This window comes from Cervus canadensis, chromosome 28 (assembly GCF_019320065.1).
Source record: "Cervus canadensis isolate Bull #8, Minnesota chromosome 28, ASM1932006v1, whole genome shotgun sequence".
NCBI classification, from domain to species: Eukaryota; Metazoa; Chordata; class Mammalia; order Artiodactyla; family Cervidae; genus Cervus; species Cervus canadensis.
The window spans coordinates 7,160,774-7,232,862 of NC_057413.1; the positions used below are offsets into that span (position 1 = coordinate 7,160,774).

Genomic DNA, 72,089 nt, shown 5'->3' on the forward strand with positions numbered 1-72,089 from the left:
GATCTTCTCAACAGATGGGTAAAAAGCACTTGACAGATTAAAACAAACGCTCACAGTATTAAAACAAATTCTAAGTAAACCAGAAATAGAAGGGAACTTCCTCCACCTGATGAAGGATATTTATGAAAATCTTACAGTTAATATAACGCTCACTGGTGAGAGAATAAGTGTTTTTCCTCTCAGACTGGACATAAGGCAAAGATGTCTCCTTTTAATGTTGTAATGGAGGCCCCAGCCAGTGGACTAGGGCAAGAACATGAAATAAAGAGCATAATGTGTTAGCATGAGAATTCTAGGGAACTTAAAAGCAACTCAACTTGGCTTAAAACTCCACATTCAGAAAACTAATATCATGGCATCTGGTCCCATCACTTCATGGCAAATAGATGGGAAAACAATGGAAACAGTGAGAGACTTTATTTTTTTGGGCTCCAAAATCATTGCAGATGGTGACTGCAGCCATGAAATTAAAAGATGCCTGCACCTTGGAAGAAAAGCTATGACCAACCTAGACAGCATATTAAAAAGCAGAGACATTACTTTGCCAACAAAGGTCCGTCTAGTCAAAGCTATGGTTTTTCCAGTAGTCATGTATGGATGTGAGAGTTGGACTATAGAGAAAGCTGAGTGCTGAAGAATTGATGTTTTTGAACTGTGGTGTTGGCGAAGACTTTTGAGAGTCCCTTGGACTGCAAGGAGATCCAACCAGTCCATCCTAAAGGAAATCAGTTCTGAATATTCATTGGAAGGGCTAATGCTGAAGCTGAAACTCCAGTATTTTGGCCACCTGATGCGAAGAGCTGACTCATTTGAAAAGACCCTGATGCTGGGAAAGATTGAAGGTGGGAGAAGAAGGGGACGACAGAGGATGACATGGTTGGATGGCATCACTGACTCATGGACATAAGTTTGAGTAAGCTCTTGGAGTTGGTGATGGACAGGGAGGCCTGGCATGCTGTGGTTCATGGAGTCGCAAAGAGTCGGACACGACTGAGCAACTGAACTGAACTGAACTATAAGGGACTACTAGAGCTAATTAGCAAATTTTTAAACGTTTCAGGATACACTGTCAATATTCTAAAATCAATTGTTCTTTTATATTTTACTGGTTTGATGGTAATAAAAATAAAAACTTTCACTTACAAAAGCAACTAAAACATAAAATATTTAGAAATAAATTAAAACATGCAAGATCTCTCTGCTAAAATATGCAAAACATTGCTGAGGGAAATTAAGGAAAACCCAAATAAATGGCTACGTGTATCAATACCATGTTCATGGATTAGAAGACTTAAGTGAATCTGAAAAAGAACAAGTTGGAGGATTTACACTATTTCAATAAGATCCCCTGGAGAAGGGAATGGCAGCCTACTCCAGTATTCTTGCCTAGAGAATCCTATGAACAGAGAAGCCTGGTGGGCTATATAGTACAAGAGGTAGCTGAGAGTTGAACCTGACTGAGTGACTAACACACTCAAGGCTACATAAAATCAAGACAGCGTGATACTGGCAGAAACACCGAGAAGTATCAGTGGAACAGGACAGTGAGCCCAGAGATGGACTCACACTGATAACATCCATTAGTTTTCAACAAAGGTACCAGAGAACGATATTGGGGCAAGCAAAATCTCTTCAATGAATGCTCAGTCTTGTCCAACTCTTTGCAAACCCATGAACCATAGCCCACCAGGCTCCTCTGTCCATGGGATTATCCCGGCAGGAATACTACAGTGAAAGGTACTGGAATAAACAGATATTCAACTGGGAAGTGCTTATTCAAAAGGAACCTGGATGTTCTTCAGCTTTGCCCTTGTTCAATGCACTAATCTGATGTTTTTCTTTTCTATTTACATGTTAGTAATGTAGTAGGAAATGGCAACCCACTCCAGTATTCTTGCCTGGGAAATTTCTCCTCTCAGGAGGAGCCTGGGAGGCTGAAGTCCATGGAGTCACAAAGAGTTGGACACGACTGAGCGACTTCATTTCAGTAATGTTGTATCGGGCTTCCCTTGTGGCTCAGCTGCTAAAGAATCAAAGCAGCATTTCCACTATTAAAATAATATTCCCACTGCAAATTTTTCCTTTTAGAAAATAACTTTTTTAAGTTACAAAAGCATTTATGACAACTCATATGTCAAAGCATAAAGTCAACAAAAATTACTCATGATCACACAACCCAGAAATCATCCAAATTGACCTTTGGGGTTGATCTTTCTGATCTTTTGTATCTAGTGTCATAAAAATTGTATGATGTATTTTTAACCTAATATTATTTCGCATGTAATTTTATTTTTTCAAGACTCTGAGATTTTATTATTATTATTGTTTGCTTATAATATGACAATATTAGCTTTCAACATATTTTTATGACACTTGTAATTGCATTTCCTAAAGACATAAATTTTAATTGTAAGCTGCATTCAGACTGCACTTCCAACAGACATCTATTTCTAGAGTATCTGCCAACCTCCCCTATCCAAAATCTAACTGTACTACTGAACAAGGATGACTCAGAGAAGCAATCATGGAACATTTTATTTTAAACTCTTACTTTAAATTTATTTTGTGTGTTTAGTTGTTCTCTTGCCCCTGATGAAATTCAGGGCAGGTCACAAAACTGAGCATTTCAAAATTATTTTTAAATACCCTGTTATAAGGAAAACCACAGAAGCCATCTCTGGGCAGCCAAATTTACAGTAGAAAATCTGTTCCAAGGCCACGAGTGATTGTTCAAGTTCTGGCAACCTGAACAAAATGGGCCGATAACACTCTCACTTGGGAATTTCAAAATTAAGTCCGGAGGAAAGTTTGCCTACCACTAGAGCCCATATTGTGGACTGAAGACTGGAGAAATGGAGTCTTCAAAGAGAAAGAAGATGGAAGGAAATGCAGAAAAAGGAGAAGCAGATATGAACCAAGAGCTTTTCCTGGATTCTGCCAGCTACTAACTGCTGATTTTACTTCCTTTCACAACTCCAGGTGCATTCCTGCCTCTGGGTTCTGTGAAACCCCTCAATCATTGTCATATCCAACTTCTCACTCTTTTCTTGTCAAATCAAGTTTTTGTTAAAAGAAGCCCAAATAACACAGAAACGAATATGGACTGTGGGAAGTTTTATCCCATAAACACCCAATCCTGTTCATAAACCCTATTCCTGTTCTGTGTATCCTTTGGCTTTGCCCACGGACGGGAGTCCTTCTCTCATCTACTCCCTCCCTCGGAGGGTCCATGTTAGCTGCAAACTTGTAGTGTCCCCACTCACTCACTAGGGTGCTGACTGTATTGTTACCTAGATCATCTCTGCTCTTTGGAAATATCAATGTCAAACTTCTATGTATACTTTGCTGATCTGAGAGAGCATACTGTCAGAAAATGCATAGGATTTGATATTCAGTGACTCCTTCAGATGAGTTTTTAACTGTAATCCCTTTATGTTGTTCTTAGAAAGGAAATCAAGTTTTATTTGTCTTACTATTATTCCCAAGGTAGTCACTAATTTTAATACAGTGAGAGAGAAAAGCACTTGAGTTATTTTGGCCTCTGAATGTCGATACATCCTGTTTTCAAAAATTTGCCTTGGGTGAATCATAAATTTACATGACATATTTTTAGTGACTAAAGGCGAAACTCACACTGCTAAATTAAAAAATTCCAGTATTACCAATGTAATTTGTATTGGTTAGTGTAGTTCGAAGGATATGTCTAGAAAACCAAAGACAGAGAAGTAACACAACCCTAAAATGTCCTAATATTAAGTTTTCATCACATGACTTAAAAACTATCTTTACTGTTCATATTGCAGACTCTGTTCTACCGCAGGTGAAATATTTTTAGTTTTTAGAAAACCAATGTGTAGAACATATTAGGTTTTAGAAACTTGGCTTCTTCACATTCTCAAACTATTGTGAAATCTTATTAAATTAGGTGAATCAAACAAAACCTATTCAATAAGTAGTCAACACCGGCTAGGTGATATACGTGTTATAGAAACAAAAGGTGAGACATGGTCTTTGCCCCCCTTTACCTGATAAAGTAGTTAGGAAGAGACAGAACAACAGGAATAAACCAAGACACTGTGCAGGGATGTTCATGCTGATTTTTAGAAGTCCTGAGATGCAGGGGTGAGAAGTGGGAAAAAAGTAAACAAAGAATCTAAGAGCAGAGGATACAAAGAAAGAGAGTGCATCTTGCATTTCTGACAACTTTTTTGTCATTCCCTTCTTGGAGCTCCACTGAAATGAACTGAAGCTGAAATAGTCAGAGAGAACTTCCTAGAGAATTGGATTAGATTTGGGACCTGAAGGAAGAGACAGGATTTGAAAGGATAAATGGCCAAGTAGACAACATAAGCCAAAGTATGGAGATGAGAATACATTTAGTTTTGAAGAGGAGCAGTTAACCTTACTAGCATTGGAAGTCATAGGAAAGAGAACTGGGAGAGCATGGTGGAAAAAAAAGAGAAGAATTTTAAACATGAAGAACATAGGGAAATGCTGAGAAGAGGGGTAACAGGATGAAAATTGGTTTAGGGGGATTAGCTGAGCACAGAGAAGGCAATGGCAACCCACTCCAGTTACTCTTGCCTAGACAATCCCACAGATGGAGGAGCCTGGTAGGCTGTGGTCCATGGGGTCGCTAAGAGTCGGACACAACTGAGCATCTTCCCTTTCACTTTTCACTTTCATGCACTGGAGAAGGAAATGGAAACCCACTCCAGTGTTCCTGCCTGGAGAATCCCAGGGATGGGGGAGCCTGGTGGGCTGCCGTCTATGGGGTCGCACAGAGTTGGACACGACTGAAGCGAGTTAGCAGCAGCAGCTGAGCAAGGTCATGAAGGGTGCCTGGGAAGGGTGAAGACTGGAATCTGTCACAGTAACTGGGCGTTGCTGTAGTGATCCGTCCACGAGGCGATGATGGCAGTGTTAAGGAGGACCAATAAGCACTTTGGAAAGAAAACTATCTGATCTTGAGCAACCTGAGTCAGAGATGATAGCAGAAATTCTTGTCGAAAGGAGTTGGGAGATATGAGGCTGCAGCTTAGGGAAGTAGACTGACACAGATTTAGTAGTCAGTGACATAGAGGCTACAGCTGAAGCCAAGAGAATGAAGGAGGCATCATCAAAGAAGGAATGTGAAGGAGAGAGCAGAGAAACGAAAGTTGTCAGGCACCCACATGGAGGGCACAGGACAAGTAAAATGAGCCAATGAAAGAGGATCTGAGATGGAGGTGAGACTAAAAGACGGTGTTATCAGAGAATTGAGGCAACAGGGTGCTTAAGGAGGACACTGTCCCCAGTGCCGGCAGGGGGTGAAGGAGAGAGGCGATGAGGACCTTAGGAGAAAAGTTAATAACCAACAACCACCTGGAACTGGAAACCAGATCACACAGATGAGGGAGGGAAGGCGCTGAGACAGCGAGCCAGGGGACATGGGCGGAATTATAAAGCAGCTGGGAGGACAGGCTCTGGGGACAACTCCACCTGAATCCTGGCTCCACCCAGGCTGGGCAACTTAACACACAGACGCTGCCCTAAGTCTCCATGCATGAGACTGAACGGCGTCCCGCCAAATTCACTTCCCCCCCAGAACCTCAGAATGTGACCTTATTTAGAAACAGGGTTCTTGCAGACATCACTAGTAAAGATGAGGTTATTCTACAGCAGGTGAGCCCTTAATCCAATATGACTGCTGGCCTCATAAGAAGAGGAAAGGACACAGAGAGAGACACACGCAGGGAAGGCAACCATGTGAGGATAAAGGCAGAGACTGGAGTTAACCTAAAGCCGCAAGCCAAGGAGAGCTGAGGACGGCCGGCAACCCTGGAAGTCAGGAGAAGGGCCCAGGACAGATTCTCTCCCAGGAACCTGAGAGGACACAGCCCTGCTGACTCCTTGATTTTGGACTTCTAGCCTCCTGAACTGTGAGAAAACACATTTCTGTTGCTTTAAGCCACCCATTTTGTGGTACTTTGTTATGGCGGCTCCAGTAAACCAATATTCTTGGTAACCTTATCCTTAAAGTGAGGATACCAACACTCTCCTATAGGGAAGGTTGGAAATATAATATTAAAAATGCTTAGCTCAGGGTCTGCCCCCTTGCAAGAGCTGAGTTATGTGTTGTCATATATTTTTCTTTGAGCAATTTGGTGTGGAAGAAAGGAAAAAGTGGTCCTAGATAAATCATACATGTGGTAAAGTACATGTTGTTATTGTTTCTTTTTAAATAGCACTTACGTGTGCATAGTGAAACGCAGAAAATAAATAAAGTCTCCAGAGAGAGGGACAGACTAAAGAATTTGGTGATAATATAATCTTCGTCAAAGACCAAATGCAGTGCAAATGAGACATTTCAAGAGATGGGACTATCAAGTAAGACAACATCCTTTAATGACTCACTACCATTTACAGTCCCAGGATGACGTCATCCTTCAGAGAAGACGCTCTGGAGGGCAGATGCTATTCTGATGGCATTGCCATTACCACAAATACTTTTTAATTTTCTTCCAAACCACGTAGTTTCAAACTACACAAAGTTTTCACCAATTGTGACACACCTCATTCTGTATCAAGATACATATCTTCCCAGGCTGTTCACTCAACTGACATGACACACCAAGCAACTTCTGACTGTTTCCAAATGCCAAGTCCACCCTGAAATTATACACATTAGCACCATGGAGGGTATTTTTAAGAAGTGTACCATATATTTGCCAAAGTAGTCTTAAATACCAAAATGTGAAAGAAAACATTCTGATTTCAAATATAATATCAATCTTGTTGGCATAAAGCCTTGATGACTTCAAACTAGACATGTGCTTTGACAAAAGTTTTTTAAAATACACATTATATATCAATTTCCGCCCCCAGATACGTTAATAGTTAAGGCCTAACTGGCTACTCATCAAAGCAATGATGGAATTTTTACTGGTGAATTTCCAACTGTGGTCCACTCAGCTATTTCTAAGTAAGCCATTTAAGTACATGGCTTTATTTTCTTCCTTCTTATATCTCATACCTCAGTATACATGAGAAGGAAATGGCCTTGTTTTCCAAAGGCTTACAAAGAATAGAAAGGAATAAACAATGATTTTAAAATGCTTAATAAACTATTCACATCATGTTCAGATTTTCAGAGAGGAAGAAGGACAAGCAAAGGGGGAAAAGGTCATCTTTAATTTGTCCCCATTTTAACTTTCCCGGAGTTTCCATCCAAACAAAAGATCATTAACAAAAAAATCACTTTGCTTAAAATTAGATATTTTAAAATGGGCCTTTTAGTACACAAGAACGATGAATTTTTTGCTGTTTAATCTTCACTGTGGAGTAAATTACATTCTTTATTCATCTTTCTATTGCATTTTGTGCACATTTCACAGTGAAACACCAGCCTGCACTTTATTTGAGCTTGAAAATCCAGGACAAATATAAGGAGGTTGCAAGAAAAGAGGAGGTCCCCCGGAGCCCAGACTCTCAGAAGCAAAAAATGTGCCCTGCCTGGTTGCAGACAGGAAGTTGCATATGGTTGTGCAACTCATTGGTTACACAGAACTCTGGGCCTCATTCTGAGAGATGACATCTGTTCAACCATTGCCCAACTCAATTTCTCAATCAGCATCTGTTAGCTTGATCTGAAGACACAGTCTTCCCTTCCTCTGATCATCAGGAGAGATGGAGGGACTGAGACAGGAAGCGGAGTGCCCTGTGTAACACAACCTCCTCTTAGACTTGCAACCGCGTCACACGACTTTGGTTCTGAAGGAGGCTCTGATTCATCCTATCCTATTCTTAAAAACCATCAGCATTTATGGAATATATATATGTTTGGTGTGTGTGTATGTATATATATATATGTCTGTAACTGATTACATACTTGCATTGTATGCATATATAAAAGGGCATACATATATGTAATATATTTCGTAAGTACACTTTATTTTTCTGGGCTCCAAAATCACTGCAGATGGTGACTGCAGCCATGAAATTAAAAGACGCTTACTCCTTGGAAGGAAAGTTATGACCAACCTAGATAGCATATTAAAAAGCAGAGACATTACTTTGCCAACAAAGGTCTGTCTAGTCAAAGCTATGGTTTTTCCAGTAGTCATGTATGGATGTGAGAGTTGGACTATAAAGAAAGCTGAGCGCCGAAAAATTGATGCTTTTGAACTGTGGTGTTGGAGAAGACTCTTGAGAGCCCCTTGGACTGCAAGGAGATCCAACCAGTCCATCCTAAAGGAGATCAGTCCTGGGTGTTCATTGGAAGGACTGATGCTGAAGCTGAAACTCCAATACTTTGGCCATCTCATGCGAAGAGTTGACTCATTAGAAAAGACCCTGATGCTGGGAGGGATTGGGGGCAGGAGAGGAGAAGGGGATGACAGAGGATGAGATGGCTGGATGGCATCACCAACTCGATGGACATGAGTTTGAGCAAGCTCTGGGAGTTGGTGATGGACAGGGAGGCCTGGCGTGCTGCAATTCATGGGGTCGCAAAGAGTCGGACACGACTGAGCGACTGAACTGAACTGAACTGAACACTCAAATATTATGCAACATATAAAATATATACAATATACTATTCTTATAATACATAATACATATATATTATATACATGTTACATAGAATACATATTAAAATACTATTGTACATTATATACATGTATAACAGATATTATGTATTATATTATGTACATATATTATACATGTGTACATAATACACACACATACATCAGTTCAGTTCACTCAATCAGTTGTGTCCGACTCTTTCTGACCCCATGGACTGCAGTACACCAGGCTTCCTTGTCCATCACCAACTCCCAGAGCTTGCTCAAACTCATGCCCATCAAGTCGGTGATGCCATCCAACCATCTCATCCTCTGTCATCCCCTTCTCCTCCTGCCTTCAATCTTTCCCAGCATCAGGGTTTTTTCAAATCAGTTAGTTCTTCGCATGAGATGGCCAAAGTATTGGAGTTTCAGCTTCAGCATCAGTCCTTCCAATGAACACCCAGGACTGATCTCCTTTAGGATGGACTGGTTGGATCTCCTTGCAGTCCAAGGGGCTCTCAAGAGTCTTCTTCAACACCACAGTTCAGAAGCATCAATTCTTTGGTGCTCAGCTTTCTTTATAGTCCAACTCTCACATCCATACATGACTACTGGAAAAACCATAGCTTTGACTAGACAGACCTTTGTTGGCAAAGTAATGTCTCTGCTTTTTAACATGCTGTCTAGGTTGGTAATAGCTTTTCTTCCAAGGAGCAAGCATCTTTTAACTTCGTGGCTGAAGTCACCATCTGCAGTCATTTTGGAGCCCCCCCAAAATAAAGTCAGCCACTGTTTCCACTGTCTCCCCATCTATTTGACATGAAGTGATGGAATGAGATGCCATGATCTTAGTTTTCTGAAATTTGGCTTTTAAGCCAACTTTTTCACTCTCCTCTTTTACTTTCTTCAAGAGGCTCTTTAGTTCTTCTTCACTTTCTGCCCTAAGGGTGGTGTCATCTGCATATCTGAGGTTATTGATAATTCTCCCGGCAATCTTGATTCCAGCTTGTGTTTCATCCAGCCTGGCATTTCACAAGATGTACTCTTCATATAAGTTAAATAAGCAGGGTGACAATATACAGCCTTGACGTACTCCTTTCCTGACTTGAAACCAGTCTGTTGTTCCGTGTCCAGTTCTAACTGTTGCTTCTTGACCTGCATACAGATTTCTCATATATATGTATATGTAATTATAAAATGTTAGTGTATACTCAGTCACAGGTTGTTAATTGTATTCTTACTTTTTCTAATGTATGTTTTATTCTCTTAAGTCAATGCTGAAGTCTCCAATGGTAGGAATAATATTGAGATATAATGGAAGATCTATATTGTGGGTTGTCGTTGGGTAGATTTCTTTAAGGGCAGTTTAGTGAGCAGCAAGCTGTGCAGACCTCTGGGGTGGGGTGTTCCAGGCAGAGAGGTCAGTGACTACAAGGACCCTGAGATGGAGCGTATTGGAGAGTGGAAGGAAGAGCAGGAAGGTCAGGGTTGCTGAAATGCAGCAGACAAACAGCGGAAGGCAGAGAGTTCAGAGAGAGAGAAAAAGGGTGACCAGCTGACATATGGTCTTCCAGGCCTTAATAATACTGAACTGGACTCTAAAAAGCTGATGAAACATAGAGCTTGAAGTTGAGAAATAAGAGCTTGGAGAATGTCTGTCAAGACAACAGAAGGAAAGGACATAAGAACTGGCAGACCTTGGAAAGAAGTCCAGAGTGAAGGCACAATGAAGTGGCATGAAACACAATGAACCCTTCTGCAGACACAGTGAAGGGCAGAATAATGTCTTTTAATTAATTAGTGAGCACAATGAAAGTGAAATGAACAGTCCAAAAGGACCAAAAAAGAAATGACAGCTAAGAAAGGCAGACAAATAAGATCCAATATATTACTTACTATCTTCCAAGAAGAGACCAAAACAAATGGAAGAGGAAAAATACTCAAGAAAGATAATTTGAAACTGCACTTCAGAGGAATAAGCAAAGACTTAAACCTATAATATGTCTTAGGAAAACACTGATTCAAAATGATTAACTCTGAGATTGTTGTTGTTCAGTCACTAAGTGGTGTCCGACTCTATGACCCCATAAATTGCAGCACACCAGGCTTCCCTCACCATCACCATCTCCCGGAGTTTGCTCAAACACATGTCCATTGAGTCAGTGATGCCATTCAACCATCTCATCCTCTGTCACCCCATTCTCCTCCTGCCCTCAATCTTTCCCAGCATCAGGGTCTTTTCCAATGAGTTGGCTCTGCATCAGGTGGCCAAAGTACTGGAACTTCAGTTTCAGCATCAGTCCTTCCAATGAATATTTAGGGTTGATTTCCTTTAGGATGGACTGGTTTGATCTCCTCACTGTCCAAGGGACTCTCAAGAGTCTTCTCTAGCACCACAATTCAAAAGCATCAGTTCTTCAGTGCTCAGCTCTGTCTTCCTTAGCTGTCATTTCTCTTTTGGTCCTTTTGGACTGTTCATTTCACTTTCATTGTGCTCACTAATTAATTAAAGGACATTATTCTGCCCTTCACTGTGTCTGCAGAAGGGTTCATTATGTTTCCTGCCACTTCCATTGTGGCATGACTACTGGAAAACCATAGCTTTGACTGTACGGACCTCTGTTGGCAAAGTGATGCTTCTGCTTTTGAATATGCTAATTTTGTCATAGCTTTTCTTCAAAGGAGCAAGTGTCTTAATTTCATGGCTGAAGTCACTGTCCAAAGTGATTTTGGAGCCCGAGAAAATAAAATCTGTCACTGTTTCCACTTTTTCCCCATCTATTTGGCATGAAGTAATGGGGCCGGATGCCATGATCTTAGTTTTTTGAATGTTGAGTTTTAAGCCAGCCTTTTCACGCTCCTCTTACACCCTCATCAAGAAACTCTTTAGTTGCTCTTCACTTTCTGCCATTAAAGTGGTATCATCTGTGTCTCTGAGGTTGTTGACATTTCTACTGGCAATCTTGATTCCAGCTTGTGAGTTATCCAGCCCAGCATTTTGCATGATGCACTCTGCATGTAAATTAAATAAGCAGGGTGACAATATATGTACTCCTTTGATAACTGACGTACTCCTTTCCCAATTCTGAGCCAGTCTGTTGTTCCAAGCCTGGTTCTAACTGTTGCTTCTTGTCTTAGATGTCTGAGATGCTTCCTGGTAAAATTACTGGACTTCACAGATAAGAAAATAATTCTATAGGCACCCAAGCAAAAATATCAGGTACCTATGAAAACAAGAAAGTTAGCTTCTCTCGGCCACAGTCCATTCCAGGACAGTAGAGAAAAAACTGAAACTTATCTGTGAAGAAAGTGTGGCTCACTGATTTTGTCAAAAACTGTATTTTAAGATGCACTCAAATTGAATGTTTTGATGCACATTTTTATGCATTTTAATGCATTTTATGCATTTTAATTATGTGAGCACCACCACAATGAAAATACAGAGTAATTCTATCACCTCCCCAAATTCCCTGCATTATCTATCCCCTATTAGTCAAAGGTACCCTTCACCCCAATTGCTGAGAACAAATCAGTTTTCAGTCACTACAGTTTTGTCTTCAGTTTCCTGGGGCTCCCCTTTTTGGGCTTCTGACCAAAACATGGAGTTCTGGAACCATACAATACGCAACCTTTTGAGACTGGCTTTTCCCCACCCCCGCACTCACATAATGCCTTTAAGCTTCATTCAAGTTGTTTGAGTGTACCAGTAGTTTTGTTATTACTTTGTATTACTGAATAGTATTTGATTATATAGTTTGCACATACTTTGTGGTACAACTCATTCATCCATTCACCCACTGAAGGACATTTGTATGAGGTTGTTGATATTTCTCCTGGCAATCTTGTGTGCTTATGGAGAGGTATGCTATAAACTTTCTGCTATTGAACCCATCCAATAAGTTCTTAATTTTGGTTATTATATTTTTGGGGTATGTATTTTTTGAACTTTTTATTTTCTTATTGGAATATAGCCTATTAATAAATAATGCTGTGATAGTTTCCAGTGAATAGCAAAGGGACTCAGCTACACATATACATGTATTCATTCTCCCCCAAATACCCCTCCCTTCTGGTCTGCCACATAACATTGAACAGAATTCTATGCGCTATTCCATAGGTCTCTGTTGATTATCCATTTAAATATAGCAGTGTGTACATGTCCATCCCAAACACCCTAACTGTCTTTTTTCCCCATCCTTCCCCTGGCAACAGTAAGTTCAGTTCTCTAAGTCTGTGAGTATCTTTCTGAATGTTTTGTAAGTAAGTTCATTTGTATCATTTCTTTTTCGATTCCACATATAAGGGATGTCATACAACATTTCTCCTTCTCTGACTTCACTCAGTATGACAACAGATCCATCCACATTGCTGCAAATGGAATTATTTCATTCTTTGTAATGGCTGAGTAATATTGCATTGTATATATATATATATATATATATATAGGTACCACATCTTTGTCCATTCCTCTGTCGATGGACATTTAGGTTGTTTCTGTGCTTTGGCTACTGTAAGCAGTGCTGCCATGAACACTGGGGCGTATGTATCCTTTCAGATCATGTTTTTCTCTGAGGATTGTATTTTCAATAGATTTTATCTTTTTAGAGCAGTTTTAAGTTCATGGCAAAATTAAGCACTGAGTATGGAGTTCCTATATGTTTCTTCTCCCCAACACCATAGACCTCCCCACTATCAACATCTCATACCAGAGGGGAATCTTTGTTGCAACCAATGAATGTTATTGTATTTTTCAGTTTAGAAATTTTCCACTTAACTCTTTTTTATAGTTTCCATTTCTTTGTTGAGATTGTCTTTGATTCCTTACTTAAGCATTTTTATAAGAGGTGCTTTAAAACCTTTGTCAGATAATTACAACATATGAGTCATCTTGGAGTTGACAGCTGCTGATTGTCTTTTTTCCCATGAAAACTGAAATTTTCCTGGCTTTTCATATGCCCAGTAATATTGGATTATTTCCTGGGCATTTTAAATATTGTAAAACTGCATTTTGTTTAAAATTTTATGGACAATAATGACTTTTTAATTTTACAGTAAGCAATCCCTGTGGTCTAGTTCAGGGCACAACGTTCAGATCATTCTTCTGAGGGCTGTAGTTCAAGTCCTTCACTGTGGTTCTCGGAGTTTTCCAACACACACATCACCCAGGTGTCACTCTGGCATCTGGATGGCGGTCAATTTTAGTTAGTGAGGGCTGCTATGGTAAGTGTCACAGATTGGGTATCTTAAACAACAATATTTCTTAGTGTTTTGGAGACTGTGAAGTCAAAGTTCAAGGTGGCAGCAAGATTCCACATCTGCTGAAGGGCTTCCTCATGGTTTGTAGATGGCCACCTTCCAGTCGTATCCTCACATGGCTGAAGGAGAACCTTTGTCTTGTGCCTCCTCTTATAAGGGCACTAACTCCCTTCATGAGGTCTCTACCCTCACAACCTAAGGACCTCTCAAAGGCCCAATCTCCAGGTACCATCCCATTGGGGTTTAGAGGGTAAAGAGTAGAAAACATATCATATACTATAACCTGATGGAGAAGAGGAGGAAGAAGTTGATGAAAAAGAGGAGATGGGAGAAAGTAAAGGTATATAATATTAGGGTTGCTTAGAGTGGATCAATAGATACATTGTGAACAAATGAAGTGTCTAGCAATGTTGGTGATAGAGATTACCATGAAAAATAAAAACAGAACCAACTGTTTCAAATTATACGGGACGCATAAAAAAAGCAAAGGAAACAAACCATGCCAATGACTATTTTAAAAGAAGCAACAAAAATATAAATAATAATACAACTTTGACACAACTGCTACCACATACCTATTAAATCAACAAACAGAAATTGTCTAAATTCTCCTATTAAAATAAGGATCTCAAATTGGATCACAAAGTTAAATTTAGCAAGAGAATCCCTAAAACAAAATGATTCATAAAGGTTGAAAAGAAAGAACCAAGATATACTTAAAGGGGCTTCCCAGGTGGCACAGTGGTAAAGAATCCACTTGTCAAGGCAGGAGAAACAGGAGACGCGGGTTTGATTCCCTGGAGGAGGAAATGGCAACCCACTCTAGCATTCCTGCCTGGAAAATCCCATGGACAGAGGAGCCTGTTGGGCTATATAGCCCACGGGGTCACAAAGTAACTTGGACATGACTCAGCACGCACGCAAGATATACTTGGTAAATACAAACAACAAAAAAGTTAACATTTCTACTAAAGCCATGACCTTTACATTCAGCTCAGTTCAGTTCAGTCACCCAGTTGTGTCTGACTCTTTGCAACCCCGAGGACTGCAGCATGCCAGGCTTCCCTGTCCATCACTTAATAATACATAATAAGATTTTTAAAATTTTTTTTAAATTTTATTTTTTAAGACATTTTAAATTAAAAAGTAGAATCATAATTAAAATCCAACACACTTTAATATCTATTTGTCAAAAATATAAAGTCAAAGTTCATAAAGACCAAACTGAAAAAAAAGAAAAAAAGAGAAATAGGCACAAATACATCACTAGTAGGAAACAGATCTCACTCCACCTGTGCTAAACTGTGTTATGTGTTCAAATCATCTGTTGCCTCCACCCACCTCTCCTTTGTCATTCTTTCCTTTATGCAGAATACCTCTTATCCTGTTCACTTTCGTTTTGACCACACAACCTCCTCTGTCCAAAAGAATGTGAGTATATGTGACATGGGCTTCCCTTGTTGCTCAGATGGTAAAGAATCTGCCTGCAATACGGTAGACCCAGGTTTGATCCCTGGGTTGGGAAGATCCCCTGGAGAATGGCAACCCACTTCAGTATTCTTGCCTGGAGAATGCCATGGACAGAGGAGCCTGGTGAGCTACAGTCCATGGGGTTGCAAAGAGTCGGACACAACTGAGCGACTAACACACGCACACACACACGTGACATGGACCACCTGAGCATAAACTTTAAATGCACTTGCACGGTTTGACCCTGCAACTCTTGTTCTATGAGAACCAGGGGGAGGGTGGGGTGGGTGAAGCAGGGTCATGCAAGTGCAGAGTCATAATCTGTTTTTATTAAAAAAATTTGATATTTGTTCATCATGGATTTGTGTATTAATTTTGATTTTTAAAAATATTGCATTAGAAAACTCATTTATCCTGATCACTGAGGTTTTTTTTTTTTAAGTCTTCTTAAATTTTGTACACAAGGCAAGTTTCCTGCTGGTGGCCCTGTTTCCTGCCCTGAACCATGATGACAGTATGGACCTAGAGAGTAGCTACTGGTTCAGCCCTGTATCTGGAGTGAGAAGACTGTGGAGCTGGGCTGGGCTGAACCAGGCAGATCCCAGGGGAACCACAATGTGAATGCAGCACTCATGCAATACCAGCAAGAAATAAGATTTGTTGTTTAAACCAATGAGATTTGAAGTTTCTTTGTTATGCAGCATGGTCTAGTGAAACCTAATGGATAGCCTATGGCTGATCTAGTTCCACAGGACTGGACACAGTCAGTTTTCACTCCAATCCCAAAGAAAGGCAATGCCAAAGAATGTTCAAACTACCACACAATTGCATTCATCTCACACACTAGCAAAGTAATGCTCAAAATTCTCCAAGGCAGGCTTCAACAGTATGTGAACCATGAACTTCCAGATGTTCAAACTGGATTTGGAAAAGGCAGAGGAACCAAAGATTACATTGCCAACAACCGCTGGATCATCGAAAAAGCAAGCTGCTGCTGCTGCTAAGTCACTTCACTCACGTCCGACTCTGTGCGACCCCAGACACGGCAGCCCACCAGGCTCCCCTGTCCCTGGGATTCTCCAGGCAAGAATACTGGAGTCGGTTGCCATTTCCTTCTCCAATGTTCCAGAAAAACATATACTTTTGTTTTACTGACTATGCCAAAGCTTTTGACTGTGTGGATCACAAAAAACTGTGAAAAATTCTGCAAGAGATGGGAATACTAGACCACCTGACCTGTCTCCTGAGAAATCTGTATGCAGGTCAGGAAGCAACAGTTAAAACTGGACATGGAACAATAGACTGGTTCCAAATTGGAAAAGGAGTACGTCAAGGCTGTATATTGTCACCCTGCTTATTTAACTTATAGGCAGAGTACATCATGCGAAATGCCAGGCTGGATGAAGCACAAGCTGAGATCAAGATTGCTGGGAGAAATATCAATAACCTCAGACATGCAGATAACACCACCCTTATGGCAGAAAGTGAAGAAAAACTAAAGAGCCTCTTGATGAAAATTAGAGGGGAGAGTTAAAAACTTGGCTTAAAATGCAACATTCAGAAAACTAAGATCATGGCATCTGGTCCCATCACTTTATGGCAAGTCGATGGGGAAAGAATTAAACAGTGACAGACTTTATTTTCTTGGGCTCCAAAATCACTGCAGATGGTGACTACAGCCATGAAATTAAAAGACACTTGCTCCTTGGAAGAAAAACTATGACCAACCTAGACAGCATACTAGAAAGCAGAGATGTTACTTTGCCAACAAAGGTCTGTCTAGTCAAAGCTATGGTTTTTCCAGTAGTCATGTATGGATGTGAGAGTTGGACTATAAAGAAAGCTGAGGGCTGAAGAATTCATGCTTTTGAACTGTGGTGTTGGAGAAGACTCTTGAGAGTCCCTTGGACTGCAAGGAGATCCAACCAGTCCATCCTAAAGGGAATCAGTCCTGAATATTCACTGGAAGGACTGATGCTGAAGCTGAAACCCTAATACTTTGACTACCTGATGTGAAGAACTGACTGGTTTGAAAAGACCCTGATGCTGGGAAAGACTGAAGGCAAGAGGAGAAGGGGATGACAGAGGATGATATGGTTGGATGGCATCACTGACTTGATGGACATGAGTTTGAGTAAGCTTCAGGAGTTGGTGATGGACAGGGAAGTCTGACATGCTGCAGTCCATGGGGTTGCAAATAGTTGGACATGACTGTGTGACTGGACTGAACTGAACTCATCAGTGGACAAAAATGTCAGATTATAGATGACCTTTAGTAATGTAATAAATATGTTACATCTTATTCATGTAGACTACACTATTCCCTAAAAACAGAGAAAAGTGAAAAAAGTAAAAGTGTTAGTCCCTCAGTTGTCTGACTCTTTGTGATTTCATGGACTGCAGCCTGCCAGGCTTCTCTGTCCACGGAATTCTCAAGGTAAGAATACTGGAGTGGATAGCCAATCCCTTCTCCAGGGGATCTTCCCAACCCAGGGATCGAATCCAGTTTTTCTGCATTGAAGATTCTTTACTGTCTGAGCCAGCAGGGAAGCCCCAAAACAGAGAATACACCTTCTTTTACTGCGTACTCACTTTCCAAAATTAACCATATACTAGGCTACAAAGAAAACATCAGTATATCCTTCAAAATGGAAATGGTATAGATAATAGTCTTTGACTACACTGTAATTAAACTATGAAATGCTAACAAATATAGAACTGCCTCCCTTTGAAAGCTGAAAGTTATAAAAAGAATCTCTCTTTTAAATGACTTCAAAGTAGAAATCAAAAGTAAACTGGCAGAATTTCTAGAAGATAACAACAGTAAATGTTAATAGAACATTATGCATCAAAAGCTACAGGGTACAACCTAAGCAGTGCTCACGGCAAATTCAAAGTTACATCCTCACATTAAGAAACAAGAAGAGGGTTTCCCAGGTGCCTCAGTGGTAAAGAAGCTGCCTGCCAATGCAGAAGAAACAAGAAATACGAATGAATGAATCAAGGAGCTAGCATAACATTTACAGAAAATAACAAAACAACTCAAAAAAAGCAGAATAACTGATAATGATAAAAGAAAAAAGTGAATTAATATAAAGAAACACAGAGGACTGATAAATACACCTAACAGCTTGTTAATTGGGAAAAATATAGAATGACTAGCAAATATAATTAAGATAAGACAAGTGAATTCACAAAATAAGCAATGTCATTGTTGGAGAAGTTAAAAGATTTACAAAAGAGGTATTGATTACCACTGCAAATTATTTTTTAAAATTGTATCAGATATAAACAAGCCAAATAAAAGAATTACAGAAAGAAATCAGGAAGAGAAAAAAATATCTAAATGGACCAATTGCCATAGAAAAAAACACACTGCATAGAAGAAAATAAACAAAGAGCTGCTTCCCTAAAGCATCGACAGCAGTTTCACAGTTGAATTTCACCAAACGCTGAAGGAAAAGAAAAATCCAAATAAGACAGCTTCTAAATATTTTGTATAAAGCCAACACAACGTTAATTGGCAAAAAATAAATAAAACCCACAAAACTAAGTTAAATACAGCTCTAAAGGGAAAAGCACAGATCAATTTCACTCACAATATTAATGACATAATTCTAATAAAAGATTAAGACATGGAATTAAGTAGCATATTAAAAAAATGAGAGATCATAACTAAGTGCCATTAACTCCAGAAAGTCAAAGAAAATGTGTTAGGAAATATTTGAATATAAGCCTCATGTATTTAGAATCAAAAGAATCACATACATATCCACAGATGCTAAAAAAAAACGTATTACACATCTTTTCAAAATCAAATTTCTTAGTAAAAGAAAACATTAAAATCTCTCGATATCCCCTAAATTTGTTTATAAATGTAACATGATTTCAATGAAAATAGAACCAGTAATACTTTTAGAATTAAGAAGCTGATTTTAAAGTTCTTCTGGAATAACACACATTCAGGATTAATCAGGAAAAAAACTGAAAATGAGTAAAAAACAAAGACCTATCTTAACAGAACCTGAAGCATATTGTAGAGTTAAAGAAAATAAAAATAGTGTGGTGCTGACACATGAACAGATAGATGGAACAAAAATGAAAGTCTAGAAATAAATCCAAGTATATATAGAAATTTTGTACATGATAAAGCTAGCATTTTAGGTCAGTGGAAAAAGGATGGATTTTTCAATAAATGTTTTGGGACAACTCAGTTGCCATCTGGAAAAACAAAATTAGATCTGTACTAACACAATTCCAAGTGAGCCAAAGGTGTAAACAAAGACACCCATAAAGTTTTTAGAAAAGATATGAGACTTAAAAAAAAACAAATCAAATCTGAGACAGGGAACAGACATTTTAAAGCAGAAAACTCAGATACCATAAAAGAAAAAGCTGACAACATAGTATATCAGAAATTTCTACATGACCAGAGTTAAAGCCAAAAGGTTACTGACAAACTGAAGCAGATTCATACAGTACATATCACATATCCCACTCAACGTGTAGCAAGATGAAATTAGGTTGCCTCTGTAAAGTGACTCCGTGATATAGTACCTTACAACAGGAAAGAAAGATAATAAAGGGGAGAAAAAGATGTCTTCAGTAGTTAATGTTTTTCTCAAAGGATCAATATCATTTTATATTCTAATTGATTTTAAAAACTTTTTTCTGGGCCCTCTTCAGACAATTAATAACATGCTAAGACTTATGGGTGTTCCCTTACTGGTAAGCAAGAAACAAACCAGGAACTCTTTATGAATTGCTATCTATTTCACATTCAAGGCCACAGGGCTAAAGGAGACCTCCAGGATTTACTTGGGGGTGTTCCCTGATTTCTGGCAGGAATGTAACTGAACCATTCCTTGACAGGTACATTAATTCAACATCAAAAATCTGCAAGAAATCATACAACTTCCACCTGCATTAATTCAGTTTTGGGTTTCATAACCCTAGCCATTGGAAAATAGTCAATTCACCTAAGAATACAGGCTTTCAACATAGTATCATTAGCTTTTTTATCAAGGCAAACACAAGTTAAATGCGAGGTATTAACCTAGAGAACTGTGACCTTATGATCTTCAAATCTTAGAGATAACTCTTAGCATAGAATGTTATTTCACATAAGAGATGCCAAATAAATGCTTACTGAATTGAAATGAAAAGCAGGGGAAAAGTTGTCTGGTTATCAAAGTACACTAACGGCTCGGGGCTTCTTTGCTGTGTCTTACTTTCTCATTTCCAGAAATCAACACTTAGGTTCCATTTAAAAAAATTACAAGAAACAAGAAAAATGCTAACTTTTCTATGAAGTTTATCTGGTTGTTCATTCAACAAATATTTGATGAATACCTTTTGCTAGACACTGTCCCGGGTTCTGAATATTTTAAATGCATGCTACCATGTTTTAAACAACAGTGTGTAATGATAAGAACCTCAATGATTCCATGCAAACTAAACATTCCTGATGTGAGTTTAATGAGCTGCTGTTTAGAAAGTTTACCATTAACCTGACATTGAAGGTAGTCACATTCTCCAATATCACTAATTATATAATGTCAACTCTCTTATTGGTAATCATTTGGTAACTTGCATCTTCCCACCCAGAACCTTAACAGAATACACTTGATTGTGAGTTAAGGAATTCAGAAACTCGACTGCAAAGTGGTGTCACCTCTGTCAAGTCAACTCTGCAGAAGAAGTTTCCCCTATCTGCAAAATAAAGTGAATTTAAAAAATAGTAAAGGCTCTTTTGTCTGATATTTTAAAATCTTTAAGATTTAATTAATTCTAAGTCCTCGGAAGAAAATCACTCCACATTATGAGTTTTGGCTCAGTTCCTATTAGTGATAGAAAATTTTCCCTTTACTCCTGTGTTGTGGCATCAAACAGATAAAACACAGGCTAACTAAAGAATGTCTCTTGACTTCAGGTTCTATAAACATGAAGTCCTTAGCCAGTGCAGTTCCTAACATCCAGGACGCCCTGAAAGGAGATAAGGGAGGAGATCAGGAATGAAGCACTCTAATCTCCAGGAAAAGCTAGCAGAACAGGTCTTCAGATAGAGACTTTCAGAAGACTTTATGAGCCCAGTTTCTCGCATCTTCTCCTATCTAGAAAAGAACTAAAATCATTAATGGAGACATCTGCTCCTTGGGACTAGCAGCAACTGTCTGCCAAAATGTGCGCTTAAGTGCAAGCATCCTCTGCATGGAAGTCACATACAATGACCGCCACCCACCTCTTCAGAGCAGTTCCACATCTGAGAGGCTGTCTCCCGGGCTACAGTCTTCATTTTGCCCCAGATGAAACTTAACTCACCATTCTTGGGTTGTACATTTACACCCCCCCCCCCCACATACACACAAATACATCCGTACATAACTATATATATATATATATACACATACATATATATATATATATATTTTAAAGCGGTCACCAAGAACACCCTTTTACAGGTGCGTTTTGCTCAACATACTTGATGATTTAGCTACAGCAAGAGCTTTGGTGTCCTTGGCAGATTTTCTTTTGCAAAAGGATGGGGAGGGGCAGCTGCCTAGTGCATATGTTTTTATTACCCAAACTTAATAGTTTTCAAGATAAAAGGTTTCAAACTTGAAGGAGCAGTTCAGTTTGTTTTAGCTGAACTTTAGACAGTTCCTCGGCCTCCCATGGACATGACGATAGGCAGCTAACCATAGGAAGCGAGATCTAGTTTAAGTCCTGGATGGGGAAGGGGGTGGAAATAATAGGGACGTTTACAATTTAGATACAAAGAGTACTGTCACGGAAAAAAAAGAGCTAGCTTCCTCCTTGAGGTGTGGGACACTTGCCCACCCCCGGGCACCGTCGGTGACTTCAGATGCGGGGAACCACGCGGGGCCCAGGGTCTTCCTGTAGGAAGAATGCACTGGATGAATCGTAAAGTGGGTCTGTTTCAATGGTCTTCAAATATATTCTGCACTCCTTGTAGGTCATCTGATGCTCTCAAAACAAAAACCAAAAACAAAACCCAAACTCGCAAACTGATATATATTTCAAATCTTTTGAGGTATTTACACTTAAAAAAAAAAAGTTGTACTCAAACCTTTTTATTCAAAGCATTTCATTCGAAACCAAAGATGTGAACCGTCATTGAATCCACCCGTGGGAGCTGGACACTGCGCTTCCCGCCGCGTTGGGTCCCGGCCGCCGCCCGGGGCCTAGCGCTCCGGGTACCGCCGGGCGGCGGATTCTCCCAGGGCGCGCGCTCGAGGCCCGAGGGCGGGGCGGGGGGGGGCGGAGGGAGGGAGAGAGGGCGTGGAGGCGGTTACCTCGGAGCGCCCAATCAGCAGCGAGGGCCGGCGGTGGCGCTAGTGACGTAGGCCGCGCTTCCCCCGCCCCACTGCGGGGCCGACGCTCGGCCCCGCGAGCCACGCGAGCTCGCGCGCGCGAGAAGTTGTGGGGGAGAGGGGAGGAGGAGGGCTTCGGGGCCGGCCGGCTGTCGGAGGGCGGCGGGTCGTGGGAATGAGCATGCGCGGCGGCTGCGGCGAGGGCGGGGCTGGCGGGCGGCGAGGGGGCCCGTGTGCGCGCGCACGAGCGGCCCGCCGGCGGCCGCGGGTGGAGGGGGCGGGTCCTCGAGTGTCGGCGGCAGGAGGGTGGGCAGGCGGGCGGCAGGAGGGGCCGCGGCCGCCGCCGCCGCCGCCTGCTCGTCCGCGTCGCGGCTCTCGTCGTCCTCGCGCGGTGATGCCTGGGCCCCGTCGGGGGCTGCACCTGCCGGCTGCCCGTCACCCCGGCCCTCGCGGCGTGACCTCGGCCTCCTCACTCGCGCGGCGCGGCCCCTGACAGGCCGCGGCCTCCACAGCGCCCCGAGTCCTCCTCGCTCGCGGGCCGCGCGGGGAGAGCGCCCGGCCCCCGCCCCTCGCCGGCCGGCGGTCCTCAATGTCTCCCCGGCGGGGAGGGGGCTGCCTGGGAGACGCGCTGATCGGCCCCCCGGCGGAGGCCCGGCGGCGGCAGCAGCGACCAGCCCGGCGCCCCGAAGCCTCCCCCGGCGGCGGCGGCGTTGGCGGCGGCCTGGAGGAGCCGCGCACCCGCCGCCGCCCCCGGAGCCCGAGGAGAGGGCGGCGGGCGCCCCCCGGGGAAGATGAAGGCGGAGGGGGGCGACGCCTCCATGATCAACCTGTCGGTGCAGCAGGTCCTGAGCCTCTGGGCCCACGGGACGGTGCTGAGGAGCCTCACGGGTAATTGATGCGCCCGGTGGGGAGCGGGACGCGGCGCCGCCCCTCGCCTCCCGGCCCCCGCGTCACCCCGGCTCCGGAGCTCGCGGCCCCCGGTCCCGGCGTGGAGGATGGGAATGGGACCCGGTCCGTGCCCGTTCTGGGGGCGCCGACTCCGGCCCCCGAGCGCCCCCCGCCCCCGGGCTCCAGAGTGGCTGCGGACAGCCCACGACCCCCGCCTCGCTCCCTCCCGCCCTGCCTCGGTAGTATGCGCGGCACTGCTTTAGCGCCGCGTGTTAGTACAGTTAGCCTTTATTTATGCCCCCCCTCACCTGCATACAGACATACGCGCGCGCACACACACTTCCCCACCTGCATACACACACGCACACACATGCGCTTCTTGCTCTTCCGATCTTTTTCTAATTTAGCTCTTTCTAGCAAATCTCAAGTCGAATGCAGAACTTAAATTGCCTGCTCGCATTGATCGGTTTGCTTCAGATGTTAATTTTTTTTTTTTTGGCGATATAAATGACTCCTTAAGTAGATTATATTATATCACGGGCTGGACCAAGGTGTAGCGCGTTCTGAGCACTTTCTGCTTTTATCGTATATCTTCTTCCTCTTCTGTCTCCTTTTGTCTCTTTCCCTCTGCCCTCAAGCTGCTGCCCCTGTGACATTTGATAATTCTGTGTATTTCCCTTCACAAGTCAAGGCTATCAGGAGAGAATTGGACTTAACATATTATAATAATTAACAGCAATTTCTGGTTGTAAAAGTGAGCCATAATACTCAGACTTTAAAAATAGAATTTGTAGGTCTGCTTTGTGAAGAAACTTCTAGCTTGGTTACTATAGAAATGCTTGCCTTATATCCTGAATTTAAAACATACCCTTTAAAGATGAGTGTTTACAAGAAAGTAATTTCAGTTGCGGTTTGATGACCCCTCAGTGCCTGCTTCTCAGTGAAAAATCTTACAGACATACTCAGGATTTAATTCTTGTATAAGAGCTAATTTGGATAGAGCATTAGTATTTCAAAACGCATTATGTTAAACTGGTTAAGAGGATGACGAGTATTTTACAAATATAACCTCTCTTGATAGGGTACAAGATATTATAAAGTCTGGTATATATGAAATTCAGATATTCATAGAGAAAAATTGAGGGCTGACTTTAAAGACATTGGGTGTCTTGCATGTGGAAACTAAAATTAACATCAATTCTGGATTGATTCACTGACTTTTAATCTGTACTTATTTAACTCAGAGCACACCCATCTTACCTGATGGTTGCAGGTCAGGAACATGGTTTTAGTTCTGAAAAACTTAAATTGACATAAAAACCATTTTATAATTCAGTTGAATTTTGTGATATACTGCTTTATCTTACTTAGGGCTTTCTTTGTATTTATCCACTGTTAATTTTTCAAATGTTGTAAAATGAAAAATGAGGATTTGAGTATATGTATTTATATGTGTTAATGACTGTCTTAGCTCATCAGTGGATATTTAGAGAAAAGTAATTTTGGGAACCATAGAGTGAATGTAACTTAGCCTCCTGGCCAGAGTTAACAATATGTTGAAATACTTTTAAGATTCTGAATCATTATAGTGGCTTACAGTTCCCATTCAACCATTAAGATAACAATAGTAGTCTCAACCCAGGGTTAGCTCTAATAATCTCCTTATGTAATCTTAATAATCATCAGTTTCTCAATGGACTTTGCCATTTTGTAAAGAATATGGAATATGCTGAATATCCAAAACCAGGACTCAGGTGGGACGGAGGAGCATGGGAACCTCTTTTAGGAAATAAATACAATCTTGAGTATGCAAAATTCTGTGAAAATGGAGAAAACAGATTAGAAATAGGCTTCACCAGCAGGTGAATGTACCACATGTTAGGAACGACATCACTGCTAAAAAACGGACTCTGCAGGTGGTAACATTGTGACGTGGTTCCTTATGGCCTTCTCCATGCTGATCCCATATGCAGCTTGATCATTAGTTAAGAGATGCTTCCTGCAGTGCCATTTAGAAGTCAGTCTATTAAAAAGAAGTCAAACCTGACTTGTGAAGCAAGATAACTCCTGTTTCTTGAATGCCTGCTATGTATCAGGCACTTTACAAATAATTACTTCTAATCATCAGAATACAGTAGATTTACAAAGAAGCTCGGGGAGGTAAATTAAGTTGACTGACTTCATATAGCTCGAAATGGTTAAACAGGTCTGAAGCTCTGGCCTGTGCCTGCAGAACCGCTCCTTCTCCCCTTCCAAGCTGCTTTAGCTGCTCCTCTGTCCTCACACAAGACGAATTACTCGCTTCATCCTGCTACTTCTGCTCCTTGTACATGCTTTTGTTGTTACGTTTCTCAGTTACATTTTCCATTTTATTCGTGTCTTTGAGACTGTGAGCTTTCTGAACTTTGGGTCCTTGTGTAATTATGGAATTCTGGAACCCTAGCATGTTATATCTGGCACATAGTATATGCTCAATGCATGTGTTTTGAGCTTTTAAAACAATACTTCACAGATGCATGATTAAAACACTTTGGTTGCCTTATTTTTCAGCTACATCTGTTGGAATGAATGTGCTTTTAAGGAGGACATAAGGTGTTTAAGCAATTTATATAGATAATTGTCATACCTTTGAAACATATAAATGCTATTTTTGGTGCTAGTTGCCATTCTTTCATGTGTTTTATTTCATCTTTTCAACCATTTTGAGAGAGATTAATGTTTATCCTTATTTTGTAGATTCAGACATTGAAGCATAGAGTACCTTGCTTGGATCAGGTAGCTCATAAGTGAAAACTACTACTTTTTCAGATTGTGATGACTCATATTAAGTCAGAAGGCATTTTTGTCATCATCATAAACTTGGAGATGAAACTAGAAAGGAGCATAGTGTAGAACCAGGCTGATGTAGATTTTAGATCTAAAGACCAACTTTTAGAAACGAGTCTTATGTAAGTATTGCTTTGATAGAAATACATGTTTAAAAAGTGATAGGAACTAAAAATTAGAACTAGCTTAACACTTTGGAGATAGAGGTTATATAGTTTGGTTACTTCATTATAGAATCACTGAAATACACACTGCTGGGATCAAACGGTCATTTATGACAGGGGCAGGACTAGAACTGATGTTCACTGACTCTCAGTTCCGTACCTTTTGCTTTTATTCCACATCAGTTCTTAACTCAGGCAGGTCTGACAGATGATAAATCTTAAGGCACGTAAAAATCACTGTGTAAGTATTCACTCCAAATGAGCCCAAGAATGGGTGAATGGAACTAAATTTTTCCAGAAATAAAAGATACTGGACATTGTAAGATATTGACTAGTGATAATAATAGTAATAATCTTTCTAAAATGTTAAGTTGCCATAGTCTCTGAAAAAGTTAGTAACCCATATGTATTATATATCTAGTTTTAGAAATTATACCAGTTTCTGTCTGTGGTTTTCTCCTTCCAGGAAGACAGTAGTATGGGGAGTCCATATAGAGATGAACCCCTGGAGACCTCATCTTGTCACTGAGCAACTATTGCCAGGGTTCTCTTCTGTGTTTGTCACTTCCCAGTGGGTGTGATTCTCAGGATTCCCAAATTGTTTGTTAACTGTGTGTAGGTTATATGCTTATTCAGCTCACTCAAGTAGAGAGATAACGTGGTTTCCTTCCTTCTCAAGTATTTTTTCTTTCTCTGAATACGTCTTAGAGCCCTCCTCCTTGCCACAACTTAAAATTAGAATCAGTATGTATGTACTCTTTCAGTTTTGTGGTTAACCTGACTTTTAAAAAATGATCTACAGTGAAATGTATTCTTTTGCTTTATGTTTATTTTCTTCAGCTTACACTGGCTCCCAACCTTGTGTTCCCACCCAAGTTTGGTTGCTAAGAGTTTAGAGAAGAATTTTTTTACTTGAAAGGAGGCAGGATCCTTAGACCCTGGATAAACACAGTGCAGCTGGTGTTGGGAAAGGAATAACTGGTCCCCAGGAAAAAAAGCGAAGGTAGGCTGCACCCCTCTCCCAGGGTCAGCAGCAAATGTGGGAGCTGGTGCTGTCTTCTCTGTTGATACAAACACCGAGAAACTGGGAATTCAAACTGGAATGAAGGTCAGAGGTGTGTATGTGTGTTTATAAAATATATGTGTGCTTCTTTTCACTGTATACATACACACTATTATATTCCACCTTTAGACTTTGTAGTTGCTAAGCCACTTTAGTGTTAATCAGATTATCAGAATAAAAGAGGGAAAACAACTTGGTATCTGCTATTCATATTTGTAATTGTTCACATCTCTTACTGGGTTTGCCAGGTAGCTCAGTGGTAATCTGCCTGCCAAGCAGGAGACTGGGTGTTCGATCCCTGAATCGAGAACATCCCCTGGAGCAGGAAATGGCAACTCACTCAAGTATTGTTGCCCAGGAAATCCAATGAACAGAGGAGCCTGGTGGGCGCTACAGTTCAGGACGGGGTGGGGGGTGGGGGTCACAAAGAATTGGCTAGGACTCAATGACTAAACAGCAACAACACCTCATGCTCGTAGCCAGAACCTTTCTCTGGCGGTCCTCCCAAACGGGTTTGCTTCTCTGAGTGTTACCGTGTGTTCTAATGTCCCATTCCTAAAGGATCTATTATAGGAGGTGAGTTTATGTGGATAAAATTATTTCAGATGTCCACTTACAGATATGTTTTGTAAATGTAGTCTTTTTTAAAAATTAGTTAATTAATTTTAATTGGAGGCTAATTACAGTATTGTAGTGGTTTTTGCCGTACATGAATGACATGAATCAGCCATGGGTGTACACATGTCCCCGATCCTGAGCCCGCCTCCCACCTCCCTCCCCATCCCATCCCTCAGGGTTGTCCAGGGCGCCAGCTTTGAGTGCCCTGTTTCATGCATTGAACTTGCACTGGTGATCTGTCTCACATATGGTGATATACATGTTTCAGTGTAAATGTAGTCTTAAAGACAGTGTGCTACTTTTCAATATTTGTGCCCGATCCCCAAATTCACTTTTTCTGCAAACATGAAAAATCCCTTACTCCTTTGTGGTGCTGAGCCAATTAGTAAGTGACTTTTACTTTATAAAATTTTGTCATTTGGAAGACCTAGCTGTATATCTTGATCAAGAATGAAGCCACTATCATTTTTCAAAACTTAAAATTGTCATCTTCAGGCTTTTACTTTCTTAATTCCCACCTCATTATCTTTGAATCATGCATCTGTATCTTCTGGAAATACCACGTCCAAGGTCCAGATGATATTTCTTAAACCTAAAAGCAATTTCCAGATAAGTTTTGAGACTGTGTAGGCTATAAGTTTGATTCTTGAATAGTTAACTATCAGAATATAAACGTATTTCTCTTTTCTTGCTTAGTGATGGGAAGGAATGACCAGAAAGGTAAGATAATTCACAAAGAGGACTTGAAATAGCTGGAGATATTTTTCCTTTAGAAAGGAATCCTAAACAAAAGAGGAAGGAAGAGGCAGAGATGGGGAAGAGGAATTGGAATCAGGGTAGGAAACTGGTGTTAAGAATGGTCAGATATAAGAGGAGAATCCAGAACACTGAACTTACCTTCGAATCAGATGAATAAGTCTAATGAGGCTCTGTTTACTGAACACCTACTACATGTCAGGTCCTGTGCAAAACATTTTGCATGCATTTCACTTCCTATAATCAAAGTGGCCATATAATGTATTGTTTCATTAAATGTATATAGAGGATTTATACTAAAAAGCAGCATCTAGCATTTTCAAGGGTCAATCTTGTTGGGTATTTCTTGATCTTGAGTGATTTGCCAGTCTCTATGGTAAACACTGATAAACAAAAATGAGAAGGTCAGTCGTCCATAAGGAGTTCATAGTGTAGAAATGCTAACTAACTTTCAGGTTAATAGTATTCCATTGGTTTGTAGAGTTTGGGGAGAACCAAATAATGGCACTTTGAAGACAACAGAAGAGGTAGAGAGTAGAGAAAGAACGTGTTTAAGGGATGGTGGAGATGGAGGAGAGGCTGTTACCTGCTTTTAGGATGGTTCAGGATACTACCAGGTTTTGATTAAGTTTAAAAGTATAATATTGCTCTTGGGTATTAGTGTAGCTAGTAAGTTTTCATTTTAAACTTCTCTCCCTGTCCCGTCCCCTTCCATGAATGACTGTAATCTAACATGGTTTCTAAATCTTGCTACATGTCACAGTTACTTGGAGCTGGTTAAGGGTACGGTCCATAGCCCCAGTCCATAGCTATGGAATTAGGACCCTTGAGAACAGAGTCTAGGAAGGTACATTTTTAACTAGCTCTTAAGGTGATTTTAGTATTGAGAGCTTAAGGATTGGGAACACCAACTTTTTAAAAATTAAACTTTTTTGTGATCAATTTCTAACTGTGTTGTGATGTATAATGCAATCTAAATATGGAGTGTGTAGTATAGCTAAAGATGTATTAAAATTTCAACATAAGTGACTCATTTCCAGGAGGATGCTATAACCCAGTTTTTTAAAAAGTGACTGCCTTTTAACATTAGAGGATAATACTGTGTATTTAGTCACTCAGTTGTGTCCGACATTTTGCGACACCATGGACTGTAGCCTGCCAGGCTCCTCTTTCCAAGGGGATTCTCCAGGCAAGAATACTGGGGTGGGTTGCCATGCCCTCCTCCAGGGGATCTTCCCAACCCAGGGTTTGAACTCAGGTCTCCCGCATTGCAGGTGGATTCTTTACCATCTGAGCCACCAGGCAAGCCCAGAGGATAATATTAGAATTTATCTTTAAAAAATGTTTTATTTATATGAGCTATTAGAAACAGAGAAGAATTCTTATTAAATAGTATTTTTTTAAATCCTAAACACTTTAGTTATATTTAATCTGAAGTTTATATATATGGGAGAACTAAACATTAACAATGTTTATGTGAATACATAATGTGCAGGTATCAGAACTTGCCCCCAACTAGGATAAATTGGATCCTGCTAGACTTTTGTATGCAAATGAGTAGTCTGAAGAAGTGATAGGATCCTTGAGTTTATGAGTCAATAAACTGAATTTTATCCTTGAATGCTATTAATATGCTCTTAACTTGAAAAACCACATATTTAACCAGGCCTCTGTTTCCTCATTTATAAGACAATCCAATGACAACACTTTTCATGTTGATGTTAAAGGAAAAATGATCTAAAAATATTAATGAGTTAAGAAAAAAGTTGAGAGATTTTATTATGAGTTAAGGAAAACACCCATTTGCATATAAGTTTGTTTTTTTAATCTTTAAAATGAAGCTTTCTTTTTAAAGTGGGGCTTCAGACCTTTAATGTGCTCATTTGTGGAGTGAGCTTTGTTTTTGTTTTAGTCGCTCAGTCCTGTCCGACTCTTTTGCAACCCCATGGACTGTAGCCCTCCAGGCTCCTCTCTGTCCGTGGGATTTCTCGGGCAAGAATACTGGAGTGGGCTCTCATTTCCTTCTCCAGGGGATCTTCCGACCCAGGGGTCAGCCCCACATCTCCTTCATTGCAGGCAAATTCTTTACCTGTGAGGTTTAAGACCTAGAAAAATCCCTGTGCTCTAAACACCATTTAATAATTAGTTTTTAGAATTGGGCTTTCTTAAAACTTGATTTAGGAAACTCTGGATTCAGTATCTGAGGATCCCTTCCAGTTCGGAGATTATCTCTTTTTGTTTGTTTTTTAACCTCGGTGGGGCATAACTGCTTCCTTGGGATTACTGTCATCCTATCAAAGGTATGACTGTTCTTACCAGGCCTGTGCATTGTTTGTTTTCCCCATTGTGCCTTCATGAATTTCTTCTGATCTGCCCTTCACTTGGACTCTTATTTAGATTTAACTTTAGAAATTTGTTACGTTGGGAGTTTCATTATAAGTTATGCTCATTGATGTGAAGAACTCCTATTTCAGTCTTCAGTGTAAATATCCCTTGGAAATACTGTATCATGAAGTTGTAAAACATTTTATCAATCCCTGAAAAGATGTTTTTTTTAGTTTGGTGACTGATTCAAACAAATACGTTGTTACTGAAATTTTTTTTGGTAGGATGTATAATTTAAGATGCTTAAAGGTGTCTAAATAATAACAATGCAAACTATTAGATATTGTTCTAATTTCATAATAGACTCAGATTTTGACATTTAATTCTTATACATTTATAACTATGTAACTAATCAGTTATGAAAAGAGCAAATCAAATGGCATCTTTTAGGAAAATAGTGCTATTTTGGAACTATTTTAAATAGCCTTAAACTGATTTTTTAAAATAGCAAATGATATTGTTTTAAATTAAAAACTTGTTTTTCTAAGAATTTTCTTTTTTCTGTTCAATGATGAATACTGTAATTTAGTTTAAAATTATATAATTAGTTGATAAAAGGGTAATTTAATTTAAGTGGGTAATAAACACTATTGTGATAAGCTCTGAGAGAGGCAGTAAACTAAAGTAGCTCTTGAAGGTGTCACAATTAAATTTTTAAACCAATGTGTTTGCCCCTTTTTAAGAAGTAGAAGCAGACAGCTATTAAATATCTATCATAGCTTTAACTTCTGCGTTAAATGAGGCTTCAAATGAACAAATGCAGCAGCTTATTTTTAAATCTGGTTAAAATACTAGAGTGATTAAAAATAAGAAACAATATATTTTCACTTTCTTTGTTGCTGATTGCTTCATGGAGAGTTAGGTTCTCATTTTATGTTACCCTGCTGTCTGAAGAGCTTCCTTTAATATGCCATATAGCACAAATCTGCTGGCAGTTAATTCTCCCAGTTTTGTTTTTTCTGGAAAAAAACTTCATTCACCTTCAGTTTTGAAAGCTATTTCTCTTGAATATAGGTCCTGACTTTGCAGTTTTTTTTTCCCTTTTAGTCTTTTAAAATGTTACTCTAGTTTGTCTTCTGATTTGGTGGTTTCTGATGAGAAGCTTGTGGTACTTTTTTAATCTTTGTCCCTCGGTAATACATCTCTTTCTTTTTTCCCTTATTTCTTCTTCAGTATTTCCCTTTATCTTTGGTTTTAGGTCATGTACTCTGGTGTATCTAGGTATGATGCATGCGTGGTCTATTTTTGCTTTATTGTTCTTTACTTCTTTTGGGTGGTCTTTATCTTGCTTGGGATTCTCTGGGAGTGTTAGATTTGTGGTTTGATATCTTTCATTATTTTTAGGCTTTTCAGCCAGTATTTATTTAAATATTTTTCTTCTTCATGATCTCTTCCTTCTCCATCTGGGTCTCCAATTACATGTATGTTAAACCATTTGAATTGTTGCATAGCTCTTGTATGATTCCTCTTTTCCCTCCTCCTCCTACTTCTTTTCCTCATTCTTTTTTCTCATTGTATTTCAATTTGAGTAATTTCTGTTGGTCAACCTTTATGTTCACTGATAGTTTATTTTGTACATTTTTTATTGAAATATAGTTAGTTTACAGTGTTGTGTTAGTTTCAGGTTCACAGCAAAAGGATTCAGTTATGTATACAGAGACACATTGTGTTTTAGATTCCTTTCCCTTATAAGGTATTATAAGATATCGAGTACATACCTGTGTTATATAGTAGGTCTTTGTTGGTTATCAGTTTTGAATATAGTAGTGTATATATTTTAATCCCAGACTCCTAATTTATCCCTCCCTCTCTTTCCTTTTGGTAACCATAAGTTTGCTTTCTATGTCTATGAGTCTATTTCTGTTTTGTAAATAAGCTCATTGGTATCATTTTTTTTTTAGATTTCATATATAAGCAATATCATATGGTATTTGTCTTTCTCTGTCTGACTTAATTTCCTTAATATGATGATCTCTAACATTATTCATTCTTTTTATGGGTAATATTCTATTGTGTATATATACTTCATCTTTTTTATCCATTTATCTCTGAATCAAAACTTAGGTTGCTTCCATGTCTTGGCGCTTGTAAATAGTGCTGCTGTGATAAGTTCACCTATTCTTTCTCAAGTATGTCGAGTTTACTGGTGAGCCCCTTAAAGGAAGTCTTCATCTTTGATATCACATGTTTTTGTTTGTTTTTGTTGAGGATTTTTTTTTTTCTTGAGGATTTTCATTTGACTTTTTCTTGGACTTTCTGTCTCTCTGCTGAAAATCCTCATCTGTTCATGTGAGTTGTTTACCTTTTCCATGACTATCTTAGACATGTTGGTTATAGTTAAAGTCCCTGTCTGCTTGTTTTAGAATCTGGCTCATCTGAGTCTGATCACTTTATTTTTTGATGATGAGTTGTTTTTCTTGTTTTTGAGAGTGTCTTATACTTTTTATTGAATTCAGGCCTTTGCATGTATAACAGTAGTGACCACGGTACATAATATTTGTGCCTGGAAATGAGCCTCCTCTGCTAGATGGGTAGGGTTCAGGTTCATTTAATTTCCTCAGGAGTGATCTGAGTTTGAGCTTCCTTGCTAGTGGTTAGGCTTCAGATTCTCTAGCAGGTGATGTTGCGCCTTGTACTCGGGGTGCGGGCCGGCGCTGCAGGGCCATCATCAGGGTTGGTGCTGTTGTCAGCTTTCCGCCGTCTCTGCAGGCCAGTAGCCTGCCCCCGCTCACAGCCTTGTTGCTCATTACTTGGGGTCGAGTTCTCTTCAGCCTCCTGCCCGAGACCCTGCATTTCTAGGGAATGCTGGGTGGAGACCTGTGGAGAAGAGCTTGCAGATGACCCTGTGCTCTCCTATGTCACTTTCTCCAGGCTGACAGGTTAACCGCACCCCTGGACCCCAACTTTCAGTTAGAATCTCAGCGCGTCTTCTTTCCCACTCACATGATACCCACTTGTTGCTCCTGTGCTTTGCCACAAGAGACCCTTTCCTCGGAGGGTCCCTCTTTGGAATTGTGTTTTCGTTATCTTGAAGGGTCACCTGACTGGTGGGCTTAAAAAAGCTGTGATTTTGTAGTTTATCTTTTTTTCATTGTTAGGGTGACAATGACATTCCTTAGAGTTTTCTGCATTCTAAATTTGATTCAAACTTGTATCTAATAACAGAATTGTTTTAGTAATCATAGATTAAAAATTTGACAAGTCATACAGTTAGGAAGATTAGAGATACTAAAAACTTGAGATTTACTCTTTTTAAAAACATGTCCCATAATATAAATGTATAGGTGATCTTCACAATTTTCTATTTGACATTTTCTTGCCTTTAGCTTCTTTACTGTTTGCTGCTCACCAACGTTGAATATACTGCAGATGTACCGAATATATTTCCCATGTTTCCATACCTGACGGCATATACTCTATTTAGCTGGGTCCGTAGCAGGAATTGGGGAAGCCAGACATCACATCTCCTCTCCTCCATCATCCAGGCTGTCAGCCAGTTCAGATATTTCACATTCTTTTCAACCCTCTGGCCACTGCCTAAGTCCAGGCCTCAGTTTCTCTTTGGATTCTTGAAACATTCTGAAATTCTCTCATCTCCATCTAGTCCCCCTTTCCCATATCTGCCAGGATAATTAATTTGTTTTAAAAGATAAATGTGATTGTGTCTCACTTCCTTGTTTAAAGTCTTTCATTGGCTCCTTATTACCTTCAGTGTTTGGGATGAAGTCTGCATCTTTAGGGTCTATAAGCAGCCTCCCCTCCCCAACAAAAGCAATTCTGGCCCCAGCCCACTTTGTAATCTGGAGCATCTTCTCTCGGTATTTCTTGGCAGTAGCCAAACCAGAGGTTGCCGGGCCTGAGAACCAGCCAGGCCTGAGAACCATGAGCCATTCTCCACCCCCACCTTCATCTGTCTCCAGTATGTTTTATCATTCGGTTCAGTGGTTCAGTCCTGTTTATTAACAATTCAGGTGGTACCAAATTCTCTTGGGATCTTTCTTGATATTTCTTCCTCTGGTTCTGTGTCCCTGTGGGTATATGTGCCCCATAGTTAGGTGGTAGCTAGGACTCATGGATCATACTCTGCCAGTCCCTGCTCTAGGTGATTTTCTCAGATTATAAAGGCATCATCTCCCTGAAATTTAATGAGCCGCCCGTGTGGGACACATCCCCAAGACAGAGAGGTCTCATGTCAGAAACTCAGGGGGGCAATTGCCACACCTTAGATTTGCTGGAAGCTTGAGATAACTCAGTTTGAACACGGATTAGTTAAACATCCAATGAGGACCACTTCTATTAAGAAGATAGAAACTATGAGCAGCCCCCAGATTCAGTCTTACTGGGATATTATTGTCACCTCAAGGCCTGGAGTGTGTTGAGTACATATAAGTGTTCAGTATGATTTTGTTAGAAGAGTTAGATCTACTATAGAGGATTAAAGATAATATTTAGTGTTTGTCTAGTGAGATACGCTTTGTTGTTTTTATGCCTTTGGGATTTTTTTTTTATAGGTACCTCATGTGTAACCTTAGCCTAGAGCAGTGATTTCTGTCTTTATTGCATGTCATGATTGATAAAGGCAATGAAAATAGAGTTGTTTAGGTCCCCCATCTAGAGATAGTTTTAGTTGCTCTGTGGGTAATTCTTGTGAGCAACCTGGGTTGAGAAGCATTGGCCTCACACAGCATCTTATTTGATGAATTCTAGAATGAAAAATTATTTTTAAAAGACAGTGTATCTGCAGTAAAACGAACAGAACTTCAGGCTGGTTACTAAAACATAACCAGTGAAGAGTAAAATAATAATCACGCATATCCTCTTGTACTTTTAGAAGATAGCCGTTATTTTCTGTGTTTCTCTGTACCTATTATTTTTAAATAAATATGGGGTCATACAATATGTACCATTCTTTGAATTGTTTTTACTTAGTTAAATATACTCTAGAGAAATTCATTTCCCAGAAATAATTTTGTCCAAGGATTAAAAACAAAAGCACAGAAGATAATTTCCAGTGACTTGGCAACCAGGGCTGATGAGAGATCCAGACTGGGAGCGAGGCTGTTTCTAGTATTGCTTGGAGGCTGGAACCGATCACTGCTCCCCTGCTTCTGATCCCGCTGAAGGTAAACACACATACACACACACACAAACACACACACACACACAGCAAGAATGATCACACATGACAAGAACGAACACACACATACACACTGGAACAGATCGCAGCTCCCCTGCCTCTGATCCCGCTGAAGGTAAACACACACACACACACACACACACACACACACACACACACACACGGCAAGAATGATCACACATGACAAGAAGGAACACATACACACTGGAACAGATCGCAGCTCCCCTGCCTCTGATCCCACCGAAGGTAAACACACACACACACACTGTTTGTTTTACTGCAGATACACTGTCTTTTATTTTATTTATTTTTTTTTATTATTTTTTTTTTTTACACTGTCTTTTAGAAACAGTTTTTCATTCTAGAATTCATCAAAGGAGAAGATGCTGTGTGAGGCCAATGCTTCTCAACCCAGGCTGCTCACAAGAATTACCCACAGAGCAACTAAAACTATCTCTAGACGGGGGACCTAAACAACTCCGTTTTCATTGCCTTTATCAGGGCAGTGATTGAATGGATGGCATACTTCTGTTTTGGAGAGAGTGTTTTTTAATGTTTTGTGTTTTGTTGAGCACCAGTGGAAGCCCCCATCTGGCCTCCTCCTTTCCTGGTTGCTCAGTTGCTGGAAGCGCAGGTTAGGCGGGGTATGACTGGGAAGAGCAGACGGGGCCTCTGGGTTGCTCCTGTGAGTCTTGCAGGGTACACCGGTTGAAAAGGTGGTCACCCTGCTCTCCTGGTCTCAGCACCTCTTCCTTCTCTGGGGCTCTGGGGCATCTGTCTTTACTCTTAGAGGCCTGCAGTTAGTTCTCCAGGTGTCCTGCATTTGCAGAAGTGAGTCAGGCCTTAGACAGACTTGTTTATCTGGAGTAGCTCCAGGTCTTGGGAGGCCCTCCCTGTTTACTGACGGGGTGGTTGGTATTGATCTATCAGATAATTTAAAATAGTAGTAACAACATGCAACCTAAATTAATTGTAGATATTCTGAGCAGCAGTTTTTTTTTTTTTTTCTGTGATAAAGAGTACGATAAAAAAAAGAGAAGAAACAAATAAATTTGAGTTTGGGTAGTTTGTGCTCAGTCTGCTTGAGGGATAATCCTGGACTGATCCTTACAGGACTGTTTGAGATTCTGCCTTTTGGTTATATCATTCTTTGATATCTGGGGATTTTATAAGACATTAGACTTAAAAATTTACTTTTCCTAATTACTGAGTAAATTTATTGTTGAGGTCAATAGCTATATAGTCAGTAGGCAGACAGCATTACTTAATAATGTCAGATAATTCCTGCTCGTAGTGTTAGATATAGTCGAGAAATTTTTCACCCCACCTTCATGACAAGGACAACGAATAAAATTGCCTTTGGGGGTTCGATCGTAAGAAGCGGGCTTCGGGACCAAGGCAAAGGACTGATGCCCGACTCCTCTTATTAAGAGCAGGCGCCTGCTACAGAGTCTTTCCTCATCTCAAAGCTCGCTTGATGAAAATCTCCCCACCCCCTATTTTTGTTCTCATATTCTCACTTTGTTAGATTCACTCTGAAAAGTTAGATCTTTTAAAATACAAATATCATCTGGGCAAGTTAAGTGTTTTTATCTTTAATGCATTTATTATAAATTGAAGCTATTTGGGAGTGACAGCATGAAAGCATTGTTTCCCTGAAAGCTGAGAGAGAATCCTCTGAAAGGCAAGCTTTGTCTGTTTTTCCTTAATCACAAGCGTCTCTCTCTTCTGCCATATAGAAGCATGCGTGGTACTTTAACACAGAGATTTATCAGATTTCTCTTCCTTGAAATTATCAGTCCATTCGAAGTGTCAATTCTTAAGAATTTGGCGGGGTGAAACTGATTTTTTTTAAAAATCTGTTTTCTATATGGCCTCCCTTTTAAAAAGTAAACCTTTAATTTTGGGATAATTGTAGATTCCCATGCAGTTGTGAGAAATAATACAGAGAGAACCCAAGTGCCCTTTACCCCAGTTGAAAAGTGAAAGTTGCTCAGTCGAGGCTGACTGTGATCCCATGGACTATACAGTCCATGGAATTCTCCAGGCCAGAATACTAGAGTGGGTAGCCATTCCCTTCTCCAGTGAATATTCCCAACCCAGGGATCAAGTCCAGGCCTCCCACATTGCAGGCAGATTCTTTACCAGCTGAGCCACAGGGGAAGCCCAGGAATACTGGAGTGAGTAGCTTGTCCCTTCTCCAGTGAATCTTCCCAACCCAGAAATTGAACTGGGGTCACCTGCGTTGCAGGCGGATTCTTCACCAACTGAGCTATACCCAGTTACCCAACAGGAACATCTTGGAAAAACCACTGTATAATACCAAAACGAGGATGTTGACCTTGATACAATCCACCAACCTTTTTCAGATTTCACAGGTGTTACTTGTACCCCTGTACTCATGTGTGTGTTTGTATTTAGTTCTTTACAGTTTTATCACTTGTATGGTGTATACCACTGCAATCAAATACAGAACAACTCCATGGCTGCAAAGATCCCCTGTGTTTGTACCCATCTTAAGACAAGAAGTCCCCCAGTTCCTCTCCCCCAAGTCCCTGACACCCACCACCCTATTTTCTGTTTCTGTTGACTTGACTACTTTAGATACCTCATAGAAGTGGATTTTACCAGTATTTGTCCTTTTGTGACTGGTTTATTTTACTTAGCATAATGTCCAGAAGATTCATACGTGCTGTAGCATGTGAGGAATTTTCTCCCAATGAATAATATTCCATTGTATATATAAACCTCATTGTTTATTAATTCATCCATCTATGAACACTTGAGTTGCTTCCACCTCTTGGCAATGGAGAATAATGTTATTGTAAACATGGCTGTGTAACTGTCTCTTCATGCTCCTGCTTTAATTCTTTTGCATACATACCCAGAAGGGGAATTGCTGGATCAAATGGTCATTTTTTTTTTTAATTTTGGAGGAACTACCACACTGTTTTCCATAACTGATGCCCTGTTTTACATTCCCATCAGCAGTGTATATCTGTACTCCAGTGATGTTTGAGTAAATAAGTTTTAATTAATCCATTTTTGTTCTCTTTATTCATGACTATTTTATTGCCCTTCTTTTTTACTTGATAGAGAGTGAACAAATAGCACATAGCAGATGAAATATTTTGCACTACAGAATGTTTGCGTACCAAGGCTGATCCTCAAGGTGACATCTGAATATTTTGGAGTCAGTTCTTTCAGCTATAAATAACAGAAACTTTAAATGGGCCAATTAAAAAGGATTTCATTACAAGGCGGTTTTATCACGTTGAATCTAAGGGTATTAACATGGCAGGGCTGTATGTAGCACTGAAATAAGGAATCTGGTTGTCCCTTGCCTTTGATGCTTCTGTTTTTCTTTCATCCTGTTATCATGGATTTCATCACGTGATGATGAAATGACTGTTCACAAAGCCTGAGCCCTTCAGGTTCAGCCATCCAAAGACTGAGGTGCTTGGTTTTGGTCCCAGTTCAGAGTCCCCAGGGGACGGGGCTGATGGACTCAGTTTGTACCAGTGGCCTGTGCAGATGTTTGTCCCCACAGACACGGTCAGGGGGATGGAGTCAGCGCGAGGACAGGCAGCCTCTGCACGAACCACGTGCACTGATGGGGGGGCAGGTGGCCAGAATGAAAGGGAGTGGGTGCTCGAGAGAGGCCAAAGGGCATGCCTGTCGGGTGTCTGCAGCCGAGACTTCAGTGAAAGCAGCTGAGACTGCATTGATGAGTTCTGGGTGAGGACTAGTATATTACCTGAGACAAAGAACTTAAAAAATTCTGACCGATTCTTTAGTATACAAAGTCGAGAGCCAAGAGGGAAAGGACCTGAAATTCTTAAAATCGTAAAAGACAAAAATCATTGACTCACTTCTGGAATTATTTGAATTAAGGGGTAGTTTTTTTTTTTTTTTTTAAGGTCTGGACACTTAGTATAGAAAATTATATATCAGACAGCAGTTAATTAACTTATATAATTTATTCCAGGAGATTTGCAAACAAGAGGTTGTATCAGAGAAAATAATAGAGCATAGCTGTGTGGTGGGGACATTTAGAGGAAATTGGAGTGTGGCTTTGACCTGGTGAAGTCATGGAGGGCTTGATTTCCTCATCAAGCTGTAGTAATGATGATAATTGTTAAAACTTACTTAGTACTACTATGTATCAGGTATTGTACTGGGCATTTTTTTTTTTTTTTTGGGCATGTTTGTATCTGTGATCTCTGTTAACCTTCATCCAGACCATGGGTGCTCACGCTTCCTTACACTGGATTTTTCCAAGACGTTTTCCAGCACAGTTTTCAACGCCTTGCTTTCCCTTTCAGAGATGTGGTACTGGGTCTTCCTCTGGGCCCTCTTCTCCTCTCTGTTCGTCCATGGTGCTGCCGGAGTGCTAATGTTTGTGATGCTGCAGAGGCATCGGCAAGGGAGAGTCATCTCCGTCATCGCCGTCAGCATCGGGTTTCTGGCTTCCGTGACTGGAGCGATGATCACTAGTAAGTGGATGCTGTTTTAAGAATGTCATTTTATATGCACATACAGTTTGGGGCTTTTTCATTATAGCTTATTGTGTGTGTGTGCGCGTGCGTGCGTGCATAGTTGCACAGTCACGTCCAGCTCTTGGCGACCCTATGGGCTGTAGCCTGCCAGGCTCCTTTGTCCGTGGGATTTTTTTTATAGGTTATTAGAAGATATTAAATGTAGTTCCTAGCCCTACACAGTAGTCCTTGTTACCTATTTTTTCTATAGTAGTTTGTATCTGTTAATTCCAGGTTTCTCCCTCCCCCTGCCTTCCGCTTTGGTAAACATCACTTTGCTTTCTGTGTCGGTGAGTCTGTTTCTGTTTTGTAAATAAAGTTTATTTGTATCATATTTTATCCACATCCAAGTGATGATGTATGATGTTTGTCTTTTTCTGTTTGACTTCACTTAGTACATTGATCTCTAGTTCCATCCATGTTACTGCAAATGGCATTATTTCATTCTTTTTTAATTGCTGAATAATATTCCACTGTGTATGTATACTGTATCTTTATCCATTCGTCTATCAATGGACATTTAGGGTGCTTCCATGTCTTGGCTATTTTAAACAGTGCTGCGATGAACATGGGGGTACATACATCTTTTTTTAATTAGAGTTTTCTCCAGTTATATAACCAGGAGTAGAATTGCTGAATCATGTGGGGCCTCCCTGGGGTTCAGATGGTTAAGAATCTGTCTGCAATGTGGGAGACCTGGGTTCGATTCCTGGGTCAGGAAGATCCCTGGGGAAGGGAATGGCAATCCACTCCAGTACTCTTGCCTGGAGAATCCCGTGGACAGAGGAGCCTGGCGGCTACCGTCCACGGCATCGCAGAGAGTCAGACACTGCTGAGCAGTTAACACACACACACACACACACACAGTAACTGTATTTTTAGTTGGTAAAGAACCTCTGTACTGTTCTCCAAGGTAGCTGTCCCGGTTTATATTCCCAGCAGTGTAGGAGGGTTCCCTTTTCTCCACACTCTCTCGAGCATTTATTATTTATAGGCTTTGTAATGATGACCATTCTGACTGGTATGAAGTGATATCTTATTGTAGTTTTGATTTGCATTTCTCTAGTAATTAGTGATGTTGAGTATCGTTTCATGTGCCTGTTGGACATCTGTATGTCATCTTTGGGAAAATATCCATTTAGATCTTTTGCCCATTTATTTATGGGGTTGTTGGTTTTTTTTTTTTTAATATTGAGCTTTATGAGCAGCTTGTATATTTTGGAAATCGTTAGCAAATATTGGTCCCATCATTAGCAAATATTTTCTCCTGGTTCATAGGTTGTCTTTTTCATTTTGTTTATGTTTCCTTTGCTATGCAAAAGGCTTTTAAGTTTAAATAGGTGCCATTTGTTTATTTTTTGCTTTTGCTTCCATTTCTCTGGGAGATGGATTGAAGAAAAGATTGCTGCAATTAATTTTAAAGAATGTCCTGCCTATGTTTTCCTCTAGGCATTTTATAGTATCCAGTGTTAGTTAGGTCTTCAATCCATTTTTAGTTTATTTTTGTTTGTGATATTAGAGAAGGTTCTAATTTCATTCTTTTAGATGTAGCTTCTCAGTTTTCCCAGAACCACTTATTGAAGAGACTGTCTCTTCTCCATTTTATATTCTTGCCTCCTTTGTCAGAGATTGACTGACGATAATCGTGCACTTCCTTCTTAAACACAAGCTGTTACGATATACATCTCCCCTGGCCTGCTGGAGATTATTAGCCACTTTACGGCGTCCTCCAGTCATCTGCAGGTTTTCTACTGCACCGCCTCGTGTGTGTGTCCTGCAGGCCCCAGGTTCATGCCCTCTGACCTTCACCTCTTACCGCAGCAGTGAGGCCCCCGCTCCAGCCTTGGGTTCTGCTGTGCTAGGTAAGCCAGGACTTTGATGTGTCCTGTTGAGCCTGGAGGGGCCTCAGCCACTTCCTTCACGTGGTTCTGCTCCACACTGGGTGCTTCTGTCTGCTGCTGTGGTCTCATCACCGCCAGGAAACAGTAGCACTTCTGTTGCTGGTCACTTGGCCTGCTTCCACGAGGCCAGGGCAGCTGCCTGTCACCACTGGGTGTGTGCAAGACCCTCCTTACCTCAGAGATGAGAGGAAATCTGTTTCTGCCTAGCTCTGCGGCCCCCCTCCTCCTGTGCCCACAGTCACCTTTCCCCGGGGTGATCAGCATGCCTTGCCTGAAGACAGAGCCCTGTCCCTGGGGCTCTGGGTCTGTCCTGGGCACAAATGAGATAGCCCTAAGCTGTGGGAAGCCGTGAGCAGTCTATTTTCTCTTCCTCTCCTCATTTACTATTCTTGCGTGTCATCTTGTGTTAGGTTTTTTGTTGGTGCTGTATTCGCCTGTAACTTTCTCATGCGCTCCTTCATGCCCTTTGCCGTAGCGCTTAAAACAAGCAGTCAGGTTTAGCTGCAGCACCAGGGGAACAGAGTGGGGTAACAGGAAATGCAGCTAGGACAAGCCAGATCCTCAAAGATCTTGGAAGGTCAGCCGAGTTTGGACTTTCTTCTGCAGGCCACGGAAAGCAAGTAGATATTTTAGAAAGGGATTGGCAAGGGGCAGAGCAGTTGACTAGGAAAATTGGTTTTGTGGCTGAATGTAGAATAAATATATGTGAAGGAAGAACCAAAAGGAAACTCTGAGAGAGCAGGGACCTTGCCTGTCTTCATCACTACTGAATCTCCAGCAATAAAACAGCACCCGGAATGTAACAGATCCTCAGGAAATACTGGTTGGATAGATGGATGTAGTGGGGGAGGAAGCACAGAGGACAGGAAGAAGAAAGTGGAAGAGGGAAGAAGGGGGGAAGGGAGATAGAAGAGTTCAGGCTTTAATTTTTGGTCTGAATTTGAGGCTGGATCTGAACTAGCCTGTGGCCGTCAGATGGAAAAGAGTTGCTGTAAGGACTTCACAAAGGGTAGAGTCCAGATTAGCCGTTGCTCACTGTGGAGACACACAAGGAGACCCGAAAAGGGGCGGCTCATGGCTTTGATGTGGCCGCTGCTGTAACTGTGGAACCGTGAGCCGAGGCGGAAGGACGGAGGAACAGCTTGTTCAGAAGCCAAAAATAGTGTGTGTGTTACACGTGTGTTTACTGGTGTAAATCATTGTGAAATTTAAAGAGAACATTATTCTACTTCCATTTATCTCTAATGATGGGTGTATATGTTGCTTTCAACTCAGTCAAGAATAAAATAATGATTTTAGAAACTGCAGTGTTATATTTAAAATTCCTTACAAATGTGTTTGGGCTTCCTTGGTGGTTCAAACTGTAAAGAATTTGCCTGGAGTGCAGGAGACTTGGATTTGATCCCTGGGTTGGGAAGAGCCCCTGGAGAAGGGAATGGCAGCCCACTCCAGTATTTTTGCCTGGAGAATTCCATGGATAGAAGATCCCAAGGGCTACAGTCCATGGGGTCACAAAGAGTCGGACATGACTGAGTGACTATCACAAACATGTCTGACACAATTTCAAGTAAAAACTTGTATCCAGGTTAACAGTAAAGCATACCAATTTCTTCTGGCTAATTTTCTAACCTGCAAACACTTGAGTTAAGAAAACTATCCAATGTGAATATTTACCTGCATTTATTTTCTTAAATGCATTTTGTGAGCACTAGCACAGTCACAGCTATATATTCAGTTCAGCAAAATGATGACTGGCTGAATATAGACACATAACTATTATATTTTACTACCTCTTAGATTTTTATTTCTTGGATAGCGTGAATTTTCATTTTAATTAGTACTGATAGTTAATACCAGAATTGGGAGGAAATGGGTTTCTATATAATACCATTGCTTGGCATTGTATTGCTGTCTAATTTTAGCAAGTCTGAGGGCTAAAGTGACATCTCTTTGTTGGTTTGATTTGCATTTCTCTGATTACTAATGTATTTGAACATGTCTTTCTATTCTTACTATATATTTAGTTTTTTTCCCCTGCAAATTGCTACTTTTAATTCTGTGCTTTTCTTTTGGGGTCCTTGTTCCTTATTAAATGATAGATGTTTCTTAGATGTATTGGTGTCTTGGTGGTTTAGTACTTCTCAAATAACTTCTCTGTCTTTTAGCAGTACCTTCATCCATGATATTGTTCATTGAGCAGAAATTCTTATTCCGTGTAACCAGCTTAAAGAGTTTTTTACCTGTGGCTTATAATTTATAATTTTATTTACATTCTCCCCCACACTAAGGTCAAAAGATATTCTGATATATTGTTTTGTTAATTTTATAGTTTTACCTTTGTAGTAAAGTCTTTATCTAGAGCAGGACTGAGCAAACATTTTCTTGAAAGGCCAGATAATAACTATTTTAAACATTGCAGGCTAGGTGGTCTCTGTCACAACTCTCCAGCTCTGCCATTAGGGCTTAAAAACAGCCATAGATACTGGTAAATGAATGGGCGTGGTTTCTTCCAGTAAAACTTTATTTGCAAAGGCAGATGTTGGATATTCAGGTCATAATCTGCCTTCCGGTCTAGAGTCTGTCTTCATTTTTGGAACTAGGTAGGATTTCAGGTGGTTGGTTTTTTTTTTCCCTTCCACATAGTAAGTCGATTTTTACCACACCCTAAAAAAAAATCCATCCATTAATTCATCTTTTTTTGTATACTATGTTCTCAAGGTACATGGATCTGTCTCTGAACTCTGTTCTGATTTTTTTAGTCTTTAGCTGTTTCAGCAAGGCCTCATTTTTTGTCTCTCTTGTTTTGTACTATTTCTTAAAATCTGGTAGAGCTGGTCCTTCATTTTTTTTCTTTTTCAAAGTTCACATAACTATTCGTGGACCTTTATTCTTTCACATAAATTTTAGAATATGGCTACTGAATTCCTCAAAAGTATAACTGTGATTTTTGTGGGGATTTAATACAAGGTAGAGGTTGATTTATCCCGCTCCAGTACTCTTGCCTGGAAAATCCCATGGATGAGGAGCCTGGTAGGCTGCGGTCCATGGGGTCTCGAAAAGTCGGACACGACTGAGCGACTTCACTTTCACTTTTCACTTTCATGCATTGGAGAAGGAAATGGCAACCCACTTCAGTGTTCTTGCTTGGAGAATCCCAGGGACGGGGGAACCTGGGGGGCTGATGTCTGTGGGGTCACACAGAGTCGGACATGACTGAAGTGACTTAGAAGCAGCAGCAGCAGAGGTTAATTTGGGAAGAATTTACATATTATTCCACCCCAAAACATGTAATGTATTTCCATTTGTTCAGATCATTTTCTGCTTCTTTTGTTAGAGTTCAAAAGTTTTTTTCTTTTTTTTCCCCAATAGAACAGTTATACATTTTGATGAAGTTAATTCCTAAACCCTTATTACATTACGGTTGTTGTACATGGTATCTTTTTAAATTATGTTGTTTAGTTTTATTAGTATAAAGAATTGCTGTTTTTTAAGTAAAGCTTATGAAAGATTAATAACAAAGCAAAAAACTAATTTTCTAGAGAGATAATAAGGTGAATATATTGCTGCCTTAGCTCTAAAACAGTTAAGACAGAAATAAAATATGGGATAAAATAGAAGAAGTAACTACAGGCTTGACAATAAAGGTAGAATAAAGAATTATAAAAATAGCAGTTTTAATAAAACAGCTATATATTCCTAAATATAAATTGTCAAAATTGGCATAAGAAGAAATAGAAAATATGAGTAATACAATAAATATCATTAAACAGTTGAAATATTGAAGACCCAACCTCCTTGAAAGAAGTCCAGGCTCAAATGAGGTTTACAGATGAGTTCTACCAGATTTTCTGGGAACAGTTCCTATTTATCCAGATTATTGCAGAAAATGGAAAGGTTAAAAGCTGTGCACAGCATGTTTGCTGAATCAGTGTGATCTTTTTACTAAACAAGATGCAGACTACAGAAGAATGGAAAAGTATAGATTCATTTGCTTCAAGAATATTACCCTACCAACCAGGACCTACTGGACAGCACATGGATCTCTACTCAGTGTTATGTGCCAGCGTGGATGAGACGGGAGTTTGGGGGAGAATGGATGCATGTCTGTGTATTGCTCAGTACCTTCACTGTTCACTGTTCACTGACCACAATCTTCTATACTCCAATCAATGCAAAACAAGAAGTTTAAAGTTTGGAAAAAAAAAATATTATCAAAATAAATGCAGAGATAGTTCAGTGTAAGAAATGACTATGGCTATATGCCAGTGAAACTTTGTTTATGGATGTTAAAATTTGAATTTCATGTAATTTTCATGTATCATGAAATAATCTTCTTTTGATTTTTTTAAACTGTTTAAAAAATTCAGCAGAATTGTTTTCTCCACTTCATCTTTGCTATGCCAGTCTTCTCTAGCTCCTTAATACTTTGGGGATCTTTACTTATTTCTAGCTGATACTTCTGTGATTGTTCACACTGGCATTCCAAACACATTTCATTTATTTCACGCACCCTATTACACTTCTGCCCTCTTCATCCTTGCATACATTTCACCAAGAAAATAAGATCACAGTATTTGTTTTTTTCAGCTGGCTATTGTTCAGCAAAATATACCTTAACGAGAGTGAAAACTAAAGCACAAGTTTGGGTAAGACATCTGTTAGCTTATATAAATGTCAATAGATTAATATCCAAACTATGTTTTTAGAAACCCTATGAATCAAATAAGAAAGTGACAGTCCAGTAGAAAAATGCACAAAAGATTTGCCAAGCATTTCGTAAAAGTAGAAACCCTAATGGCCAAATTTGAATGATATGTGAGGAAAAGCTCCGTGACATTAAATATCAGGGGAACACAAATTAATTGCAGAGATAACATCTTTTACCCAGATTGACCAAAAAAAAGTGTTTTTAAAGATATCAGCTACTCCTGAGGATATGGAGTAACTGGAATATAAACTGGTACAAATACTTTGGAAACAAGTTGGCATTACCTAGTAAAGTTGAAAGTGCCGTAACAGGCATACCCACACTTTGTAGGGAAACTCGGTTTAGTATGTGTGCTGGAGGTCATGTTACAAGGATGTTCACAGAAGCAGGGTTTGTCATTGTTAAGGATTAGAAACAGTGTCGTCCACATTAGAATGGACAAATAGGTTGTGGTATATCCATACTTAGAATTCTGTACAACAGTGGAAATGTATGAATTACAGACCCATATTATATACCAGCCTAGATAATTTCCTGACATATGTGCTGTGCTTAGTCACTCAGTTGTGTCCAACTCTTTGTGACCGTATGGACTGTAGCCCACCAGGCTACAGGCTCTGTCCACGGGATTCTCCAGGAAGAATACTGGAGTGAGTTGCCATGCCCTCCTCCAGGGGATCTTTCCAACCCAGGGACTGAACCTAGGTGTCCCGCATTGCAGGTGGATTCTTTACCATCTGAGCCACAAACAGCCAAAAATTCCAAAATACTTACAGTATCAATTTATATAAAATTCACTTATTTAAAAAATTAAGTAATAGCTATCTGAGGATATAGGCAGGTGGTAATGCCGAAGAAAAGCAAAGGGATGATGGAAACCGACCTTGGGAGGGAATGGGGTGTGACAAGGGAGTCCACGGGGACCTCACAGGAAACAGGAATGATCCTGTGTACATTTGGATGATGGTATTTGGGCATCTGTTGGTTTTAATTTTATAATCTACATATATTTTATAAATACTGCTTCCTATCTGCTCAGTATTTAATAGCAGTGTTTCCAAAATCATTTAATAGGCACACAAAATTGTCTTCTTTCCCATCTTTTTGCTGAAGAGTTCCCCTGGAACAGTCTTCTCTGGCTAGTGCTTCCGGGTTGTGCAATGATATGGTGCAGGGGGAACTACTGTGAAGTGCTTCTTTTAGAGGGAAGCTATGACTTACACATTGGTTCCTGATTATCCACAGGGAAGAAGATGGTAGTTCATTTTATTTTCTGTATAACACTACAGTGTCTCCCTTGATTTTGGAAATGGGAGTTTTGCACTGGATTTTCTACCCTTAGCATCATAGGCTTGAAGATCTTGCCCTCTGTTTCTTGAAAGAGTATAAAGAAAAGTGGATTATTTATGGTTGTGTAAGCTTTTCCTTGAACAGTACAATCTTCCAAGGGAAATTCATTTTATTTATTTGTTTGTTTTTAATATCTAGTTTTTTAATCCATCTGAAATTTCCTTTGGGGAGTGGTGTGAAATAGGGACCTAAATTTATTGCTTTCAAATGGCTGTCAGTTGTTCCATACAGCATTCATCTCACATGCTAGCAAAGTAATGCTCAAAATTCTCCAAGCCAGACTTCAACAGTACGTGAACCGTGAACTTACAGATGTTCAAGTTGGATTTAGAAACGGCAGAGGAACCAGAGATCAAATTGCCAACATCCCCTGGATCATCAAAAAAGCAAGAGAGTTCCAGAAAAACATCTATTTCTGCTTTATTGACTATGCCAAAGCCTTTGACTGTGTGGATCACAACGAACTGTGGAAAATTCTTAAAGAGATGGGAGTATCAGACCACCTGACCTGCCTCTTGAGAAATCTGTATGCAGGTCAGGAAGCAATAGTTAGAACTGGATGTGGAACAACAGACTGGTTCCAAATAGGAAAAGGAGTACATCAAGGGTGTATATTGTCACCCTGCTTATTTAACTTATATGCAGAGTACATCATGTAAAATGCCAAGCTGGATTAAGCACAAGCTGGGATCAAGATTGCTGGAAGAAATAGCAATAACCTCAGATATGCAGATGACACCACCCTTATGGCAGAAGGCAAAGAAGAACTAAAGAGCCTCTTGATGAAAATGAAAGAGGAGAGTGAAAATGTTGGCTTAAAACTCAACATTCAGAAAACTAAGATCATGGCATCTGGTCCCATCACTTCTTGGCAAATAGATGGGGAAACAATGAAACAGTGAGAGACTATATTTTTGGGCTCCAAAATCACTGCAGATGGTGACTACAGCCATGAAATTAAATGATGCTTGCTCCTTGGAAGAAAAGCTATGACCCAATCTAGACAGCATATTAAAAAGCAGAGACATTACTTTGCCAACAAAGGTCCGTCTAGTCAAAGCTATGGTTTTTCCAGTATTCATATATAGATGTGAGAGTTGGACTATAAAGAAAGCTGAGCACTGAAAAATTCATGCTTTTGAACTGTGGTGGTGAAGAAGACTCTTGAGAGTCCCTTGAACTGCAAGGAGATCCAACCAGTCCATCCTAAAGGAAATCAGTCCTGAATATTCATTGGAAGGGTTGATGCTGAAGCTGAAACTCCAATACTTTGGCCACCTGATGTAAAGAACTGACTGATTGGAAAAGACCCTGTTGCTGGGAAAGATTGAAGGTGGGAGGAGAAGGGGATGACATAGGATGATATGGTTGGATGGCATCACGGATTCGATGGACATGAGTTTGGGTAAGCTCCGGGAGTTGCTGATGGACATGGAGGCCTGGCATGATGCGGTTCATGGGTTCACAAAGAGTCTCGGACAGGATTGAGCGACTGAACTGAACTGAACTTATTGAATGATGAATCACTGATTGGAGATTCGTTTATCATGTACTACTGAGACAACTACTAATCAAAAGTTGGAGTACATAGTAGGAGCAGACACTGTTCTAAATACTTTCCAAATATTCTCTCTTAATCTCCAGACCCAGCCATTTTACATTAAGGCACAGAGAGGTTAGGTGATTGCTCTTTGTCACATAGCTACTAATAAGTGAGCTCGGATTTTAACCCACAAGTCTAACTCCAGAATCCATGTTCTTAACCTTAACGTATTTGGTACTTCCCAGGCAGCCTGAGCTTATGTTTTTCACCTCTTGGATCATTTTTGAAATTTTTTTTCTTTTTAGTTGCTCAGTCTCTTTGTGACCCCTTGGACTATAGTCTGGCAGGCTCCTCTGTCTGTGGGGCTTCTGCAGGCAAGAATACTGGAATGGGTTACCATTCCCCGCTCCAGAGGATTTTCCCAACCCAGGGATGGAACCCAGGTCTCCTGCATTGCAGGCCAATTCTTTACCGTCTGAGCCAACAGGGGAATTTAGTGCTGGAGAAATGGAGAACAAATTGTGGTTTTTAAAATTGAAGATAAATAAATAAAATTGAAGATAGTCATGGAAATCTAGGGAAAATCCAAAGTAAAAACAATATTTCTCAGGTTTATTTTAACATATTTTCTGATAACAAAGAAGCCTAAGATATTTAAATTTTTTTCAGGTTGTTATCCAGTTCTAAAATTTGAGGATAGGTCTTCCCTGGTGGTCCAGTGGTTAAGACTCCCCATTTCCATTGCAGGGGGTTTGAGTTTGATCCCTGGTTGGGGAACTGAATTCCTGCATGCTGCATTGTGCAGCCAAAAAAAATTAAAATTCAAGGATATGACTATTTATACTAGTGAAGTTTTCTTCTTGATTGAATAAATGTTGGTGCTCCTAGGAATTTTATTTAATATTTATGTAATTATCAGTTACTTTAGTGTTTTCTGAATTTCTTATTCTATTTTTTCACTTGGTATAAATGTAGAATGATAGAATGATTTGGAGATTTATAGCCAGACTAATCTGGATTGAAATTCCAGCTCTGTACTTAACTGTATTTTCTTGGACTAGTAACTGAAACTCTCTGGGCCTCTCTTTTTTTCATCTTTAAATTAAGTAATAATACTCAGGAGTGGTATGATATTCAAGATTATATTTGTAAATTTTCTGACAAGTTACATATATACTATAAATATACTATACATTTTAATTTCTTTAAAATATGTATATGAAAGCCCTTGGTTTAAATTAATAATTTGCTTTTCCTATTTGTATCTTCTATAGAGGAGTATAATAATTTTTATTTGGAAAATTTAGATGAACTATGGAATTAGTTCTTAGCTGATTTTTGCGAGTAGATTTCTATCTCAAATGATTGTAATTCAAATGTCTTCAAATAACATTTCTGTTCTTCCTTCCTTTTGTTTGACCATTCTGGGAATAGACAGACAGTTTTTTCTGGACAAAAGTTTTAAGGCCTTCTCAACCTGTTAAATGCCATAACCATAGTTTAAATGTTTTGTCCTTTTGTGATTTCTGAGTGTACTTTTAAAGTCAGACTCTTCGATCCCATTATACGTACTATAGCAACAAGATAAAAGGGGTGAGCCAGAGCCTCAGGGCTCTCAGGCGCCCAGGACTCTCTTGTTCTCAGAAACGCCTGAGATCTAAAACATTTCCCTAGAACAGGCGTCAGGTTCATCTTCCACTTTTAGATGTCAAAGTACTAGTCTCCAGATAACTTTACAGGTTTATTCAAATATTTAAACCATTTTATATGGTAGATTATGCATTATTCAAAATTCTGATATTTTTTATGATATTTAAGAATTCATTTTACTGAAAGAAATGAAAATTTATTTAATATTAACTTTTTCTTGAATAACTTAGAAATTGTATTAAATTGTGTGGTTTTTCTGTATTATTATTTATAATTATCAATATATTGTGTCATATGTTTTTAAAAGTGCTGATGGGATCTGACCGAGTCAACACCCAGCTGAAAGATTACAGTAATGAATGATTCATTTTTTTTTTTAATGAACATACCTTGTGTCAAGTAAGCAGCATATACCATAAATATGTGTTTTGCAGTCGAATTGAGAAGCCTGTTGTTCGGTTTTGTGGGTGACTGTGGTATGGTAGAGTGTAACTTGTAACCAGTCACATGGAAACTCTTCCCTAGAAAACGATCAAATGAGGATGCCTGGTGACTGGGTGTTTGGCTCACGGGGAAGCGAGCCCGGGGGCAGCCCCGCAGCGTGCCTCCGCAGTGAACGTGTCCTCTCCTCTCTCCCCAGGTGCCGCCGTGGCCGGCATTTACCGCGTGGCCGGGAAGAACATGGCCCCCTTGGAAGCCCTGGTGTGGGGCGTCGGACAGACAGTCCTGACGCTCATCATCTCCTTCTCAAGGATCCTCGCCACACTCTGAGGTTTCTGTGGGAATGTCTTCACTTCATATAAGGAAACAGACGTACAGATTCTCTGAAAACGGCATCGTTAGCGAGTGGGCATGAGATCGTACTAGGACGTGGAAGGAGCAGGTCGAAACACAGGCCTCGGGCCGTGTGGGAAGGTCGCCCTCTGGTGTTCAATGATTGCACTACCGCACCGCACCTTACGTGCCTCCGTCCCGGGCAAGGCGCATTGCTACGCGAAGCTACAAGAAAAAGCACCTTGTTTAGCTGCCAATCAGGTTAACACTGGTGTTGAATCATCCCTCTTAACAGTGTCGTGTTAAGTTACAGGGACGTTTTGAAGAATTGATACATGTGCCAAACTCTTTTCTTTTTTCTTTTTTTTTTTTTTAACATTGATCATGTGAAATTTGCAAGTGTAGCTGTAGATGAGTGCTGTGAACATATTTGACATGAATTCAGGTGATGTAGTGAGAAATTTTGTTTTGTAATGCTAAATCCCGTATGAGTGCTGAATATCAAATCATTTATTATGAGACAAATTACCTGATTTTTAATGTTAAACGTTTCTGGGATTTAGGGCTTTCATATAAATTAGGTATTTATTGTTATTTACTTTACGTGGAAAATAATACTGAATGGAAAACTGCTAGACTCTTTTAAGGATTCAAAGTAGATCTATAGGGTGCATCCTTTTCACTCACTCAAATAACACTCTTTAATAGTTTTCCTCATACATAAACATTCTGTTGCTATGAATTTAAAAACTTTTTGGGTCACACCTGTTGATTGTAGTTTGTGTGTCATGAAAATTTAATTTGAAAATTTTCTTATAAATTTTGTAGGAAAAGAAGTCTGAAATGCACATCCTATTCTTGACCCTTCTGAAGAAAGTTTCTGCCATGTGTCTCATGGAGAAAACATCTTTACAACTAGTATCTCAGTGGGATTATATTACTTGTTGCATATATCTTGATTTTTGGCAAAACGTAAGCAGTCTTTCATCCTGGAGTATCAAATATATATAAAGAGTGGCCTAAATTAGGCTGTGAAAACAAGAAGCCTCACTTGTAGTTAAGAAACAAGTCATATAGGAAGAATAATAAATGATCTTATTTTGGCTGTGTGGTAGCATCATAATTTCTCTAAGTAAAAATTTGGGAATATAGTAAATAATTTTAAAATTTGGCAGTTACTCTCAGCATATCAGTACAGTGTTGAACATATATTTAAGTGATTCGTTTCAGTTTTTCAACTCTTGTTTTATTCTGTTATTTAAATTTACTAGCATCTACAATGACATTTATTAGAATGAAAGAATCATTAGTATAAAACATTTTAAGATATTTTGGCAATATGTAATTGTATTTAAGAGTATAAGAAGTAAGGGAAGCATAGAAACTGGTTGAATTTGTCTCCTATTGAGACTTTTTTCGAATATTAGATACAATTATACATTGTTGTTTAGTTGCTAATCACGTCTGACTCTTTGCGACCCCATAGACTGTAGCCCACCAGGCTCCTCTGTCCATGGGATTCTCCAGGCAAGAATACTGGAATGGGTAGCCACTTCCTTCTCCAGGGGATCTTCCTGACCCAGGGATTGAACCCACATCTCCTGCATTGGCAGGCAGATTCTTTACCACTGAGCCACCAGAGAAGCCCACGATTATATATATGTTAATTCAAAAGAAGAGCCAATTGCAGAAAATATGAAGTTATGGACAATCCGAAAGATAATCTCCATACTCTAGCCTCACTCTTTTATAATCTAACTTGGTAACAAGTAAGTTTCTACTAGGTCCCATTCAAATTTAAGACCTTTGTTACCCACGACACCTTTTCTCTACCAAAAAGCAGAATATATCAACAACTCGATGATGTGTTGGGGGTATTTTTCCAGTATGGAAGCCAGTTTGGGGCGGGGTAGTTTTAATAACACTGTGGTTTGGAAATCTGTTTTAAAGGAAGCCAAGAAGCAACTATGCATTCTTAAAGATCTTTAAAGTAAATCTTAAAATGGATTCTTTTTCTTATGTTCAGCCTGAAATTAGTTTCACATGTTCTTTATATTCCTGATGTTTTCTTAAATTTAGGTCTAAATCTCCCAAGTCAACTTGACTTTTCCTCTTCTGTTGGATTTGAATCACTTTCTTCCTTTACTTTGGTTATTGTGTCAGTAATTTAAAGTGCTCATATTCTTGGGGAGAAATTATCAATAATGTGTTGACATTGAGATCTACAGAAATGAATATTTATTTTAACACATGATTAGTTTATGTCTTCAGAAAGTTATCATGGTAAGGTAACTGGGGCAAATGGTTCAGAATCTGAGATTAGCCAGAAAATAACTCGGACACGTTAAGTATATGGCTGCATGGACCAAAGAGATCTAGACTGCTGTTTCTGCTCTCGGATGGAAGTGTGAGAAGGTGGATCCGTTTGTAGAGTGTCCTGCAATTATCTCATTATCAAGTCACTTTATATTATGAGCCATGCGTGCGTGTGTGCCTACACCTGTGCTTTTAACTTTGGGGGCATTTCTGGTTTCTTCCATTGTTTTTAGTTACTTTCATTGGAATTTTGTGCAACTGTTAACTCTTCTAATGTTGTGAAATGCAGCTGATAGTGTGAATGGACGAAATGTTTTAATAGCTGTTTCTATGATGAGATTTTTTTTTAAAAAGGTCAATGGTTTTCTTATAGAGGCAAAGAAAACATTTAATGACATATCTACACACATATATGTCATTATACACACACACACACACACATATATATGTAAAGCTGCTGTATATGAATAGAGTCTAATTGGAAAGCTTTTGTTCAGTGAACACTTTGATGTAATGGAGAATTTGATGTATTTGCTCGGTTGAATGATCTTTTAAACAGATTTGAGGAACTTTGAGATTTTTGAATTGGGGGAAATTTTTCTTGGTTTCTTAGTGCTAGAGATCCTTGTTTGTGATATAACAAAAGCCCTTATTGATATATTTGGGTTATTCTTAAAATTTGTATGTGATTTAGCAGTAATATTTTTTTGTGTGTGGTAAATGCAAGAGGGAAGGGCGGGAGTGAGAGCCTCGGCAGTTTATACATCTTTATCTCAAGGAATGCTAATAAAATACGGCTGACAGTGAAGTCAGTTCCTCGAGAAAGAGACTCCTGTCTGCCCAAGCTAATCATTAATTAGTTAACACACTGGTGAGAAATGTCCATAGATCAGAGTTAGGGTGCCTCATCTGAGCTACAAGGAATGCTTAAAACCTTGAAATGAGGAAGGTGCCAGCAGTCCCCCTGAACAGTTCCACTGGTTGTCTAGAATAACGTGAGTCCTAGATTTTGGCCATATTCAGTGTTCGCACAGGTTAATTTTTCTTACTTTAGATCTTTGTGTTCACTGAACAGGTTTACAGTTTGTAACCCAGTGTGGTTTCTTGGTATTTGCAGCATGTGTTTACACCATCCTCCCCAAATGTGAAGATTTTGTTTGTACTTTAAGTGAGAAATAAAGAAATGAGCTACCCTGTATATCCTATTTGTGGTATGAGGAACAAGAACAAGTTTAAAGAAATGTTCTTGGAAAACGTCTCTAGAGAACCTGTAATAAAGACGGGGAGAATGGAGTTGCCAAGTCAGTGTGCCCAGGCTGGCGCTTACATACCAAGAATTCAAGTCTGTAAGCATTTTTGGTGGATCTAATATATACAAAGTGCTGAGCCTGGTATTTTCTGTAGTAAGCACAAGGATGCCCCACAATGGGATCCCTGCCCTTGAGTCCACCAAGAGCTGATTTAAATCCTAAAACAGTTGGGAGAACATCCTGCTTCTAGTCGAGAGGAGAGTTTAAGTCCTTTTCCCCCAGCCCGCCCCCTCCCCCAGTCTGACTTTTCTCATTCACCAAATGGAATTTGAGAAACCGCGATCCCACTGCCGGGCATAGCGATGAGAACGCTGGGACCCACACCAGTAACACAGATTTGAATCCAGGACCTCTCATTTGTTGACCTTCTGTTTATGGTGGCAATGTATAGTTTGCCCTCCATATCTGTGGTTCCACATTCAGGGATTCAGCCAACCTTGGATGGGAATATTTGGAAAGAAAATCAAGAAAGCCCCAAAAAGCAAAATGCCCCACATAGGCAACAGTTCACAGAACATTTACATAGCGTTCACACCATTTACACAGCATTTATGTTGTGTAAGGTGGTATAAGTGATCAAGAGATGACTGAAAGTATATTGGAGGGTATGTGTGGGTTAAATGCAAGTACTGCACCATTTTCCATAAGGACCTTGAGCATCCTCAAAGGTTGGTACCCACGGGGGTCCTGGAATCAGTCCCCTGTGGATACTAAGAAAATACTCAGTATTTAATAGGAAATGATCAATAGGTAGTCATTTTAATTTTTAAATTAAACTTTGCAATACCAAGTAAATACATTGTTTTGTAAGATTCATCTATTCATCTTTCATTTCCACATTTACCCTACATGTATTTTAAGAAGGAAACAAACAAAATTCTCTTATGTTGCTTTCTTTACCTACTTTCAACCTCTTTTTTTTTTTTTTTAAAATCAGATATTTTTCCAAGAGCACTTCTTGGGGCTGGTGGTGATAGAAGTGGCCAGGGCAAGCAGGAATCAGTATTGGGCTGTGGGTATTACTAGTTAAAACAGGAAAAGTGATAAGTGGCCAGGACTTACCCCTTGTTTTCTCCAGCTTGCATCTTTCGGATTTACTCAGCCAATATTCATTGAATCTCCACTGCATGCTGCTTACTCTGCTCGTTTTAGGGGTGGGGAGGTTCCCCCCGACCCCCGCATTCACCTCTCTTCTGCCACCCCAGCCTGTAGGAGAACAGAACTGGGCAGTTGTGTCTACCACGTCCCTCCTCCCCTGGAGCAAAGGTGCTTAAGCCCTGCTTGTTTGTTTGTTTTTAACGTAAATGGTAATACTTTTATTTTAAATTTATGTGCATTTTATAATTCAAGAAATAATAAGATGTTGAGGACTTTCTGAAACATTCTCAAGCCACTTGACTCTTGTGACAAACGTTTCTCTCAGAAAGTCTTAGAATTCTTCAAAGAGTCGCTATTTGTTTTTAAGATGTGAAGAATGTGGAAAGTTACTGAAAAAATTCTAGTGACCTAGATTGCAGAGACGTTTGGCAACACTTGGGTAACTGGGTAAATGGTTTCAAGGGTGAGAATCTCAGTGGTTGCCACTGACTAGCAATTTCCCTTTTCCTGTTCTTTTTATAACATTGGGGAGGAAGACTCTACAGCATAAAAAGGACATTATTTGATTAAAAAATGATAAAAACTTTCAAACATGTAGTAGTGTTTACAGCAGGGGGAAGTTTAAAGATGGGAAGAAAGGTTGGAGGGGTAATGCACAAAAACACAGACGCATTTGACAAAACACCCTGCATTATGAGAACACAGTTTCCCCTTCTGTTAAGACTCCAGATGACACCGTGTGAGTATGTTTACTGCATGTTTGCAAAATGTGGTGTTTCTTTATATGTGAGACGAAACTTGCCACAAAGCATTTGAAATCGTTTTATAATTTTGTGCGTGTGGTGGTCGGTTTGCCCCACTCACTCAAAGATCTCTGTTCAGTGTAGGCAACACAATGTTTTTGAGGAGGTCGCTGAAGCTGTTCTCTAAAAATTTATCTATGAATTTGCTTAGGGAAAGTAATGCCTAATATATACAGCATTTTCTGTAAATGTGGAGGTAAGCCAGTTCATACGTCATTAGATTAGTGGAAACACCCAAATTTCTCAGTGCACTGAGGTGTAACCACCTCCTCCCCTGAGCACAGGGGCCTTGTTTTCACGTTCTTTACGTTCAATGCATGTATGTTGAACTTTCATAATAACCCTGTCTTGATTTTTGAGAACTAATTTAGTAGTTTTAAAAAAAAAAAAAAATTCCTCCCTCTTCCGTACAGATGTCATATGGGATAGTTTAAACATATGTACAGTTTGTTGATAGGATCAGAAGTGCTGGTTTAGAAGAGAATGTTCTCAACACCTCACAGTTATGCAGCTGTAATCTTGCTGAAAATTAAATACTATAAGCAAGTCAAGAGAGCATGGACCTCCTACGAGTTTTCTTTTCTTTTTTTCAGGACTGTGTCCTGTAACAATATATATTTCCGCTCCGTGGGGACGTGACTGTCCTCTTTCGGGGACTGCGTTTAAGTATGTAACTGAAGCTGGAAAGCAGTGTGACATACATACATAGGAAGAGGAACTATAATGTATAATCACCATAACTATAACACTCTTTCTTCTGAACGTATTACATCTTGGTAATTTCTAAAAGTTATCACTTTTTTATAGCCCTGTATAAATGAATGGTAACTTGATAGTACTATTGGTGGTGAGAAGTTTCCTTTGTCTTCAACGTATTTATACATCATCACTAAGTATCTTTGGGTAGGAACATTTTAAAGTTTTCTCCATAGAAGGTAAAAGAGAGGCACTTGTTTGAATTATACTTTCAATACTGGATGAGTTGATAGTCTGATTGTTGACACTTAGTATTCGTGATATCACATGCATTTACCATGGAGGAATTTTAAAAGTTCTGGCTGTCTCCCAAACACACACATACACACACACAAGCTCTGCATATTTAGATGAACAGTATAAAATTCCTCAGTATTTTTCATTTTAGTCATTTAATTAACTATGTTAAAATTCATAGGATTCTACCATGAAGTATTAACTCTTGACCGTGGTAATTCTAGAACAAGGAGATCAACTGTATCTCAATCAGCTAAAATGTTATTTACATAGCAAAAATATAGTTTGCCTGGTAGGTATTACAAACTCACTTTCAAATTGTGTTAACGCTCAGACCACTGATGAGTCATTTAGTAAACCACAGTGCAGTTTTTAAAAGCTAAATGATGCCTTAGTGCCTTGGAAGTTAAGATACTTTCGCAAAGTGAATTTAGCAGAATTCAGGATTGGTATGCCTGTTGCTGGGAATTCAGAGCTGAGGAAGGATGTAATTGAATTAACTCCTTGTGGTTTAGTAAAAAGTCAGTTATTTCATTCTTGACAGATGACAACTGCTTTCATTACATTATCATGATGTGTGGTGTTTTTTTTTTTTTTTTTTTCTCTTTCCAAGTAAGTTTGAAATGGGAGAAAATGTAGTCAAGACAGTTAAATGTGGAATGTTAAAACTTGGTTTTGTTGTGAACTAGAGATGCTAGTGTGAACAGTGTCAGCTTCATATTGTAGTTCAAAGGCAGACACTTCATGTCACTTTTAGGAATATGTTTACCATCAGGGACTTTTTGTTTTTTACTCTAGAAATACTTAATGTACTGTGAAACTTAAAGACAGGAAGAAGAAACCTTGGAGGGGTAATGCACAAAAACAAAGGTGTATGTGATGAAGTAGCCTACATTATGTGACCACAGTTTCCCCCCTTCTGTTAAGACTGTAAACTATACCATATGAGTATGTGTCCTGCATGTTTACATAATACAGTTTAATTTTGAAGGGTTATTTAAAGAAGTATGTTTATTTATAATACCTAACAAGCTGTAAATATTGTATACTATTGATTTTTAATTTTATATAAGCAATTTTTTATTTCCAACTCATGTACAAATCTCATGGTGTATATAGTATACTTTCCCGGAGAACATCAACTTTGCAGTGAATTTTAATGGTAGTAAGCATCAGGTTTAATTGTGGTAAGCATAGAAATGTTGATCTTTATTTTAAATTATTTTCCACCACTCATTTTCTTCAAAGGGCAGCAATAAATATATGCAAGTTATTTTTGATTTACAGAACGTTGGTCTGCAAAGACAAGGTCTAGGTTCCAATTCATTGCTTTAAAGAAAAGATGCACAATTAACATCATACACTGTCTAATCTCAGGACCATTTCTGAGGTCCATACGTGTGTCTCCTCTTTGTAATATACAGGGTGAACTCTTTACTGATACACACAGAACAACTGTTAAAAGCGAATCCAGCACTTAAATGTCATCACACAGAACTTATTGGGTTAAAATTTGTAATATACAGTATTTTAATAAAGTTTCTGTATTCAATTTCATGCACTTATATATAAATAAACCTGTCTTTAAAAGCTTTATGGGCTGTGTGACTCTTTATGACATACACCCTTTCAACCCACTCCCTGCAGGCCGAAACCTGACACCAGGCGAAGTGTCTCCTCTTAGCCTTTGGTCAGGTTTTCTGGTTTCCAGGTCGTACACCGGATTTGGAAGATGGCACTGACAAGTCAAATCACGTTTCAGAGACAAACCTGGCCTAGTTCACAGTTTTACGGAGGGCAGTGCTAGGCCACATAAGCATCTGCTCCTAAGAATCACTGTTTTAAAGAGCCCATTGTCACTTTTATTAATAAATGACTACCCTTTACTGAGTACTTCGTCTGTTAGACACCTGATAGGCATTCTTTAACACTTAGGTAGCCTTTCAGGTTAAGGGGATTGCTAAGACTTCTGAAGGTAATCCTTCACTTTATGAGTGAAGCATTTGAGGTTCAGAGAGGGTGAGCAGCTTCTCAAGGCCACACAGCTAATAATGCTGAGGTGGGCTTTTCTTATTTTATTACCTATATTTTACCCCCACTGTGCTGTGCTCGTCTCTGCAAAGTATCAGGGAGCCTGTAATGAGATCGGTCAGTCGCTCAGTCATGTCCGACTGCACCCCCTTGGACTACACAGTCCATGGAATTCTCCAGGCCAGAATACTGGAGTGGGTAAGCCGTTCCCTTCTCCAGGGGATCTTCCCAACCCAGGGATCGAACTGGGGTCTCCTGCATTGCAGGCGGATTCTTAACCAACTGAGCCACCAGGGAAGCCCTGTAATGAGATAAGACAAAGAACAGATGGCATTATGGGGATTTGAAAAATCATCCTCAGGATTTGTATTGCCAAATCTAGGCATATTTTGAATTTTTGTTAGGGATTCCTAAGGCATGGTACTAGTTACCCAGTTAGGGTTCCACTAATCTCCAGCCTAAGAAGAGATTGGGGCCAACAAAGCCAGTCACTGTAATTGTTAACAAACCCTGCTAGTGTGAAAACTTGATTAACTTTAAAAATGGTGCAAAGAAAGTGGAAGTAAACTTTTTTTCCCCACATATACTGATTTATTTCATGTATTGCTTCATTAAAATGTATTTTCTTTTTTCTAGATAACTTCTTCATTCAACCATAAGATTTATAAAATTATTAAATATATTTTCCTTCCTGACCATGAGTCTTAAAAAAGTCCTTAAAATAAAAATCTTGAGAGTAAAATTTTCCCTTTTGATTTTATTCTTTTAGGCTCTTGAAGTAAGATTTTTATAGTATTTTTGTAGAAGGAAATCTGTCTTTGGGTATCTTGATATTCACTGATCATCAAAAGAAAGCATTGGATTTCGTATCTGTTGCCACCTATATAGAATGAGACTGGAGGGGAAGGTAATCTAGAAGAAAGATCCTCAGTTCTTAGACAGCTTGTTTTCTTTCTTCCTTTTAAAAAAACAGTTTATATTTTTGGCTGTGCCGGGCCTTCGGTGCCGCACACAGGCCTTGCTTTCTCCAGTTGCAGGGAGTCGGGGCACCTCTTCACTGCGGCGGCTTCTCTGGTGCAGACGGAGCGTGAGCAGGAGCGGCATCAGGCCTGCTCAGCGGCAGTGGCACGCAGGCATAATTGCCCTGTGGCTTGTGGCATCTTCCCGGACGGGGGTCAACATGTGTTCCCCTCATTGGCAGGCAGGATCTTAGCCACTGGACCACCAGGGAAATCCTGAGCTTGTTTTCTGGTGGAGAATGAGTTCTTGTGGAGGAAGAATGTCTCAGACTCACCAAGTGCACACTTAGGTCATCTGTGTTTTGAAGTTGTGTGTATGCTCAGTCACTCAGGCATGCCCGACTCTCTGTGACCCCGTGGACTGTAGCCGGCCAGGCTCCTCTGTCCATGGGATTCTCCAGGCAAGAGTACTGGAATGAGTTGCCATTTCCTTCTCCAGGGGATCTTCCCGGCCCAGGGACTGAACCTCCACCTCTTGCATCTCCTGCACTGGCAGGCAGATTCTTTACCACTAGAGCCACCTTTTAAGTTGAACCTTTGTTAATTTATAAAATAGTACCTAAAGTTTTAGGGTGTAAAGAAAAAAGTAAACAGGACCTATGGCAGATTTGAGGAGTAGAACTGGGGTTTATACCCAGCTTCCAGCAGAATCTTAACAGAATAATCTGTCCCATTTTACTATTCCTGTTTATCTACTTTTGACTTTCTATATTCTTTGTTATTGAGGCTTCCCTGATGGCTCAAGTGGTAAAGAATCCACCTGTCAATGCAGGACATGCCGGCTTGATCCCTGGGTCCAGAAGATCCCCTGGAGAAGGAAATGGAAACCCACTCCAGTATTCTTGTCTGGAGAATCCCATGGACAGAGGAGCCTGGCGGGATACAGTCCATGAGGTTGCAAAAGAGTCGGACACGACTCAGTGACTAAACAACAATTCACTGTTATCATTTTTCTTTTGGCCAATTTTATGAATATTCTTCAGGCTTAGAGTTCTGGGGGTTCATTTGTAAAATGGAAATACATGAGTTGGTTTTCCTGCAAAGAGAGAATTTTATCACTAGATGGTGTAAGAGTTCTATTTCATTTTATCCTGGCTTTTGGCCATTCTTATCTATGAACCAACCCTAATTAAATCAGCCTATACTTCTGGACTCATCTCCATAAGATAATTTATGTTTTTCTGATAAAGATACATGTGAGGAAATGAAACACAAGAAAAACCAAGAGTTTCCAGGTTATCACTAATTTTCCAAAGAAGGTTAAGATGCAGTGTTCAGGGGTCACTTACAAATTGGCAAACCACATTAACTTTATGATTTTGGCAAGTCATTAATCTGGACCTTGATTTATCTATTTTTTTTATAAATTCTTGCTCCAACTCACTATGTAATAGTCTTTAAAAGTCTATACTTCAGTGATTTTTAATTGCAGACTTGGTCAACCTGTTGGGATAAAAGGAATATATCTGTGTATCACAAGCAGTCTTGTCCTGTGAAACTTGGTTTTGAATCCCTGTTCTGCCCTTTAGGATTTTAACTTGGCCAGGTTGGTTCACTTCTGTGACTTTCAGTTCCCTCACCAGTAGTGAGGTAATCTCTCCTATTGTAGGGGCTGCTCAGCAAACACCCTGTCCTCCGGGCTTCCTCCTCTCATGAATCCCGCACACAAGGAAGGTTGATGTCCTTCTAGACTGTGCCGTGAGTTTTGATAGTAAGCCCAGGTACCTCTGTTTCCATACCATGCACGTGGGGATTTTAGAGAGGACTTGTCTCAGGTTTAAACCATCCCACTGAAGCATGTGCTGCTTCGGCAGCAAAGTTTGCCGAGAGCATTTTTCAGAAACAGATCTCTGTGGAAAAGAGCCTGCTTAGAAAACAGTGGATAAACTTGCTCAGTTAGCAAATTCCTTGTGTTCTCAAAACTAAATATGTACAAGATAAGGAAGCCAAAGCAGTCAGCATAAAACCCCTGAAAGGTGCTCTTGACTTGCCCGTTGGCTGCATGCAGGCATCGACCACCGTGCTCCTGTTGCAAGCGGGCCTCTTGGCTTTGCTTGTTGTTCTGCAGAGATGGTGTTGGTCTCTTCAGCTCCACAGAGTCCGACCTGGAAAGCACAAGTCTCAGGAGACAGCGAATTCTGTAGCGGCCTCGGAGACACACGTACACTCCAGGTCGTTAAGGAAATCAGGACAGCACTTAAGAGACCAGAGAAAGGACCAAACAGATTTTCATAAAATGACACACCTCCTGTCCCTTTTGCTTTTTTTTTTTGTGTGTGTGGGAATTGGTATCAATGGGTAGGACTCTAGGATAGTCTTACAAGATACTTGTATTGTCTTTGTTGTTGTTGTTTTAAGATTTTTTTTTTTAAAATATGAGCCATTTTTAAAGTCTTTATTGAGTTTGTTACAATATTGCTTCTGTTTTATGTCTTTGTTTTGGTTTTTTGGCCTCAAGGCATGTGGGGTCTTAGGTCCTCGACCAGGGATCAAACCCGTATCCCCCTGCACTGGAAGGCAAAGTCTTCATGGCTGGACCGCCAGGGAAGTCCCACATTTGTTGTCTTTGATGTGGAAAATAAGGGAAGATAGAGAGATGGGTCGACGTTGTAGGGCTGAGAAAACACCAATTTTGAGAGGTTTTACACTGTTGAAGGCCCTGTGCGTGTTGACAGGGTGGGAGGGGATCAGACCTGGGACTTCTCCCTAGTTCTGACCTCTTGTGCACAGGAAGCCTCATGTTAGACTTAATCTATGACCACATCTTCTGCAGTAAACCTGAAAATCAGTTAGCTTCTTTTGTCTTCCCTTAAATGCAGGCTGCAACTTTGAATGGGACACCATCAGGTTAGGTCTGTTATTCTCGGACATTTAAAAACCTGGACCAGTTTGACACCTTGAACGTGACATTTGCCATACCTGCTACAGTTTTAACCTTTAGTGCATCTGTAGATGTATTTGGAGCTTGTCTAAACTGGAGACTTTTTGCAAGGTGAGTGAAAAGAGATGAACATTTCAAATCCAAAGTATAACTTCTGTTGTACTTTTTAACAAGTATTTGGAGGAGCTGTGCCAGGCCTATATTATTGATAAAGTACTCCTTTTAACAATGTTGGTATTCAACTTTCAAATCATTTTCACATCTCTCATTTTACTCTTACAGTTTGTTCTTATTTGGAGGAAAGGGAAAAGTGCTTAAAAAATAAAAAATCAAAGCCATTTACCTGATTAAGCACAGGTCTCTCATGAGGCCTGGGCAGCTGTTGGGACAAATGCCAATACAACAGCAGACTTGAAGTAGCTATGCAATCCAGGGGCCTGAAGGGATCCCAGTGGAAGCTGACCACTTTCTGGGTAATCCAGGACTGGCTCACTCTCCTGCCACAAGGCTTTGGCTTCAGATTTTTTGAGAAAGGATGCAGAAAGATCCCAGTGTGTTCACACAAGATCTTCCTGGGGCATTAACCTGTTTCCTTCTATCCGAAGCATCCTAACTAATGACAGACATCTTCAGTCATCAGTCTGTACACCACAATGCAGACGTTCGTTATCAGCAGAGGTGCCCCCACATTTCATCGTTTCCCAAGTTTTCATTTAACTGAGCGGATTATCTCTCTCATCGTTCAAACCTCTTGACCTTCAGAGACCCGTGTGTCACCTCGGCTGGTTTACACCCACCACCAGTTATCTGGACAGGGAAAGTCGCCACGTCGAGGCAAAACGTGTACGTCTTCCTAAAGATTCTGAAACCAAAACAGACCAAAAGAAGAAAGGGTAGTTTTGGTATCACAAGAACGGGAGGCAGGGTCTGATGTCCGCAGGCGGGGGCTGCAGTGTGTCAGCAGCGGGTTTGTTGGCTGAGATGGAAAAAATGAACAGTGTGCTGATTAACCTCAGAATTAGCATCAAGCGAAAAAACACGTCCACCCGAGACCTCAGAGATCTGCTTGTGGTGTTTGAAAATGCACTGGGGAGACCATGAAGAGCTTGAACGGAAACTTAGATGACAACAGTGCCCGTAAATAAAAGACCAGCTCAACATTATGGAAGGACAAGAGGCAGAGATAAGAAACTGACAGGTAACCCTAAAAGAATTCATTGTTGTTGATGAGTCTTAGGGTTTTGTTGTTGTTAGTCGTGTCTGACTCTTTGCAACCCCATGGACTGTAGTCCAACAGACTCCTCCGTCCATGGGATCTCCCAGGCAAGAATACTGGAGTGGCCCAGGCATACACACAGAGGAAACCAGATCTGAAAGAGACATGTGCACCCCAATGTTCATGGCAGCACTGTTTATAATAGCCAGGACATGGAAGCAACCTAGATGCCCATCAGCAGACGAATGGATAAGGAAGCTGTGGTACATATACACCATGGAATATTACTCAGCCATTAAAAAGAATTCATTTGAATCAGTTCTAATGAGATGGATGAAACTGGAGCCCATTATACAGAGTGAAGTAAGCCAGAAAGATAAAGACCAATACAGTATACTAACGTGTATATATGGAATTTAGAAAGATGGTAATGATAACCCTATATGCAAAACAGAAAAAGAGACAGAGATGTACAGAACAGACTTTTGGACTCTGTGGGAGAAGGCGAGGGTGGGATGTTTCGAGAGAACAGCATCGAAACATGTATATTATCTAGGGTGAAACAGATCACCAGCCCAGGCTGGATGCATGAGACAAGTGCTCGGGCCTGGTGCACTGGGAAGACCCAGAGGAATCGGGTGGAGAGGGACGTGGGAGGGGGGATCGGGATGGGGAATACATGTAAATCCATGGCTGATTCATGCCAATGTATGACAAAAACCACTACAATATTGTAAAGTAATTAGCCTCCAACTAATAAAAATAAATGAGGAAAAAAAAAAAAAGAATACTGGAGTGGGTTGCCATTTCCTTCTCCAGGGGATCTTCCTGATCCAGGGATCAAACCCGCGTATCCTGCCTTACAGACAGATTATTTACCACGGAGCCACCAGGGAAGCCCCACTTTGCAAATATCTCTTTATATTTTAAAGCGTTTCTTACTCCAATATAAACCTTGTCTTAACTCACCATCTCCAGAAGGGGGCAGACATGGTCAAGAGTCACAGGGTTTCTTTCCACTCAGAGTAGATAGAGAATTAAGAGGGATCAAGTAGACAAGATTTTTTTCCAAAAGAAAGGTCCCCAAAGTTAACAAAATAAGCCCTTCAAATATGTTCTGTCACTAGAGCTGGGCTTTTTCCATAAACTGAAATGAGGACAATCTAGCTAAAAATAAATTTGTTTCTCTTAAATATGCACGCAGTGTTTTTAATATTGGAACATATCAAATACCAACCTGAGAAATATATCAAATCATTTGGTGAGGTTCTAGTTTTATGATGTACACCTTGAAAAATTGGATGGTTACCTTGACTGTTACTAATCCAGTCTGGGCTCATCCTTTTGTCCAAAGCTGATAAATAAATATGCTGGCTTTTTATACGTGGATTAATTTGGTAAAATAAGGCCCAATCTCTTTACAAATTCCCTGGCTTCTCTCTTTTTTAAGCCACAATGAAACATGGGTCAGACTAAATGTAAACAACCTGTATTAAATATGTGCTGAAGAGTCCTCACCCAGAGGGGCTTTTGGGGAAAAGAATCAGTGGGACAAGTCAGTCTGATCAAACTTATCTCCTATGTCCCTGTCTTAGAGATTCACAATTCACACAGACATATTTAAAGACTGAAAAGTTTGAGCTAGGAAACCCTATTTGGCTTTGTTTCATTGCCATGAATTCTCTGAAAAATGTCTATGGCCGTAAGAGAAATCTCGCTAGCTGGCTCTGTGGACTTCTAGAAAGCATTCCCAAGCATTTTTAAAAGTTCTACCTGCTGTCCCCAGGCAGATCTCTGGCTCAGTCACACTCAGTCTGAAGCAGGGTTTTCATATCTGAGTTTTCATCTCCAGTGTTGCTTCTCTTGCCTCCAGCGTCTGTTGATGTGTGGTCCGCATCCTTTGCTCGGCCCTGGGACTCTGGAACCTTCCCAGCCCTGAGTTGTCACGTTTGGCAAGTCTCTGCCAGGCGCTTCCTCACTTACATGTCGTTTAGGCATTTCCTGGGCCCAAGCTTCCTGGATGAGCTTTGCTACTTATGGCCACGGCTCACGTTGCTCATATTAAGTGGGACCCTCATAGGAAATCCAAGGTTGCATCTGGCACGTGTCCAGTGAGGGGCGCAGGCTAAACATCTCAGCGTTTCCTCCAAGGAAGAGACCCTGGTGGCTGGGAAGGTCAATGCCGCTTCACAGAAAACATGGCGACAGGGCAGACCCTGAAGGGTGTTTCTAAAGACGGAAGTGGTGCCCGCAGTGAAGAGGAAAATGGCGGACGTGGCCGGTTCCGGCGGGCCAACGAGGGAAAGCCTGGTGGGGGACTGGGGCTTGTGAAGCGAGTCACGGACAGGTGAGGCTCGAGGGGGAGGCCGTGGAAGGTAAGAGGAAAAGGCAGCCACACGCCAGGCCTCCGCGCTCCGAACCAGGCACGTGGACTTGACTTTCCCCTCACAGGCAGAGGGAAACCATTGAACCTGTGTCAAAAGGAAAAGTGCTCTCCTCGGGAAATGAGCGCCGGAAGGCGAACGCGGGCCCTGTCAGTGCTTTTATGCCATCCGTGTGTCCGCTTCCTCGGTGTTCGTGGGAAAGAGCAGGGGCTTCTGAGTCGCAATCCTTGATCGGTTCCCACGGAGTATGGCCATGTATAAGCTTGAGAAAGCTGCTTAATCTCTCGGAGCCTCAGTTTCCTCATGTATGAAATGATTTAAGAAGCGACCTCAGGGTGTTGTGAGACTTCAACAGTGTGTACCACATACTGCGGGCTGAGTCGCTTCAGTCGTGTCCGACTCTCTGCAACCCCACCGACTGTAGCCCGCCAGGCTCCTCTGTCCACGGGATTCTCCAGGCAGGGACACTGGGGTGGGTGGCCGTGCCCGCCTCCCGGGGATCTTCCTGCCCCAGGGATGGAACCCGTGTCTCCTACATCTCCTGCCCTGGCAGGCGAGTTCTTTACCACTAGCGCCACCTCGGATGGTGCAGTTGGAACACACCCCGGCTTGCAGACGTGCTTCATAAAGTCGTGCACGTGGAGATCATTCTGACCTGCATTTTCCGGCAACACGACAGGCGTGCTCGCCGGTCAGCTGCTTGCGCCTTGCAGGATGCAAGTCCGCATTGCCCTAACTGCTCCTGATAGAGAGAACCTTGCTGCTACCGGTATTTTTCTTTCCTAACCTGAGTTGTTGCGTTATTTTGGTTGCTGTCGAGGCCCTTATCTCTCGTTCTCCCCATTAGCACTGGCGTCTGCTGTCAGCAGACAGAAGCAGCCAACTGGACTGCCTCTGGGAGCGTGACTTCTTGACACCCAATCTGCCCAGTTGCCTCCCAAGCAAAGAAGATGGTAAGAGGGAGGTGAAACCCGCTGACTCCCAACCCAGCAGATTTGCCTAGAACTGGAAAACTCAAATTCCCTTTGTGGCCTCCCCTTTCTTCTTTTAAAGCTGGTCAATGGAGGGAAGGAACACCTGATGGGAATTCTCTGTAACATCTCTTATCAGGACACTACCTGGATTCAAGGCACTGCAAATTAGTTCAAGCCAACTCGTATGCGTGAGAGTTTATTTTATACCATAAGATACTTAGTGAATAGTTATTACCTGCCAGAGATGTATCTAGTCCTTTGATGTATTGTTTCTCTCCTTACCCTATCTCCGCATGTTGGGATTTTATCAAGTTAATTTTAACTTCTTCCCATCCACCCAGGCTCTCTCCTTCAGGACCGAAGGCCTTACTTTCTACTCACGTGGTCGCTCTTTACTCATGTGTCCATTTGGTTCCTTGTCTCTGACCCCGCACCTCCCAGTTCGGCCTCCCCCAAGGCACAACACCCGCCATCTCAGCCTGCTCCAGGTGAGGGGTACTGGGACTTGGCTCTCTGGACAAGACTTGAGTAGGCTCCAGGGCCTACAGGAAAAAGCCAAAGGAGAAGGAGGGCAAGCTGGGGGAGGGAGGGCGTGAAAGAGAGAGCTTGATGGATTCCTGGGCAAGCCTTGACCTGGTAAGACATCTCTGCAATGATGTAGAAGAAAGGGAGGTAAGATTGTGTGTCTGAGGGTAAGTGGGTGTATTGATGCAATTCCATGTTACATTATTATGAAATGATTACACACACACACACACACACACATTTCCAGTGGAAAACATCCCTCTCCCCTTACTTTAAGAAGGAAGAACTCTGGAACAGGATGGTTCTGTACTTGGGTTAGTGACTCTTGCTGTTGGTGTCTTGTGTGGCTCTTAACTGTGCATGTCCTCATCTCATGGGGACAGGGGTAATTTTCATAAAGAATATTCCTCGCCCACGTTCTCATTTTTGTATGCCTCAGAAGCCCAAATCTTGCTAAAATGTTAAAACTTATATTTTACCATATAAAATTTCCTACCATTAATTACATTTGTAATAATACTTTACATCTTTCAAATCAACGTGATACCAGCAGGATTGTCAGAAGGTCTTCCTGGGTTTATGAAGAGGTATTCAGATGCTTTCAGTGCTAGGTGATAAACAAGCTGAAAACAGATAGATCAGTAAATATTTTATGGAGCTAATAATTTGTTTTTAATGTAAATTGGTGGGAAGGCTGGCATGAATGATATCTGCAGTGAGTAAAACACTTTCCTTTGTTTTATTAAAACATTAAATAGCTGCACTAAGACTTTTGGAACGCCTTATAGCTGTAATTTATGACCTATAGATTAGATAATAGCGTCACATCATTGTTACATTTCTTGAGTGTGAGAACTATACTGTGTTCATGTAAGAAGATATCTTTTTTCTCAGGCAAACACTGGTATGTTCAGGAATAAAGAGGAACAATGTTTGTAACTGACTCATATTAATATTAATGTTGGGCTTCCCTGCTGGCTCAGACAGTGAAGAATCCACCTGCAATGAGGAAGACCTGGATTCGATCCCTGGGTCGGGAAGATGCCCTGGAGGAGGGCATGGCAACAGGCTCCTGAAGAATTTCTTCAGTAATTCTTGCCTGAAGAATCCAAGGACAAAGGAGCCTGGAGGGCTACAGTCCATGGCGTCGCAAAGAGTTGGACACGACTGAGCGACTAAGCATAGCAATACTAAGATTATGTAATACATTAATATTTATACATTATATTAATTATATATAAAGAGAGTGAATGATATAGCACATGTGGATCAATGTTAAAATCTGGTTTATCTGGATAAAGACAGTATGAGGATTCTTTGTATTATTTGAACAACTTTTCTGTAACTTTGAAATTATTTCAAATAAAAAGTTTAAAACATATCTATATGGCCATGTATTAGATACAGTTGTCCCTTGGATCCTTGGGGTCTGGCTCCAGCACTCCCACAGATACCAAAATCTGAGAATGAATCCCTCATATAAAACGTCATGTTTGTGCTCAGTCGTTCAGTTGTGTCAGACTCTGCGACCCCATGAACTGTAGCCCTCTTGGCTCCTCTGTTTATGGGATTTTCCAGGCAAGAACACTGGAGTGGGTTGCCATTTCCGTCTTCAGGAGATCTTCCCGAACC

At 40.4% G+C, this 72,089-nt stretch overlaps 1 protein-coding gene across 1 annotated transcript; it reads left to right on the plus strand.

The window, feature by feature from the left end:
- Positions 1-23,363: 23,363 nt before the first annotated feature.
- On the plus strand, positions 23,364-54,012 carry TMEM170B (transmembrane protein 170B). The gene is made up of 3 exons (XM_043450380.1): positions 23,364-23,494; positions 40,769-40,939; positions 52,774-54,012. The coding sequence occupies exons 1-3, from the start codon at positions 23,398-23,400 to the stop codon at positions 52,902-52,904; spliced, it is 399 nt and encodes a 132-aa protein (XP_043306315.1). The 5' UTR covers positions 23,364-23,397; the 3' UTR covers positions 52,905-54,012.
- The last annotated feature ends 18,077 nt before the right edge of the window (positions 54,013-72,089 follow it).

Bases quoted from the DNA above. Each gene is read 5' to 3' on its own strand.
- TMEM170B (XM_043450380.1), top strand. From the start codon at position 23,398: ATGAAGGCGGAGGGGGGCGACGCCTCCATGATCAACCTGTCGGTGCAG. The intron at 23,495-40,768 runs GTAATTGATGCG...TTTCCCTTTCAG, and splicing joins GGTGCTGAGGAGCCTCACGG to AGATGTGGTACTGGGTCTTC. The intron at 40,940-52,773 runs GTAAGTGGATGC...CTCTCTCCCCAG, and splicing joins GACTGGAGCGATGATCACTA to GTGCCGCCGTGGCCGGCATT.